Below are 72089 nucleotides of genomic sequence, written 5' to 3'. Positions count from 1 at the left end.
TAAAAGAATTTATCTAATTGGCTACTCAGATGCAGATTATGCAGGTTGCAAAATAGACAGGAAAAGCACAACAGGCACCTGTCAATTTCTAGGGAACAAGCTTGTATCATGGTTCAGCAAGAAGCAGAATTCTGTTTCCACATCAACAGCTGAAGCCGAGTACATTGCAGCTGGTAGTTGCTGTGCACAAATACTATGGATGAGGAACCAGTTATTTGACTATGGTATGACTGTTGACAAAATTCCAATATTGTGTGACAACACAAGTGCCATTGCCATTACTGAAAATCCAGTGCAGCACTCAAGAACCAAGCACATTGATATCAAGTACCACTTCATTAGGGAACATGTGATGAAAGGTACAGTGGAACTTCATTTTGTTCCAAGTGAACAACAAATTGCAGACATATTTACCAAGCCACTTGATGAATCAACATTCACAAGATTGGTAAGTGAGCTAGGTATGCTTAATTACTCTTAAAATTCATGTCCTTATTGCAATTTGAATTGAAGCCTGAAATGTATTAGCTGCTAGAACAAATTTGATTTTTAACACAGATTATTCCATCAACGGATATTCCCTATCCGTTGAAAGTCAAAATTGTTCTGTCAATGGATGTTCATTATCCGTTGAAAGACATATACATTTCTGGAATTTTTTATCCGTCAACGGATAAAACTGAAGTGCTCTTCAACGGATGACAGTTTACTTTATCCGTTGAAATATCACATCAGTCGATTCAGGTGTTTCACAGCCGTTGATTCTATTGTCTTAACCGTTGATACTCATACATACAGCTGTATGTATTTGTTTTAAAGGTAGTTTTTAGAATACTTACAGTTTATTCTTAAACGGCTGAAATTCACTTACATATATTTATTGTTTAATCTTTTATTTATGCTTTTTAATTTGAGAAAGTATATAAGCCCTTCTGATTTTTCATTTTTTTTCTTTACGCTTTCTTGAAATTTCAAAGCTTTTACCATTTTCTCTCTGCAAAACCTTCAATTTATTCTCTGCAATTTCTACTCACAACAATGGCACCAGTAGTAAAGATTATGTCTCAATCTGGATTCATCTATGAGAAGAACAATTTCATAGCTTTGGTAGAAAAGAATGAAGCCCACTCCGATTATCACAAAATGATGGACTTCATCAAAAACTGTAAACTTAGCTATGCAATGCTGGAAGCCCCAACGATTTACTGTGAAGTAGTTGAGGAGATTTGGACAACTGCTGAGTTCAACTCAATAGATATGACTATCTCCTTCACCCTCAAAGGTAAAAATCACTGTGTTAACTGTGATGATTTACTAGCATGTTTTAAATTACCTGAGAACAATGTCATGACACCACACACTGATAATGATGTATCCAGCATGTTAGATTCCATAGGTTATTCTCTTAACTCTGCTAGTTTAGGGAGTATTAAAAGAAAAGGCCTTAGGAAAGAATGGAGTTTTCTTGGGGATGCCTTTATCAAGGTTTTCTCTGGGAAAATTAGCAATTTTGATGCCATAACTTCATCTCTTGTTAATATGCTCTATATGCTTGTTTCTGATAGGTATTTTAATTTTAGCAACTATGTTATGCTAGAATTGGGTACTAGATTAGGTAACAAAGCTAATAGATCTAATAACATCTATTATGCTAGATTCTTTATGTTATTGGCTAACCATGTTGCTGAAGGTTTGGTCATAACCAATGAGAATAATAAACTCAAGTGCTGGGCACAAGAGAAGAGAGTTCTTGCAGATTTATTGAGAATGGATCTCAACAGCAGTGTGCCATTGGTATATTTACCAATCATGAATGCACCTCAGGTAAGTGAGGTAATTGTTTCTACAACTCCTATTTCTTCCAACCCCTCTATTTCTTTATCTTCTAGTGTGGCCATGGAATCTGTGACAATGCCCCAACAGATTCCTACCAAGGTCACCAAAACTAAACTTTCAAAATCAAAGACAAAGAAAACTACCTCTGTTGTTTCTCAAAAGACAACAGTTGTAACATCTACCATTAACCCTGAGGGGAGTGAACAGGGTGTGAGTGGTGAGGGGAGGGGTGAACATCAAAGAAACCCCCAGGATAAGGAAGGAGAGATAAGTGCTTCCCAAGCTAGCCAAGCCACAGTTTCTAAAAAAGTTGTGGTGGTTGAAAGGGTTACTAGCATATCCCTAGTTGCATCCTACCAAAAGGATGTAACTATTGAAAATAGTTCCCAACCAGGAACACAGAACAAACGAGGGAGGGACAATAAAGCCAAACACTCACCAACAAAAGCCTTTATTAGAAGAAAGAGAGCCAGAACCCAATCTTCTACACAGGGTGCACACACTGCACAGATACATCCATCTGTATCTATGCCTTCTCAAACTCAGTTTGATGTGGCTCCAACAAATATGGAGTCACAGCCCCATTCTCTCACAATTAACACACATCAATCACCACACACTTCTTCACCATCTCTAGATGTGGATATGTTATTCCCATCAATTCCTGATTCTCCCTCCTTACAACTCAGGGAGGAGCCCCACTCAAATACAGGTGATCATCATCTTATAGATGATTTGTTGGATCACCCGCAAATTCTTTCAGATGTAATTGAAGGATCTGTGTCACCAAAACTCATATCAATCTACACAGATTCAACAGTTATATCACTTTCAATTTCTACTTCTTTTCCTTCTTCAACGGATATCACTCATCCGTTGACAAGTGGTTGTTCTTCAACGGATAAGCTTAACAGCAGTTATCCGTTGATACCATCAGTTTCACCTTCAACGGCTATTCTGCATCCGTTGATAGTCTCTACACACACAACTGAAACTATTCCAAGTGTAGAAGACTTGATTACTGTACAATCACTTCTAGGACTGAGGGAAGGGAGTGACAATTTGAGTGAGAGGTTGGGTTGCTCCCAGGCAAAAGGTGAGATTGAGAGCTCAAATATGCATGCTATTTCTTCCAGCATGGCAAAAGTAAGTGAGAGGAGTACCACCTTAGTAGGTGAAGGTGAGGGAGTGAGTTGTGTGAGCCAGGGGGAGCCCCTGATGCAAGAACATAGAGAAAATGAGAGAAAGGCAGGTACAGCTGATATAAGGATGGATCCAGCCATTGCTAGTGAGTCAATGATTGTGAATGATGCTGAAAAGGAAAGACAATTTCAGCAACATTACAAAGCTGTAATTGATAACATTTCCTTGGATGCTGACACTTTTACTCATCCTGTTTCAGCCTATCAATTGTTGGCTGCACAGGGCAATGTGGAGGCAGAAAAGACACTACATCTAGTACATACAACAGCATCTCTTCAAAGGGACAAAGCTGCTATTAACAAGATGCCTTCAAAAGCTGGTGAGTCATCTGAAGAATTTGGAGTAAATTCTGATGATGATGACTTTGTTTCTTCAGATGGAAGCATGAACTTAGGGGGAGATGAAGGCCCTAGTTCTATTCCAAATCTACCTGAATGGGCCTTAACAAAGGAGTCTACAACAGGGCAATTCAATGTCTCCTTAGTCAAACAAATCAGTACTATCAAACAGGCCATTCAGAAAACTTCTCATGCTGGTACAAAGGCTATCCTTACAGCTCACTTGGACTCACTGCATCTCATGAAGTTGCAGCAAGTAAGACAGAATCTGAGTGTGGATGAACTCAGAAAGGATATTGCTGACTTGAAATCCTACAATTCTGAAAAATTGGATTCAGTCATGCCCTATGGTACAATGCAGGACATTTTGTTGAGATTGAAAAAGGAATCACATACTGAAAAGAGGCTGGCCAAATTGGAAGACAGAGTTCAAGTTATTGAAGATTCTGTGGCCACCATTCTTCACAACCAACAATCTCAAACAAATCTACTTATGCAGCTGGCAAAAGCACAGGGCTTGACCCCTCTCCTTGATGATAACAAAAAGGGGGAGAGTAAAAGGGAAGGGGAAGGAGAGCCATCTACAAAAATCCAAATATCTAAAGTGCTAGTTCCTGCCATCACTACTTCTCCAATCATTCAAATCAAAGGAAAGCCTGATGGAATTGATTTAATCCAGCTAGCAGCAGCTGAAATTCAAGTGAAAGAGCAAAGGAGGAGAATTGATGAAAGGGTGCAACAGTTGTTTGGCTCTACACAAGATAAATCAATATCTGTGAAACATAGCACAAAGGTTGAACCAATCAATATGGAGCACAAGCCAGAAAGGAGAAATAAGGTTGGAGAGACTTCTTTCAAGAATCTAAAACCTATGGTTCTCAAGCCCAACACTAGATCCAGCAAGGACTCCACAAGAGAACCCTCTAGACTTTGCTCAGATGAAAGAAGTGGACTTTCCTCTTCCAAAGCCTGATGAAGACAAAGTTTTGGGTACTAGCATCATAAAACACAAGGAGACCATGGATGAGGCAGTAAGGAGAAACATGGCTATTATCTTTAGAGAGGGAAAGAGCATATGTGTGATGCAAGGACATCCCAAATTCTCAATAGCCAAGAGGGAAGAAACCAAAAGGTTAAAGAAAGAAGCTGAAAAACTCAAGGCTGACAAAAGAGCACAAGCAAAGCTTGAACAAAAGCTAAAGTCAAGTCTAGTTGAAAATGAGAAAGGAATTGAAGTCAGGGGTGAAGACAAGATTGCAAACTTAGATGAGGTTTTTGGGAGTATATTTGGTGAAAGTATGGAGGAAAAAGAGGAATGGCAGAAGGGAAACAGAAGAAAGGCCAAGGCACATAGAAGGAGTGAAGGCAACACTGAAGAAACTAAATCTCTACCTTCCATACCTGAACCCTTTGTTGCTGATCCCACTATAAACATCCATGGTGAACCAATCATCCCAAAAGAGGAACCTATTGATTGGGACACCATCAATTTGCCTACCTTTTTAACCACTCTTCCACTACCAAAGAAACAGAAAAGAAAATCCAAATCTATACCTCCCCTAAACTCTAAGAAATTCACTCAAAAACATAAACCTAACCCTAAGCCACCCATTTCTAAAGATGATTATGTTCACATCTGTGACATAAAAGAAATTTCAGACATTGAACTCTATCTGGATGAGCTGGAGGATGTAAGGGGAATTGCTGCCTACAGACAGCTACCAGAGAGATTGGTGTTCAGATACAAAGGAGCTGGGGAAAGAACATGGCCTCTCTACAGGATTCTGAATGAAGGCTACTCTACCTTGATCAGAGTCTTTTCAGCCATACAAAAGGATTCTGGCTTTACCAGGACTGCCAAGACTGAAATTCTCAACAAGATTGCCAACATAAGGAAAACTTGGAGGGAGCCCAATGCTTTGCCCAGAACCTTACTCATTCAAGAAAGGGGAACTACAATTCACAAATCACCTCATTGGTTGATGGAATTTAGAGATGATAAAGGAGTCAGAAGATTTTTCAGACTTGAAGACCAACTCAAGATTTCCAGCAATGAAACTCTCAAAGAAATGCAATCTAAGTTGGATATCAGTGATGAAGATGAAGCTGAATTCTTCAGACAACTCCAACTCCAAATTGAGGAAAATGACAAAGGGCTGGGAAAGAAAACCAGGGATCAAAGAAGAAAAAGATGATTTGCTCAGGCTAGAGGAGCACCCTTGGAAATACTGTAAATCTTCAATTACCTTCTAGTACATACACTTTTGCAGCACTTTTGAATTTCTACTTAGTTTCAGTTCATATATTTGTTAAGTGTTTTGTTATCATCAAGTTAACCTTGAATTTATGTCTACAATTCTTATAGACATAAATAGGGGGAGATTGTTAGGAATATATGTGCATTAGTTTGATGATATGTTTAACAAAACACTTAAGTAGATATCTAGTGTTTGTAGCCTCAACGGATAAGACCATTTTGGCTATCCGTTGATGGTGTAGCTTTACTTAGAAATAAGTCTAGTGTTGTAGCATATTTCAGTCTCTGAATTTGAGATATAATTCTTAAATGTTGAGGGAAATTATAAGTCATGTTGACTACTAGAGGATATGCAGATAGGAAGGCCAATTGTAAGTATTTCATGCCTTGTAATTTTGTATAAATGAAATGGTGTCAACGGATAACTTAAAGACCTTCAACGGATGAGAAACAAAGCTTCAACGGATGTCTCTAAAGCTTCAACGGATAACATCCTTCAACGGATGAGTGCATCAACGGATAGAGCTTCAACTGCTAACACATCAACGGATAAAGCCATCAACGGATGAAGGCTTCAACGGATGTTCTGTTAAATAGCAGTTGACAAGTGGTAGTTGTACCTACAAACAGAGGCACATGGGTTGACAGAGACAACTGAGATGTGGTAGCCTATTTCAGGAACATCAGAAAAAGCAGTCCGTTCTACTCTAGTATAAAGAGGCAATAGTCAACAATGCACTGGAGTAAAATGGAGAAGAAACAAGTGGAGAACTTATTTTATTATTATACTTTTTATCTTTGTCTTCACTTGTAAACTTGGTGATATATAAACCAAGTAGCAGCTAGTAATTAGATAAGAATTTTTCCAGGACTGTTTAGAAAAATCTTGAGAGAAAAATTATCTAGTTTGTACTAGGACGCAGTTGTGATCAACTTCTTGAATCACAGATTTTCTGAAATACCATCTCTGGTGGAACAACAATCCACCAGAAAAGTTTTTAAGGTCTGTTGTGTTCTTTACATTAGTGTTTGAATATATATCTGTCTGTATTAGCTTAAAGCAATTCATACACTTGTTTATCTTAAACACATAGCCTTTGAAACTGCTCAAAACTTGAAAAAGTTTTGAGATTTACATTCAACCCCCCTTCTATAAATCTCATTGTTAGTTCATTAGGAATAACAACTAGGCTTCTATCACACAGATAGATAGTCATTTGGCAATACCTCCCCTTCTAAAAGGGTTGTTCTTCTCAGCTTATATAAAATGAAAAGAAAAGAACGAATTGAAGAGAATTGTATATATGAAAAAAAAATATACTGCCACAAAATATCTGGCTTGGAGTCTACCTCTGAACTATAGAGGTTTGTCATATGAGAACAAAATATATATGTATTTATATCAACATCAAGTATTATAGCATCGCATTTCACATGCTTAAATATTTTTGTTATTCCGTCCATCATTCTATGGACCCATGCTCTTCCTCGAGCTTATACACAATCACCTTTGAAACTCCCTCGACATTGAAAATCGAATCTGGGATCTTATTCTAGACATCATCGTTACTAGAATTCTATGCTTGCACCACAACCTTCCTCATATAATAATACGACTCTCTATTGATAAGAAAGAATAAATATTCAATAGGTAGATACTCTACTTAATTAGTCTATCAATGATAACTTATACACTACCACGACCCGATTAGTGGTACTCAATCTCAACACCCATTCCAATACAACTCTCACGGTTGTAATCAGCTCATTACTCGCAGAATCATTGCTGCCTTACTATGGTCCACCACTGACCTACTGTAGTCATTCATTTTCCGTGAAGTCTTAATAGCTAACCATACGGAGTCCATACATCTCGTATCTAATTCTCCTAAGGAGTTAACATAACCACCAATCACAATTCATGAAGAACACTCCAAACTCTGACGTATTTTCATGACATGAAGCAGATAAAATTGCAGAAGAGTTTCAATCAAAGCAACGATAGCAGGTTAATACCATTCTTAATCATATACCTTCAATAGAAGACTTAACTCGAAGGTTCGTTTAGTCCTTTTTGAAACATGGTCCTGGATTATCCTCAGGGTAGTTCCTTCTAAGATAGATAGCCCGCTCATGACGATTATACGAATTAAACCTTTGCCAAACTACTATTACGGTTGGGTATTGCACAGTCATCAGAAGGAATGTCGATCTTTAAAACCATAATACAACCTTCACGGCTTTAACCATTATTACTGTATTCTTCTGGCACGAGCGCCGATAATTGTCCTCTTACACTTAAAGTGTTGGCCACCTCTTTGGCCTTTCCGGATAGAAAAATTTCCTTACAATCAATGTCCTTTTAACCACCTCCAACTCAATTTCTACCTCACTTCAATCACTACTTGTGTGAAGATGTTTTCCTTAAAATCTGATGAGTAAAAAAATATCACCATTTTTCCATAAGTTATTGCCTCAGTCTTTAGAGGTTAACATTGTCACGATTGACTCTCGATCATACTTAGGACGTCTCTTATCTTGGGTCCTTCTTGCTTTAACAATTCTGACCCCCATTGGTTCAATCTATACTTCTCATGGTTTAACACGTGCCCCACTTGGCATTATTATAATTACGTCATATTTCCTTTATCAAGATTTCTATTCTTCAGAACTTTGAATATTACCTTTCTTCTTATAAGACCTCTAAGGTTATCCTTGAATCGTTCCTCCTGTATTCCCTAGATACAGGGTATATCAAAATACCATTTACTAATACTAGAACCATTGTCTATATACTTCTGAAAAATTTCTCCACTGATCCTTAAAGGTTGTTGTTACCTTAGTCCTTCCAATTTGTACTGTCAAAACTCATATTATCCCTATTAAGGGTGAAATGCCAACCTTTATGCATTCCCCTAGGATTCATTTTAAGTTACCGATGTTTTATCCTTAATTCCAACTTTAAAAGGTACCTGCATCCTTTCATGGATAAATCAAGTCATATATCCCTGACAAGGGTGTCTTATTCAATCATTCCCACCTCGATAGTATATGCCTAATTTCACAATAACATCTGTATTCAAAATGGGGTCAATCAATATGGCCTCCAAAAGATAACAAAGGTTATCTGCTTGTCTTGCCTAATTTGGTAACGATAACAAGGATGTTCTGGAAGATATTGGTCGTGTTTAACGTGAACTTCTTCTTAATAATTCCTTATTTACTTTTGGTGTTTATCTCAACAGTCATCTCAATGTTGGGATATCTCTCATACCTGGCATCTCCCTTCCTGGGTATCAAGCCACCGGTCTTACACTTCACATTCTTGAAGGTCACTTCCTTCATCCAATTTTCCTAATTTCTTACTTCCTTGTCTCCTCAGTCTATCCGCGTCTCAATATTTATCCTTTGAACTATCTCAAGGTTTCCTCAAATCCTCCCAACTTACAGGGGATAAAATATATGTATCTCTTATGCCTTCAACCCTCAATTTAACTCATGGTGAATCACCCTCATCCTGACGATTACATACTTTTCTATTTCTATTGCTACGAGTCTTTAGGGTTTCCTCATACCCAACTTCCTTATCATTCCTCAAACTCTATTGCCTTTATATTCCTTTCCACTTCAGTTTCTTTTTATTTTCCTTTCTCTTATCATTATTTCATGAACCAACACAACATAAGCACTGATTTCAAATATCCCGTCATTCTGGATTCGTGTCCTCAGAACGAATCTTGACAACTTTTACAACTTAGATTCATAATTCATCATACTCGTTCGCCTTTGTTCTGGCTCTAAAGCTTTTACACTATCTCCATAACCTTGGGAAGTACTTTCCTGAAAACAATTGACTGAACTTTAATCAGTTTATTATAACCTCTGGCTCCGTGCCTTCCTTGGACTTTCACCAGCGGGTGGCCTCTCTCTTAGGAGGGTAAGTGACAAAAATAGTCTTTTTCACTTCATCAATCATTTAGAATCTCAAATGATTCCTATATTTCCTTTAGGCAGGCTCTTGCCTCGATTGGGTCAACTTGTTCCTTGGAACACTGAGAGCTTAGCGACTTAAAGGTCCTGAAAGAATTTCCCACTACACTGTTTCGTCAGGGTGGTGGTTGGGGGTAAAAGTATAAGTTCTGTTTAGGCAACTCCATGAATTGCCCCATAGGTGTACCGTCCTGATTTCCCTATCTTGCTCGACTTCTGTTTTCTTGATATAAAATGTGTCATCCTTCCCCCATAATCAGGGTTATCTTATACGTTAAAATCCTTGTTTTCAATTTCATTATGTTATGGGTTCTTTCTTTCTTGATATGGATCTCTTCTACAGTCATTGACTCTCTGCCTTCATTCATTACTTTTTCTTGGCATAATATGATCTTTTTCAATAATTTGGGCTGTATTACAATCTCAAACAACTTTTCAGTTCTGGCTCCGATTACCTTTACTTCTATTTCCATTTTCTCGAAATCTCTTATCAACTCTCCCAAAGACATTATCATCTTGAGTCTCTCCTTTCTACTAAGGGCATTAGCCACCATTTTGGCTTTCCCTGGATGATAAAGAATCTCATAATCGTAATCCTTGATTAGCTCTAACCACCTCCTCTGGCGCATATTGAGCACTTTCTACGTTAAAATGTACTAGAGCACTTATGGCTTGTGTAAATCTCGCACTTCTCTCCATACAAGTAGTGCCTCCAATCTTTAGGGCAAAACTATTGCCACGAGCCCAAGCTCATGTGTAGGATATCAGATTTTCATATTCCCTTAATTATCTTGACGCGTACGCGATTACCTTGTTGTTTTGTATAAGAAGCACCCTAATTCCTTATGCGAAGCGTCAATACAAATTACAAAATCTCCTTTTCCATCCGGTAACGCCAACATAGGAGTCGTCACAACCTTTACTTCAGTTCTTGAAAGCTGTTCTCGCATTTCTCTGTCCATTCGAACTTCTCAGTCTTATGAGTAAGCCGCGTTAAAGGGGCTACTATCTTTACGAACTTGAATGAACCTCCGGTAGTGACCGACCAATCCTACCTCTGGTAGTCGACCTAACCATGGTCATCAATTCATCAGTGGTCCTTTATTCATTCTTATCAGGATCCTCCATGGGATCCTCCTCAGTAACTATCCCTTCTAGGACAACATCCTCAATCTCTATATCCTCAATATCAACATCATCTGGTCCTGCATTAGGACACTCTATCGCATCCACAATCCGATCTCCGATTAGTAATAAAACATCATCGCGTTGTTGCTCCTCAACCTCAGGGTTCGGAGTCCCGCTACCATCTACGATAACGAACTACGCTTCTATCACGATATTTATAAGGGTTCCCATAAGGGTTTTAACTGTCGGTACTACGTTAGGTAGCCCGGCTATGAACTTGGCAAGAGTTCTTATTATCTTAGTGAACGTATTATCTTAACGTCACATCATCTCTGAGGTTTATAACGCTTAGCTCTGATACCACTTCTGTAACACCCCCAAATCCGGGGTCGGGGATCCGGGTTTTCACGAGTTCCATTTCCCTTAATAACACCCAATCTTAATAATTAATTGACTACTCTGAACTGTGACCCCACAAGAAACACACACACCACAAGTTATAGTCTCAGAGATGAATATCCAAAAATAATCACAAGTCGTTTTATTCCACAATTATATGTCAATACACCTTAAAAAGGTTTCTGAATAAATTTACATTTCTTTGCCATTATTACAATTCATAAATATACATAATCTGGTACGTCAAAAGTTGAAAGCCTGGCCTATTGGTAATTTCTACCTCAGCTACAGCGGCCTCAACGCTTCCCGAAAGCTGCGGAACATTTCCTATCCGCTTGCGAATTGGGAGCTTGGTCCTGTTCATCTTGTCTATCTGATGTTGTGTGATGAAAGAAGAAAGCAAGGGTGAGCAGCAAGCCCACCAAAATAATATGTATAATGATTAACAATATATGAGCCTTCTCATAGTACTCATGAAAATCTTGGTCAAAAGAAATGAACCAAGTTTGATATCTTAATGCGATGAAGTCGCAAAATATTCAGTATATATATATACATATATTATTTTCAAAATATTGGAAGTCCTCTTCCATGCATAATACACACAGAGTTCCAGTGTATAACTGTATAAAAAATATCGTTGCAAGGTGATCTCATATATCTAACCTTGTCTTAACGTTTTTCTAAAAATCTTTGTCATTCATAAGACAATTATTAATTAGATATAAGTTTAAAAGATGAAGTTACAAGATACCCCAATATACTTATATCTTTCCCAAATACTACTTGAACTACCACCGTTCAAGTTATAATCAGTTTCAAAAGTTCATCACATAGATGAGACTACAAGACAAGATTTGAATAGATTCAATCTTTGAATATCATTATAAATAATGAAGTTACGAGATACTTCATGAAGTCCAGACATATATATACACCTATATATATATATATATATATATATCCTGAAAACCTCTGTCATGTAAAGTATGAACAGAATTGCAATATCCAATAAATTTGGAAAGGAAAGAATTTTGGCATAAACCTGATATCTTGCTGATCAGGCAAAGATACCAATAAGTAACCTTTTCTACTAGTAGATGGATGAATTCCCCACTAGTCATCACCCTGGTCGTAATAGGACCTTATGCTGGACTGCCACTCAGCCACTTATGCATTTGATGGACTCCCACTGAGCCACTTACACTATCATGGACGCCCACTGAGCCCATGTTGCTTATGCCGACTCGATAGATGGACTTACTTCCCGAGTGTTGGGTAAGTAATCAATTCATTTACCAAAACTGCAACCTTGTTGTGAATATAAAATACACCATAGAGCTGGATCCCTTAGATTTTTGAGCGAGTATTCAAGTCCCCTTAAAATGGAAGATCTTGAATTTGAAAACAAGTTTTGGGATCCGCTCTACCCTTTTTAATTTCATTTTGAAGACTCGAAAACATTTTTAAGAATGTTTGGAGTAATGCTGATTTATGAAATAAATCAGTCCCAATATGAAAGAAATATCTGAATATTATTATTTAAATAATATTCCCATAAAGAATAATGGAGGTAGAAGTTGGAAAACTTATACTCGAATGAATAGTAAATAATCAAAGATATACTTATACGAAAGTAATATCTTTATTTGAATAATCAAAAATAAGTTTGATTATCGACACCTTATTCTTTAATACAATAAAGAATATTATTAAGTAATAAGCGGAGTCATAATACCTCGAATGAATACTATAAATAATATTCATAAAATAAAGGAGTCATACATCCTCAAATGAATATCCAAGTAATATTCAATAATAATATAAACTGAGTCATAAGCCCTCGAATGAATATTCAAATAATAAAATAAACTGAGTCATAAGCCCTCGTATGAATATTCAAATAATAAAATAAACTGAGTCATAAGCCCTCGTATGAGTATTCAAATAATAAAATAAACTGAGTCATAAGCCCTCGAATGAATACTCAAATAATATTCAAATAATAAAATAAACTGAGTCATAAGCCCTCGAATGAATACTCAAATTAATATTCAATTAAGTAAAGTAAAGGTATCGAATAAACCTTATTCGATCAATAGTTTTAAAAACTATATCCATATATATATATAAATAAATAAATATATATATATATATATATAATATACTCGGGAACATCGACTCCCGGTTTAGAAATATGTTCACCTTTTATCCCCTATACTAAGGGTATACGCAACTACTTGCTTATTTCTAGCATAGGTATTATGCAACTATAAGCATTGAAATCAACAGATAGATAACCAGATTACGAAACAGACATGCATATATACCATATCAGCATGCTCCAATATATCACAAAATTTGCTAATAACAATCATGCACTATCACAAGATAATGCATATACACATATACATCACCACAACATTATAACGGGTAGAAAACTTGCCTGAGCGACTGGGGGTTACGAATGGCTCGGGACGAGTCTGGTAACCTATAAACAACAAGTAAGTTGGAATTAAACCAAAGTCACTTGTAAATCTATACTCTAACCAACTCAGACTCTAACGCTCGTTTTGCGCTTACTGATTCTCTTAAGTCACTCGAGTACCCTCGGCTCCACCATTTTTAATAAATTAACCATTACGAGTTTTAAAGTGATTCCTTCGCGAGTGTCTTACCAACTGCCTAACACTCCTACCATAATTGTTTCATACATTAATTAACCCTTTTTGGTCTTTAACCTATGTTTCAAAGTAAGGCGAGGGGAAATGTTTCGTTCGCGAAATGCCGTTACTTGAAACGGTCGTTTCTCCTAAACCGTGCATCGGAATCGAACGACTACATATCAAAACGAAGGTCGTAACACGAGCTATCTAGACATGGCAATGGTCATAATCTAGCAGGGGGTTCTCGGGTCCTAATGTTATGCACAAAAACAGTCTAAAGAAAACCGGACGTTACGACGGCTATGTTTACGTGATTTCCCAAATTTAAACCATTCAAAACCAACCACAATTCAACCTCAAATCAATCATACAACCAACATCCCTCCAAACCACATCATAACAGCCCCAACAAATCCACATTAACCATTTATACTTATTCCCCACATGAACTAAAAGCTTTACTTAGGTTCTTTAACTAATTATCAAGATTTACAACTCCAACAATACCACAAAATCAACCAATCTCTAAACACACAATAATCATGCCTCTCACCAACTAAACTACTCATAACAAGCTCTAAACATGATTACACACCCATTACACTAACCCATCATCTAAACATTAGGAAATCTAAACAACAAAACTTAAAACTAAGACCATGAAGAGTTATACCTTCCTTGAAGCTTTTAATCCATGAAAGGTCCTTGGAATGCCCATGGAAGCCTTAATCTAACCTCCTACAAGCTTGTTCTTTCAAAGAAATCAAGAACACAAAAATTAATTTCAAGAAAGTACTATTCACCATCTTCTTGAATGATTTATAGGAAATGCTAGGAAAGGATTTTGAAGCTAAGATTTCTAGGAAGTATGTAACTTAACTAGGAGAAGCTAGGATAATTACCTTGTAAAATAGCAGGTGGAGGAGCTTGGACTTCCCAATTCTTAAGAAAGAAGCCGAGAGCTTCATGAAGAAATGGAGGGTTTGGTGTTTTGTGATTTGTTTTGCTTGGTTGCTAGGTTTTTTGTTTTGTTTTAGGTCAATTACCCATTTACCCTTGATTTTGTATGGTTAATATTCCACCACATTTCCTTCCCTCTTATGTCATGCTTGCATCACTTTGTGATGTCATCACCCCTCCTTTGTCCTCTTTCTATTGGTTGGATGACACCATCCTCTCTAATCCCTTTGATTAACTTCCTAATTGTTTGCCTAATGACCGCTGATCTGTTATACGGTTCGCTTAACTTTCGTTTTCGTTTATCGTTTGAGGAATCATACCCGGGATCTTATTACTTGGGTTCCCTTAACCTTTCTCCATACATTATATTCCTTTTATGATCCTCTCTTATAATCCTTGAATTTAAATCATTTTAATCATGTTACCTTATACTCAATTCTTTCCGTATCTAGTGGATTTTCGGGAAAAATCAAAGTGTTCGGATTTGGATTCTGACGATCTTTACATACACTTATATCCCATATAAAGTACTAATAAAATCTCAGAATATCCATATCAGAACCCCTACATAGTGTGGCATGAAAAGTTTTCTCATTCAGCAAAAACACTATTCATAAGGGTTTCAAAATTTCCTAAAAATTGGGGTTATTACATGATACCTTGACTGCATCAGTTTGGCAAACTTCTTGCAAAGTCTGTCATTTGTAGACCCAAAAATGATATCATCAACATAAATCTGGACCAGAAGTAAGTCCTTTCCATGGTTGAGGTAGAACAGTGTTTTGTCTATAGTCCCTCTGTTGAATCCACTTTCCAGAAAAAACTGAGCTAAAGTCTCATAACATGCTCTGGGAGCTTGCTTAAGTCCATAAAGTGCTTTATCAAGCCTGTAGACGTAATCTGGATGTTTGGAATCTACAAAGCCCGGAGGTTGTTCAACATATACTTCCTCTTCCAATTCTCCATTGAGAAAAGCACTTTTCACATCCATTTGAAAGACAGTAAACTTCTTGTGAGCAGCATAAGCCAAAAATATCCTTATGGCTTCTAATCTAGTAACTGGTGCAAATGTTTCATCATAATCAATTCCCTCCTATTGAGAATATCCTTTTGCAACCAGCCTTGCCTTATTCCTTGTAATTATGCCATCACTGTCAGTTTTATTTCTGAATACCCACTTTGTACCAACAACAGATCTATTCTTTGGTCTTGGCACTAGGGTCCAGACTTTGTTTCTTTCAAATTCATTTAACTCTTCCTGCATTGCTTGCACCCAATCAGCATCTTGAAGAGCTTCTTCCACTTTCTTTGGCTCAGTCTGAGAGAGAAAAGAATTTTAAAGACATTCGTTTGAAGTACCTGTTCTAGTTCTGACACCTGCATCAGGATTTCCAATTATCAAATCAGGTGTATGTGATTTAGTCGACTTCCTTGCAGATGGAAGGTTTTCTCTAGAACTGGATGCTCCCCCATGATCCATGCTGTCTTCATTTTCATTTTCTGATGCCCCCCCTGAAACTATGCTCTCTGAGTTGGATTCTTCAGAATTTAGATTTTCAGCACTATCAGAAATTGGCTTATCAGAACTTGACGAATCAGAACTTGAAGAGCCAGATGTATGTTCTGATGCTTTTTGAGATGTGGTAAGATCTTGAGTATGCTCCCTCTGCATAGGTGCATCTTCCTTTGGCGTAGTCACCACAGTTTCAATAACATCAGAGTTTAATCCATCAGAGTTTACAGTATCAGGACTTAGACTGTCAGGATTTTCAGTATCAGAATTTGAGTCTTCATTTTCAACTCTCAGCTGATCATGGTCAATAAAATCTTCAAGACCAGTAATCTTCTTATCATCCAAAGAGACATTGATAGATTCCATGACCACTTTTGTTCTCAAATTATAGACTCTGAAGGCTTTTGTGGAAAGTGGATATCCAACAAATATTCCTTCATCAGCTTTTAGATCAAACTTGGATAGCTGTTCAGGATGAGTCTTGAGAACAAAACACTTGCATCCAAATACATGAAAGTACTTCAGATTTGGCTTCTTTTTCTTCACCATCTCATATGGTGTTTTTCCTTGCTTGTTAATGAGTGTTGCATTTTGAGTAAAACAAGCAGTCTGCACAGCTTCAGCCCAGAAATAGGTTGGAAGCTTTGCTTCTTCAAGCATTGTACGTGCAGCTTCAATAAGAGTTCTATTCTTCCTTTCAACAACTCCATTTTACTGTGGAGTTCCAGGAGCAGAAAATTCCTGCTTAATTCCATGGTTTTTACAGAACTCTTCCATTATCAAATTCTTGAACTCAGTGCCATTATCACTCCTTATTGTTTTCACAGAATCTTTGACCAATTTATCCAGATGTTTGACATGATCAATCAAGATAGATGCAGTTTCACTTTTTGTGTGCAAGAAATACACCCATGTGTATCTAGTGAACTCATCCACTATGACCAATGCATATTTCTTCTTTGCAATAGACATGACATTTACTGGACCAAATAGATCAGCATGTAATAGATGATAAGGCTCAAGAATTGATGATTCAGTTTTGCTCTTGAATGAAGATTTTCTTTGTTTGGCCTTCTGACAAGAATCACAAAGGCCATCAGGAGCAAATACTGACTTTGGCAGTCCTCTCACAAGATCTTTCTTGACCAGCTCATTTATATTGTTGAAATTTAAATGAGAGAGTTTCTTGTGCCAATTCCAGCTTTCTTCAATTGATGCTCTACTCATCAGACAGATTGCAGAATCATCAGTACTTGTTGAAAGCTTAGCTTCATAAATGTTACCACGCCTGTATCCTTTCAGAACAACCTTGCATTTAGATTTACTCACAACTTCACAGTGTTCTTCAAAGAAATCAACATGATAACCTCTGTCACAGATTTGACTTATACTCAGCAGATTGTGTTTAAGTCCTGAGACCAGAGCTACTTCTTTAATGATGACATTCCCAAGATTGATATTGCCATATCCCAATGTTTTTCCAATGTTACCATCTCCATAAGAAACACTTGGGCCATCTTTCTCCACAAAGTCTGATAGCAGGGCTTTATTTCCAGTCATATGTCCTGAACATCCACTGTCCAGAACTAGGATATTTTTCCTGTTGCCATGCAATAACAAAGACCATTAATAATTAGTTTTAAGGACCCAGACTTGCTTGGATCCTTTGGCCTTATCAAGTTTGTTAACATTTGCAGCGGATTTAGCATCAGAGTTTATGTTAACATTTTTCTTATCAGAACTTACACTATCAGACTTTGAACCAGAATTTACACTAGAAGGAACAATGGAAACTTTCTTCAAAGAAGGTTTTATTTGATAATAATCATAGTACAAACTATGATATTCCTTACAAGTATAAATGGAATGCCATAAACTACCACAATGAAAACAAGGATTTTGTGGTTTATATCTAACAAACTGACTCTTAACTCCTGATTTTGAAGGTAAGGAGTTTATGTTCTTATTCTTCCTGCAAAAAGAAGCCAGATGGTTAGAACTTCCACAGTTATGACACGTTTTCCTAGGAGTATCAGGAACAGGTTTATAATCATTGCCTTTATTCACACCTTCCTTTCCATTCCTATTTTTCCTAGGTGATTTAACCTTGTTTGCATTCTTAACATCTTTCAGCTTATGCTTAAGCTGCTTCTTAGTCATTAAGCCTACGTTTACTTCAGCTATCTTTTCCTGTTTTAGTTTGTCAGAAGTTAATTCCACTTTAACTTCTGATTTCACATTATCAGACTTTACAGTTACAAACTTAACAGGTTTTAACTTTGGATTTTGCTTAACAACAGGCTTAATTTCTACAGTTCCTTTATCACTCTTATCCTCTCCATAATCTAAGCCCTCTTTCCAATTTTCACTGCTTAGCAAATTTTGAGTTGTTCTTCCAGAGTTAGTCCAAGTCCTGATTATCTCTCTTTCCTTTTCTAACTCAGTTTTTAGAGATTCATTCATTTTTAGCACTTCATCCCTAACATAAAGAGCATCATCTCTATCCTTCTGAGTTTGATGGAACATAACTAACTCTTTTTCTAAGAAATCATTTCTTTTCTTAAAAGCAAGATTTTCAGAAGTTAATCTTTCACATGTTAAAGTTTGATCTCTATAACTAACAAACATGGTTTTAAGATATCTTCTCAACTCATTAATATCATCAGTATGAAAAGCATAAGTAGTCTGAGGTACCTTTGTTTCAGCAGCTTCAGAACTGCTCTCAGCACTTTCTTTATCAGCATTTGCCATCAATGCATAGTTCTCCTTACTTTTAGAGTCTGAGGTGTCTGTCCAGCTTTTCTGCTTTGTTACAAGAGCCTTGCCTTTGTCACCCTTTACCTTCTTGCAATCAGGATATATGTGGCCTTTCTCACCACAGTTATAGCATTTGACATTGGTATAATCTCCTCTATCAGACTTTCCTCCTCTGCCCTCAGATCTTCTGAAATTCTTCTTATCAGAACTTGTGCCTTTCCTGGAAAACTTCTTTCCCTTCCTGAACTTCCTGTATGCAATCTTTGTAATCCCTTTCACCATAAGAGCACACAGCTTCATCATCTCCTCATCAGCATCAGTCTCAGGCAAGCTTTCAGAATCTGAGTCATCATCACTTTCAGAATTTGATGACTCAGTATCAGACTTTGTGAAAAGAGCTTTACCGTTGTCTTTCCTTGAGGTAGCTGCCTTGGGGGATTCTTCTTCAGCCTTAAGAGCAACTGTCCTTGACTTTCCTCCTTTCCTCTTGCTTCTTTGTTCCATCTCAAGTTCATGAGTCTTGAGCATTCCATAAATTTCATCAAGAGTTGTTTCATCAAGACTGTAGTTGTCTCTTATTGTTGTTGCCTTCAAATCCCAACATTCAGGAAGAGCTAACAGGAATTTAAGGTTTGAATCTTCAAGATCATACTCCTTATTAACCAGTGACAGATCATTCAAGAGTTTGACAAATCTATCATATAAATCAGTCAATGACTCATTAGCCTTTGAGTCAAAGTGTTCATACTCTTGAGTGAGTATTGTCTTCTTGTTCTTCTTAATTGTATCAGTTCCCTGACACCTTGTTTCCAGAGCATCCCATATCTCCTTAGCAGTATTGCAGTTAATTACCCTGTTTGACATTACATTATCAATGGCACTATGCAGTAAGTGTCGTACCTTAGCATCCTTAGCAATTGATGCGATATCTTCAGCAGTATAATCACTCTTCTCCTTTGGTACGGTCTTTGCTGCTTCACCTACAACTGCAACAGCGAGTTTGGTTGGTTTGTGAGGTCCTTCCTTGATTCTATCAAGATATTCTGGATCTGTAGCTTCCAGAAACATGGTCATCCTCACCTTCCATATGGCATATTCAGATGGTCTCAGTATGGGAACTCTGATGGTTTCATACCGACTTTGAATTTGTGTCTTTGGAGGTTCTTCAGTTTTGGTAGGCTTAGTTGGAGTTTCTGTGTCAGACATGATTGTGTTTGGATCTTTAACTGTATGTGCGTTAACAGATAAGCTCTGATACCACTTGTTAGGTCACACACACTGTAGAGGGGGTGAATACAGTGTAAAATACAATCAAATCGAACTTTTAATATTTCAAGTAACAGAAAACAAACTTTATTGAAACAATAAACTCTGTTACAGTATGGAACTGTTACCTATCAGTGATGAACAAATATCACAAGAGCTACTAAGGTTACAATGAATAATCTTCTCGAATATGATAACACTTATAGTGTAAACCCTATGTCTGTGTTTATATACTACACAGTTACAAGATAATCGCTAATTGATATGGAATATAATTCTGCTTCCTAAAATATATCAATCAGATATCTTTTCTTCCAAGTATTCTATTCTTCATAGAATTCCTTCTTCATGCATATCTCTTCTTATGTTTATCTTGATCTTCTTTCCTTTAATCAGCTACTGTCCTTATCTGAATGTCCTTCAGCACTTAAGTTCTGATATCCATCTTCTGATGATTATCTCCTGATAATATAAGTACTGATATCCTTAAGTCCTGACTTCCAGTATAAGTACTGATTCCCAGTTAAGTACTGATTTGTCCTGTTAAGTAAGATCTGAAAAAATTAAACATAAATCATATTAGCCATGACATTATTAAAAGGAATATGTCCTAAGTCCAATCATGTATGAGGATTTAGGAATAACTTTTATATAATCTGTTTTGATTTTATTGATATTAATAAAAGACTTATTTTATTTTTATAACGGGCTTTATCTATTTAAGTGTTTAAATAAGATATACCATAGTTTAGAGTAAAGCTTTTTATGGATTATGATGAGATCATAATAGCGAGACCTAAAAGATGATAACTCTAAACTTAAATAGTTCCTGGTCGTAGGATTACTAACTGGTAATTAATAATCCGCAGAGATCGGTACATACTATGCTTGCTTCATTATGAAGGATGTCTGTTCTCATAGACATTTGTGTGGTGACACTATAGCTAGTATGTAGGTGCTTATTATGGAATAAGTTCACTGAACATGACTCGCACAGCTGAACAACTGATGGAGTTCACTCACGTGTCAGCAGTTGTTCACATAGTGATAGTTGTACAAGTATCCTTAGACTTGAGGTCATCATAGTCATCTTGTGTACACTGAACTATGCTTTGGTTTAGTTCTTAGTCTCCAGGGACAATTATTAGGGCTCTACTGGGTATAGGAATTTGTACACGAAGATAGTGTATGATCAATAAAGGATCTACCCCTTCCAGTGAAGAAAGCGAATGTTCAAGGCTGATCCACTTATGCTAGTTCAGGAATCTCTGGCCAGAGTAAATGAAATTAGAAAGGAGTTTCTAATTTGCATAGAACTACGCATAGTAAATGGTAAGCAAGTGATTGATTTAGATAGGCTTGACACGAGATCCATGCCTTGTATTTAATCGGGATATTGTAGGGTAGAAGGAGTTTATTGTACGGTAACTATTCGCTGAATAGGTTCTTGGTATTCTAAGCAGTGAATTTATATTATCCGGATAGTCGCGATATGCTGAGAAGTATCTCTCACGATGTAGAATAAATGTGATTAATTAATTAATCATATTTAATAAATTAGAGAATTTATATAAATAATGATAAAATAGTTTTATTATTATTTATTTCTACTACCGGCTTAATATTGAACCTACAGGGTCACACCATAAAAAGAGAATGATTTAATGGTGGAGGAATTAATTAATAATGGCTAAATAATTATTTATTTATGAAATAAATAATTAATTGGCAAATTTAATAATTGATTAAATGAGATTTAATTGATTATAAATTAATTAAGAAAAGTTCTTAATATTATTAATTAAGGATTTAATTTTTGGAAATTAAATCTAGAGAGAGAATTATTTCTAAAGTGTTTAGAAAAAGAATTAATAATTAAAAGGTGTTTTAATTATTAATGAGAATAATAAATGGGATAATAATAATAATATTTATGGGAAAATTTCAGCTGAAAATTTTGCCTATAAATACACTATTATAGACCCTATTTTTATTCGAACCCCAAAAACCCAAAAAGTTTGGAAAACTCAATTCTCTCCACCTCCTTCCTCCTCCTTAACATCGTTTTCTTGGTGGATACCGGTGGAGTGCTTCACACTTGAGGAGCAACTGCTAAGGATCTCTGATCGTTGTCTCCAAATTATTTTAAAGGTTAGATTCGATCCCTCGAATTTTTATTCATGATCTGTATGCTTTTATTTAGATTTTGTATGTGTAAAAGTATTTTGACATGCCCCCGCTGCGTTAAAAATCCAACAATGGTATCAGAGCATAGGTTGTATGCATATAGATCTGTGGTAAAAATTTTAGAATTTTATGTGCTTGTATGAATTAATTATGATTTTTATAAGTTATATCATGGACTAATTTTGTCTGATGAGAAATAGTTTCTCAGAATAATTTTGAATGTTAATCTGGGTTCTACAAGTGTTGTAGATCGTCTGGGTATTTTTTTCATAATTTTATGATGTATAGATTTTTTATTATGAATTTTTGAAGTTCTTGCAATTAAATTCGTAATTAAATAAATCAAATATATATATATATTATTTGTAAGTATATATATGTACATCTGTTGCTTGTCTGCATATGGCTGTTGTCTGCTGTTGTTTGTTGATGGCACGGACAAAGACAAAGGTACAGAGACGGCGGCACGTTGTTCGAGGAGAGAAAAGGCGGCTGCTGAGAAAGAAAAAAAAAGGGGGTGTAACGCATTCCGGGAATGCGTTACACACCTGTGACGCATTCACGGAATGCGTTACACCTTTTAATTGGTTAAAAGGGTTGTAACGCATCACCGGAATGCATTACAGGGCTTGTAACGCGTTCCTGTAATGCGTTACAGCCCGACTGTTTACATTAAAATTGATTTTCTGGGAGTTTCGTAACTCCGTTTTAGGCGTGCAATATACCGTTGGATTCGTTTTTCCAAGACGGATCTAATGGAGTGATCAATTTTAGTTTATATAAAAGTTTTGAACTGTCTATATATTTCCGAAAGTGTTTTAAAGCTGTTTTTAACTATTTTTAATTGCTTTTAAATGCTTCATGTGATACATAGAGATGTATAATGCTTAGACTAATATGCTAGATGATATAACATGCCTACCTTGATGTTTATTCATATTGATATATGTGATATATGCTTAGTTTATCATGCGATGATAGATTTAGGTGAACTTAAATGAACATAAGGCGTTTGTTAGACAACCTAGTATAGTGAAATTGTTTCATAACCTTAATAACAATATTATGAATACAATCATGAGATTCTTGTGTTTATGAAACACGTAATTGAATATGAATTTTCGATATGAGAGAAAGGATGATTCTGTCAACAACAGATTTCTATCTGTAAGAAAGGGTTATTAAGTGACGCCTCTTGACAATGCTCCACCCGATCTGGAAATTATCTGATTATTGATTATTGATTTGAAATATTTAATTTAAAAGAAAGAATCTCTTTATAATATGATTATGATTGTAACGTAATATAATCCCTCTAAAATTAAATAATATCAAGTAGTAATTGGCCAATGACACAACGGGCTTGTGTCGGTCATAGCCTTCCAACATGATAGAAAAGTAGTTCTTATTTTTGAATTATTGTCGGTTCGTGCTACAGCCGAGGGCTTTGATTTCGAAATAAGAAATACTTGTCTATTACATAGAGATGTGTACATTGAATAAGAATCTAAAGGTCGGTATGTGCTACAGCCGTGGGCCTTTGGGGACTGATTCAACTGTACGGAATATTGGGTTAGACTTGACTTAGAATATTGAGTTTGTCGTGCTACAGCCGAGACTCAATTATTCAAGAGGCTAAAGTTTGATTAGGGAATAACATGAGATGTAATTGATAAGAGTTGTCTGCCTATTGAACATTACATGGCGGTTCGTGCTACAGCCGGGGTCGTGTAATGGAATGTAGGATCCCTATTCCCACTAGCATTATGAATGCTTAATTTTTCACGTAGGGGGTTGAATAAATTAGATAAACTAGTGGGAGCCACTTATGAATAAAGACCCGATTCATATAGTGTTTTAAAATGAAATCAAATATTTTCAAAGTGTTGTTATGTGTTTATCATTTACAGATTTACTTTGTACGTTATGTCTTCTGCACTATCACTCAGGAGCATACTAGATGCTCACAAATTGACTGGTCCTAATTATGCTGACTGGCTTCGAAACTTGAGAATTGTTCTCAGGATTGAGAAGCTGGAATACGTGATTGACTCACCTAAGCCTACTGAATCTGCTAGTGATGCACATAATGATGAACATGTTATGTATCGTAGGTGGATAGATGATGCAAATGTTGCTCAATGCATCATGCTAGCTTCCATGAACATTGAGCTACAGAAGTAACATGAGCATATGGATGCTCACACTATCCTCATGCATCTACAAGAGTTGTATGATGTGGCGGGGAGGACAGCTCGATATGAGATATCGAAGGAGCTGTTCGGTTATAGGATGTCTGAGGGATCATCTGTGAATGACCATGTACTTAAGATGATCAATTTGATTGAACGTCTTGAACAACTTGGTTTTGCCATGGATGGGGAGCTGAGCCAAGACTTGGTCTTGCAATCGCTTTCGAGTTCGTTCTCGCAGTTTGTTGTGAACTTTCACATGAATAAGTTGGATGTCAGCCTGCCTGAACTCCACAACATGTTGAAGACTGCGGAATCGAATTTTCCCCCTAAGAAGAGTTCTGTCCTTCTAATTGGTGAAGGTTCCAATCCTAAGAAAAGGAAGAGGAACCCTTCCAAGAAGAAGAAAGTAGGTGAAGAAAACGCCGGTTCCACCAAAAGCTGAAGATCCCAAGAGCAAAGTTGTTTGCTTTCACTGTAACAAGGTGGGGCACTGGAAGAGGAACTGCAAGGTTTACCTTGCAGAATTGAAGAAGAAGAAGGGTAGTGAGACTACCGCTTCTGATTCAGGTATGTTCATGATAGAAGTGAATATGTCATTAAATCAAATTTCTACTTGGGTATTAGATACCGCCTGTGGTTCTCATATCTGCAATTTGTTGCAGGGACCAAGGAGAAGTAGGACTCTTGAGGAAGAGGAGGTGATTCTACTGATAGGAAATGGAGCAAGAGTTGCTGCTGAAGATGTAGAATCATTTCATTTACATATGCCTACGGGCAAGACTATTGTTTTAAATAATTATTATTTTGTTCCCTCGATTGTGAGGAATATTATTCCCATGTTAGACTTGGCTGGATTTTCATTTATTATTGAGAATAATGAATGTTCTATTCTTAGAGATAATATTCTTTATGGACGTGGTGCTTTAAATAATGGTCTGTATATATGTGACATAATTTACTTCAGATTGAACAAACTAATAAAAGAAAAGGGATGATGAAAATCTCACTTCATAGTGGCATTGCAGTCTCCATTTAGTAGACATGGAGAGAGGACTGCAAATTTGCTAGGAATGGTACACACAGATGTATGTGGACCAATGTCTAAGCAAGCCATGGGTGGATTTTCATACTTCATTACTTTCATAGATGATAGATCTAGATTCGGATATATGTTTGATGAAACACAAGTCTGAGGCCTTTAAAAAGTTCAAAGAATATAAGTATGAAGTGGAGAAACAACCAAACATAGTATTATAACTCTTCGATCAGATCGAGGTGGTGAAAAATTTAATAGAATGTTTCTAGATTATCTCAAAGTAAATGGTATAGTCTCCCAGTGGACTCCTCTAAATTGGTATCTGAAAGGAGAAATCGAACTTTGTTAGACATAGTTCGGTCCATGATGAGCTATGCAAATCTTCCAGTATTCCTATGGGGTTATGCATTGGAAACCTCAGCATATTTACTGAATATGGTGCCTTCCAAAATCTGTTCCTCAAACTCCGTATGAGATATGAAAAGAAAGGAAACCGAGTCTTAAACACGTTAAGATTTGGGGATGTCCAGCTTATGTCAAGAAAGTTGACCCAGATAAGCTGGAATATCGATCCGTAAAATGTAGTTTTGTGGGATATCCTAAAGAGACTTTAGGGTATTACTTTTACACCGATCATCGGGTGTTTGTCTCCAGACATGCTACCTTCTTGGAAAAGGAGTTTATCCTTGAAGGAAACAGTGGGAGCAAAATTGAACTTGATGAAGTTCAAGAAGCACAAACTACTACGGATCAAGTGGAAACACCTGTTCTGACTGAACAACCTTTTGTGGAACAGCCCATTCATAGAACAGGGAGAGTGTCTCGCCAACCTGAGAGGTAATATGGCCTTGTCATTGAGAATGATAATGAGTTGTCGATCATTGATGATGACGACCCTGTGACCTATAATAAGGCTATGAGTAGTGTTGACTCAGAGAAATGGCATAGTGCCATGAAATCCAGAATGGAATCTATGTATACGGTATACAAAAGATAAATTATAGCAGATGGCCAGGTGGAGACCTATAAGGCCAGGCTTGTGGCAAAAGGATTCAAACAAAGGGAATGGATTGACTTTGATGAAACCTTTTACCTGTAGCCCTGTTAAAATCAGTTCGGATTTTGCTTGCGATTGCTGCTTACTACGACTATGAGATATGGCATATAGCCAGATGGTTTTCTTTCCAAGGGAAATGAAAACCTAGTGTGTAAGCTACTGCGAACCATATGTGGTTTAAAGCAAGCTTCTCGAAAGATGGAACATTCGTTTTGATGAGACAATCAAAGAGTTTGATTTTATCAAAAACACAGATGAACCATGCGTCTACAAAAGGGTTAGTGGGAGAGCGGTAACATTTATTGTATTGTATTAAAATAGAGTTGACACACATAACAACATAGCAGACCCACTCACAAAGCTACTTTCTGAAAGTCACTTTGATCGTCATAAAGACAAGATGGGTATTAGATACCAGAGTGATTGGCTTTAGTACAAGTGGGAGCTTGAAAGGAATATGTCCTAAGTCCAATCATGTATGAGGATTTAGGAATAACTTTTATGTAATCTGTTTTAATTTCATTGATATTAATAAAAGACTTGTTTTGTTTTTATAACGGGCTTTATCTATTTAAGTGTTTAAATAAGATATACCATAGTTTAGAGTAAAACTTTTTATGGATTATGATGAGATCATAATAGTGAGACCTAAAATATGATAACTCTAAACTTAAATAGTTTCTGGTCGTAGGATTACTAACTGGTAATTAATAATCCGCAGAGATCGGTACATACTATGCTTGTTTCATTATGAAGGTTGTCTGTTCTCATAGATATTTGTGTGGTGACACTATAGCTAGTATGTAGGTGCTTGTTATGGAATAAGTTCACTGAACATGACTCGCACAGCTGAACAACTGATGGAGTTCACTCACGTGTCAGCAGTTGTTCACATAGTGATAGTTGTACAAGTATCCTTAGACTTGAGGTCATCATAGTCATCTTGTGTACACTGAACTATGCTTTGGTTTAGTTCTTAGTCTCCAGGGACAATTATTAGGGCTCTACTGGGTATAGGAATTTGTACACGAAGATAGTGTATGATCAATAAAGGATCTACCCCTTCCAGTGAAGGAAGCGAATGTTCAAGGCTGATCCAATTATGCTAGTTCAGGAATCTCTGGCCAGAGTAAATGAAATTAGAAAGGAGTTTCTAATTTGCATAGAACTACGCATAGTAAATGGTAAGCAAGTGATTAATTTAGATAGGCTTGACACGAGATCCATGCCTTGTATTTAATCGGGACATTGTAGGGTAGAAGGAGTTTATTGTACGGTAACTATTCGCTGAATAGGTTCTTGGTATTCTAAGCAGTGAATTCATATTATCCGGATAGTCGCGATATGCTGAGAAGTATCCCTCACGATGTAGAATAAATGTGATTAATTAATTAATCATATTTAATAAATTAGAGAATTTATATAAATAATGATAAAATAGTTTTATTATTATTTATTTCTACTACCGGCTTAATATTGAACCTACAGGGTCACACCATAAAAAGAGAATGATTTAATGGTGGAGGAATTAATTAATAATGGCTAAATAACTATTTATTTGTGAAATAAATAATTAATTGGCAAATTTAATAATTGATTAAATGAGATTTAATTGATTATAAATTAATTAAGAAAAGTTCTTAATATTATTAATTAAGGATTTAATTTTTGGAAATTAAATCTAGAGAGAGAATTATTTCTAAAGTGTTTAGAAAAAGAATTAATAATTAAAAGGTGTTTTAATTATTAATGAGAATAATAAATGGGATAATAATAATAATATTTATGGAAAAATTTCAGCTGAAAATTTTGCCTATAAATACACTATTATAGACCCTATTTTTATTCGAACCCCAAAAACCCAAAAAGTTTGGAAAACCCAATTCTCTCCACCTCCTTCCTCCTCCTTAACATCGTTTTCTTGGTGGATACCGGTGGAGTGCTTCACACTTGAGGAGCAACTACTAAGGATCTCTGATCGTTGTCTCCGAATTATTTTAAAGGTTAGATTCGATCCCTCGAATTTTTATTCATGATCTGTATGCTTTTATTTGGATTTTGTATGTGTAAAAGTGTTTTACCATGCCCCCGCTGCGTTAAAAATCCAACAATGGTATCAGAGCATAGGTTGTATGCATATAGATCTGTGGTAAAAATTTCAGAATTTTATGTGCTTGTATGAATTAATTATGATTTTTACAAGTTATATCATGGATTAATTTTGTCTGATGAGAAATCATTTCTCAGAATAATTTTGAATGTTTATCTGGGTTCTACAAGTGTTGTAGATCGTCTTGGTATTTTTTTCATAATTTTATGATGTATAGATTTTTTATTATGAATTTTTGAAGTTCTTGCAATTAAATTCATAATTAAATAAATCATATATATATATATTATTTGTAAGTATATATATGTACATCTGTTGCTTGTCTACATATGGCTGTTGTCTGCTGTTGTTTGTTGATGGCACGGACAAAGACAAAGGTACAGAGACGGCGGCACGTTGTTCGAGGAGAGAAAAGGCGGCTGCTGAGAAAGAAAAAAAGGGGGTGTAACGCATTCCGGGAATGCGTTACACACCTGTAACGCATTCACGGAATGCGTTACACCTTTTAATTGGTTAAAAGGGTTGTAACGCATCACTGGAATGCGTTACAGGGCTTGTAACGCGTTCCTGTAATGCGTTACAGCCCGACTATTTACATTGAAATTGATTTTCTGGGAGTTTCGTAACTCCGTTTTAGGCGTGCAATATACCGTTATGTGTTTATCATTTACAGATTTACTTTGTACGTTATGTCTTCTGCACTATCACTCAGGAGCATACTAGATGCTCACAAATTGACTGGTCCTAATTATGCTGACTGGCTTCGAAACTTGAGAATTGTTCTCAGGATTGAGAAGCTGGAATACGTGATTGACTCACCTAAGCCTACTGAATCTGCTAGTGATGCACATAATGATGAACATGTTGTGTATCGTAGGTGGATAGATGATGCAAATGTTGCTCAATGCATCATGCTAGCTTCCATGAACATTGAGCTACAGAAGCAACATGAGCATATGGATGCTCACAATATCCTCATTCACGGAATGCGTTACACCTTTTAATTGGTTAAAAGGGTTGTAACGCATCACCGGAATGCGTTACAGGGCTTGTAACGCGTTCCTGTAATGCGTTGCAGCCCGACTGTTTACATTAAAATTGATTTTCTGGGAGTTTCATAACTCCGTTTTAGGCGTGCAATATACCGTTGGATTCGTTTTTCCAAGACGGATCTAATGGAGTGATCAATTTTAGTTTATATTTTTGAACTGTTTATATTTCCGAAAGTGTTTTAAAGCTATTTTTAACTGTTTTTAATTGCTTTTAAATGCTTCATGTGATACATAGAGATGTATAATGCTTAGACTAATGTGCTAGATGATATAACATGCCTACCTTGATGTTTATTCATGTTGATCGGAAAGTTGAAGTTCGGCGGCGGCGGAAATTTCCATCGAGTTTTCCGGCCGATTTAGCAAATATTTGTGTGATTTATTACTGCAGAAAGACTCCTGGGAACGTCACGATCATTTCCCCTTAATCCTGAGTGTTTCTGGATTGTTATTGAGTTGGCCGGAAAAGCTCCAGTCGCCGTTAATGGCGACTGGCCGGCGGTGGCGGCGGAACGACCGGGTAAGACGGTAAAATTATTGTTTGCATCCCCTCGTTTCCAAAAATTTCAAAACTAGTACTGTGGTTTTAAAAACTAACAGAAATTGGATTTCTATTTACTTTTATTTTAAAAATGATATTTCTATTATTTTAAAAATCAGAAAATTGTTTATTTAATTATTGTAAATTCAGAAAAATTATTTTAATTATTTATTTATTAAAAATAAATCTGATATATTTTATTAATTAATTTTAATTAGTTTTTAATTATTTTAATTAATCGATTAATTTAATATTAATTGATTTATTAATTTAATTAATTATTAATTAATTTTAATTAATTTAATAATTGGATTTAATTATTAAAAAATTGATTTAAAAATTTTGAAAAATAATTTTGAGCTTTAAAATATTATTTTCAAGGCTCGATAATTATTATAAAATTATTTTAAAGTCAAATTTGGGTGTTCGAACCCTATTATGTAATTATAAAATGATTCGGAGTCCAGTTTTAATTCCGAAAAATGTTCAAAAATTCGTATTAAATACCTAGAAAATTATTTTGACCCCGAATCTTCTTTGAAAAATTGAATATCTTGCGTGTTATGTGTTACGTGCTATCTGATTGATGTGTTATATGCCTACACTACTAGAAATAGTAGATACGACATCGGTGCTTAGACATCGTCATCTAATGTATAGTAGATTTCAAGTTTTAATGGATATATACCTCATAATATACTTATATTCACCTAGAAATACTATAATATAAGTTTAAATTTGTTATAAAGACATCACATTTAATCTTAAAACCGATGTATAACACTGTAATACACATCGGCTATTATCCGATGTCAAAGACTGATGACATTTAACATCACACGCGAAGACATCGGTTCAGATTTTTTTTAACATCGGTTCTGAACCGATGTCTGATCCCATATTTCTAGTAGTGCTATGTGGTTGTTGTTTGACTGTCTTGGTCATAACTCTCAATCCGTAAATCGAATTTGGGTAAAATGAAGGGTAGATAAAAGCTTATGACATCTATGTGACGATTAGAATAGTATGAGATTGAGTATTGATAGATGCTTGTGATACCTAGCAGAGGAAGCAAGGCATAGAAAAAAAAGTCAGTGATCTGTAAATATGAATTGAAGTGTAGAAAGAGAAGGCAAGTGATTGACGAATAGAAGCAAGACATAGAAAATAAGGAAAGTGATTGATGAGTAGAATTGTTAGATGAGTACAAGTAAAGTTGGAAATCATCTATGATAAGGCAAGTCCTTCTGAACCTTTCTTCGAGATATATTATGAATATTTATGAACTTTCTCATAACATGTTGTTATTATTCAAAATGAATCTTATTTTATATTTCAAGCACTTTAAACTATTTAACCTTGAACCCTGATTTTTGTTGATCTTGAGCCATAAGCCTTATTCTTCAGAAACCATTAATTGTTGAATTCTCAGATACAAGCCAGACATATACAATACTACTCCACAAATACATACACCCCATAAACCAAGTATTTTAACAGAATTTCTTGAGCATGCAAAAACCTATACACCCTGGAATACCCTATCACATCAAAGGTCAATACCTTGTATTATCATTGAACCATTATTCTTCCGATACTTGATTTTTTATTAGGCTTAAAGCCTTTCTTCGTATTTACACCTTGATATACCCTGGCGATAACTGTGAAATGTTTTATGTTCTGAGATAAATGTTTTATCAATGTTGATTATGATTCGATTTTATTGAATTGCAATGGTTATCCTACTGAATTATTTTAGAATTGGATGGTTTTATAAATGAGGATCAGATTCATGGCCAGACCAGATTCATGGTCATATTAGGCCAATGCGTGCCTTGGATCCAGTATATAGAGCAAAGCCGAGAGCCTTGCTCAGGGTTAGTGCGTGACTGATCATCAGCCTAACCTTGATTTTTAAAAATGAAAAGAATATCCAATTCTATTCATTGCATATCTAGAAAATTGATTCTTATGAATCATTTCAACTGATCATTATTGAACCTCAATTATTGTTATTATGACTTGTTGAGCTAGTTAGCTCATTCTTGCAAATCTATTATGTTATTTACAGTTGAAAAAGGAAATGGTTGATAAAGAGGATTCTCAGTCCAGCGTGCGAGCTAGGATTCCTGGATAAGATGGAACGAGTTAGCAGGAGCTTTATAAAGTAGATGAATTATGTAAGATTGTAAGGATGATATCATTATCAGTTGTAAGCGGAACTAGTTGGGATTTGGTACGATGGAATAAAAGTCAAGGTTGTGACTTGTTTTCATACTTTAATCTGTTGCGATCCATGATTATGGTAAGAAGGGTCTTTGCATATATTACTTTCATAAGCAGGTATTTATATATTGAGTGTGTGTGTGTGTGTGTTGTGAACCCCAAACTTCTGACTCGGGTTTGGAGGGTGTCACAGGTTTGGTATCAGAGCTACGGGTTATAAGTCCCTGAAACAAGCCTAGATTGTCGGGAATGGGTAGAGGGTTAAGATTAGTATTATAAAATAGAAAAATAGAACGTCGAGAGGTTGAGTGTGATTAAATAGTAGGTTTTAGTGTGATCCGTGATGAGATTCGAGATCCTTATCTAGCGACGCAATTTTCAGATAGCGGCAATGGTAGATTCCTTTATTTTGGTACCATCTGATCACTTGGAGCCGTCAGTTGGAGGACCGTTAGCTGATCCAAGCCATGCTCGTCCACCGGTGTTAGCCATGTCACATCCTGTTGCGGTGATTGCACCTTTTCAAGTTCTTATCTCATCCTCTGATGCGAGACTACCTATTCGAGAATCCCCCACATGTTGATTCTGGTTCTACCAGATATTCAACTGTGGGTGCATCTTTTCTGTCTCCCTTACACCTTGTTCTATACCATTAGTTTTAAAACCCATCTTATGAAGTAATAGCACCTATGAGGATGGATTCGAGAATTACAGCATATGGTGAGTACGCGAGGAATTAAGAAATGTGAGAAGAAACCTAAAGAGAGGATTCGTGCGTTCCGGAGAATAGCTGCTACCAGATTATATGGATCTACTAATAAGTATACCCCCCACGATTATCTTGTGGAGTAAGCTAGATGGATTTTTAAAGAAATTTGAGAGGATTGGAAATCGAGAGTTTTCTTGAAAAATTAGATGATAATGTTATGATCAAATATGATACGAATAGAAATAATGTGATATAAATCGACCTTGTGTTATAAAATAAATCTGATGATTTTTGGGTAGATTTGTTAAACTTAGTAATCGTAAGAGATGATGATGGGAATATTACCAGTATAGAAGACTAGAAGTGAAGTTACGAATAAGATAGTAGGCAACGGTAAATGGAGTTTTTGTTGACCAATGAAGGAAAAATGGACCCAATAAGGGGTATAGGGTACATGGAAATGAATGAATTGTTATCTGAGTGTTTATCTAATTTGATACTTGGTACTGAAGGATGACAACCAACTCATATAGTAATGACGATCAGGTGTATGATTTTTAAAATTTTAAACAGTTTTCAAAAGAGATTTTCATAAAAATATTTTTCTAAAAGTCCTTGGAAAAAAACAAGTTTTAAAACTTGGTTGTCAAACTACTACTTGAGTTTGTTGTTTGTCATAGATTCAGATTATTCAGGAGAATACTTGTCCTAAATGTTAGTATGGTCAAACCGTCACTGACTATTATAATTAATTGATTATTTTGAATTTATTCGAAATAAATGGTTATTTAGTATTTTTTAATTAACAGTGAGTTAATGGAATATCTTTTAAGAACTTGCATGGGTTAACTATTGCTGTAAGTAACTATCAACACTTGAGTACTTACATTGGGAATAGGAATCTGAAGAGAGAGATTACTTTTTGTTTACCTAGATACACGAAATCGTGTATACATACTGTGTTTCATTTTTACATAGTTAATCAAAGAATCTTTTCAGTTTCTATCTCCTCTATTATAAATACATACCCTCCACTTTCAAAACTTCTCACTGCCTTTTCATACACAACTCCTCATCTTCTTAAATCTTTTGTCCAAAACTTCAAAACACTCATCAAAAATGGCTCAACCCCAATTCTACAAACGTAACGGTGGATGTTACATGCCAATATTCAATCCAAGTGATGAGAAGATGTACTTCGATCCATACAGACTTCTAGTCCGTATTGGTGGTCAAATCTATCACCCAACTGATGTTCCAGACTCAATCTACGATCATCTCGCTAGGGATGATCAGTTGGAACTACATTTCTTCACTAGTGAAGTTCTTCTTGAGGAAGAACGATGTGCTGAGTTGGCGGAATATTTTCGTCAGGCAGCTCTTGAGATGCAAGGGAATATCATTTATCTTGCAGGCTCTATGTCTAGGATTTATCATAGAAGGGCGATGAGGGCGGGGCAGGCTTTAAAGAAGCAGAAGAAGAATGAGTAGTTTAGATTAAGTTAGGTTTTTACGTTTAAAAATCTAAATCTTGTACTCATCTTCTTAAATATTAATGAAATATCTTTTGCCTTCTTTGATTCCTTAATTAAATTAATGTTTATTCTCTTGTTTGTGCTTGACTTATTATGACTGTTCATATTCAAATTAGCACTGCATGTTTAATTATAGAAAATATTCATTAGTGCATGTGTATCACTAATTTTTGGTTGAGTTACATATGTTCACTAAGTACAGATTGAGCATAACATTACAGGAAGTAACTGAAATCACAGAAGAAATTGATAAAGGTTTAAATCTGATCTTATAAGAATTATGATTTTTGAGTGTTCTTGTTTATCAAAATGTCTAAACATATCTATGTTTTAAAATTCTGATATTATGAAACAGGACATACTATTTGAAACTTTCTTTTTCTTCCAAGAAAGTTATCTACACTCACTCTCAAAATCATATATCTTTTATCTCAAATTTCTTCTATAAAATGAAACACTTGAATCCATTTCTCAAATGTTGTCAAAATGAAGTGACTTAGTTCTTGAAACTATGTTCACCACTCAAAAACAACATTACGTTGGTTAGAGACTACATGTTGAGGTATATCTTAATGACACCAACAGAGACACAGAGGTTTCATCAGTTTTTACCGAAGACCCTGTGAAAACTTTCAATAAACACATTCAGGTGTCAATTATTTGTAAGAAGAACAAGGTTTGAGATCCTGGTACATGACAGTAACCTGATCAAATCCTCTCCAATTCAAATGGAGGTTCCCATAATTGGTGAACAATAACTGTCATAACCACATATTCACAAGGTATAAGTACTGTTATTACTTTATCAGCATTTATTCTAAATACTGATTTGGTATTTTCAGCATTTATTATACATATTTTAAATCATGTTGGTACGATTATTTCTAGACCTTATTCAAGGACTACCTCTAGTTGTATGACCACAGACCACCCTTATTTAGCCACCTTTTATTTCTATAGGACTAATTATCTGAGTTTTTTTGTGAGTTGTGTGAAAAGATTTAGAGAAAAACAAAATTAAAGAGATGCATGATCCTTCCTGGCAAAAGGAGAGGTAGATGAGAGATTGGATTTAGTAATCCTTGTGAGAAAACTCCGACTATTAAAAGTCATAAGCTGTGTGGTGTGAGGAGTAGTGAGACTACTTTAAAAAAATATAGAGATTAAGTGATACTTGTTATATTTTGCAGGTGCACATAGTACGCATGAAAAAGCTGCTGACCAACAGTCTGTTGATAATTTGATAAACTCTGATGTACCAAGTGCTGCTAATCTCCCTGCAAGTCTAAGTACTGATACTTTCTTCCAGTCCATTCACCCTACTATTCTAACACCTGAAGTAATCCCTATTGTTACTAAAGAAGTAGTAGCACAATAGTCCGTTCATAAAGTTTCATCCATTTCAGGGTCACTACAGCACTCTACATGAACTGAGGTTCTGGAAGTAAATTTAGAAGCTCCAGTTCATTTATCTATAATTCTTGAAGATTTGGAGTTTACTGCTACTGGTATTGAAGCTTCTAAAGATGCTGGATCGCATACTGCACCAATTTCTGATTCTATCTTAAATGCTGAAGCTGGTGAGGAAGTTCAACAAACAGTTCAAAATCCAGTTGCAAAGGGAGAAACTAATGATGGTGAAGAAGCTAATATTTCTAATGTTCTTGTAGATCCTGAGGATGATCTTTTCTTCCCTGAAGATATGCCTACACATGTAAGGAAACAAAAACTGAAAGAGTTAGATGCCAAGAAGAAACAGGATTATTTTGATGCTATCTGGAATGCTAAATGGAAATATTATACATATCCTATTTCCAGAACAAATGTTGTTGAACATCTGAAAACAACTGAACAGAGAATTCAAAATTCTGATATGCTGACTCATCTGAAAGCATCTACTCTTATTGTCAGATCCTTACATACAGCTCAAAAAACAACTACTTATCAAATCAATCAGATCAAATAATCATTGATTGCTTCAAGGCTGACTACTCATCAGAAAATTCAGAAACAAATTGCCCCAATTGTTGCCAGACAAACTACAATTAAAGCTAATCAAGCTAGATTGGAAACTAAGCAAGTTCAAATGTCTGATCAACTTACAGAAGTACAGAATTCAATGTAGTTGATTCTTTCTCTACTTCTTGGAGATGATGCCAAAAGGGGGGAGAAAATTATTCAATCTAAATGTAAGCAGCTGACATTGACAAATACTGATGATGAAAATCCCGATGGAGGTAATAAGGGGGACAGAAGGATAGTGAAAGGAGAAAAGGTGAAGAGCTAGTTAGAATTAGTGGTTCATCAAAAACAACCACTAGGTCTCAATCTAGACAAGGTGGATAAAGTAAGAAAAGTGAAAAAAGAGTTAGAGAACTGACTGTGACTACAACAACTCAACAAACTTTACAAGTCACAACTGCTGATGAAGACCAAGGTATTCTGGAGATAGAAGCTGGTGCAGAAGCAAGTCAGTATCTTCAAACTCTGAAAATAAAAGGTAGAAAGACAACTCTATTCTACAAGGATCCAAAAATTCAAGCATTTGACTCTGAGGTGAGTAGAAGAATCTTTGAAAGAAAAAATCCTGGAGTTGATCTAAAACAGCTAGGGCAAATGGAAGAAGACTTCAAGAAATCCATTAAGACACTAAATATTGATAATGTTGTTATCTCTCAAGATCTTTATGAAGATGATCCTTCTAAGAGACCAACTAAAGGTGTAGTCATAAGGGAGGTAAGTCAGGAAGAGGGTGAAAGATCTCTCAGATCTCAAGCTATCTTAATTGCTAACATGAAGCATAAAGGGAAGGAGAAGATAAGAGAGAAGTCAAAGCTTGCAAAGCTTAAAGCCAAAGTTGTTGCAAAGAAGAAATAAGTATCTAAGGCAACTAAATCACAAATACTGATAGATCTAATCTATACAGTTGCTCAATCTTTTGATAACGATGAAATTACTGAAGAAGAAGAAGTTAGTCAAGCTCCCCAAAGAATGAAGATTCATGGAGCTGACTGAGATGAAAAATTGAAATTAACCTCTAACACTACTCAAGTTATAAAGAAGAATCTGTTATTCAATCAATCATAACCTCTGATTCTACTCATGTTGTTGATTTCTCAAACCCAATTCAAGCTAATTTATCAAATCCTGATTCTGAGGACATAGTCTTTAATAATCCAGAAGCTAATTTATCAAATCCTGATTCTGAGGACATAGTCTTTGAAATCCAGAATTTACTTTTGAAGATTGCAAAGAAGAAATCAGTATCTAAGACAACTAAATCACAAATACTGATAGATCCAATCTATACAGTTGCTCAATCTTTTGATATTGATGAAATTACTGAAGAAGAAGAAGTCAGTTAAGCTCCCCAAAGAAGGAAGATTCATGGAGCTGACTGGGATGAAAAATTGAAATTAACCTCTAACACTGCTCAAGTTAATAAAGAAAAATCTGTTATTCAACCAATCATAACCTCTGATTCTACTCATGTTGTTGATTTCTCAAACCCAATTCAAGCTAATTTATTAAATCCTGATTCTGAGGACATAGTCTTTGATAATCCAGAATTTACTTTTGAAGAAAAGAAGAAGCTACTGTGGGGAAGCAAAAAACCAGCACCCAAAAGAGATTCTTCTGAAACATTAAAGAAGATTTACAGTGCAAGTTCTCACTCTAGAAAACCTGGAATCACAAGTGGTTTTGGAAGATTAAATGATGATCCATTTGTAGGAGATGCTTTGAATTTAAGAAAGCATTCTAGCTTGACAGAAATTGGAGATAATATGATGCTTAAAGATTTACAGAAAAATCATATCAGTGCAAATTGTTATTGATCGCGTTGAAGTGAAAATGATTTATTTTCCGGAGTCTGGGAAAAACTTAAGGTTGAATCAAGAACGATTAAGGGACAAATCATGGTCGGAATTGGTACTTATAGCTACAATTCTCAAGGTAACTAATTTTGTAACTGCCAGATGGTCTGCATTCATAAAGAACCTAATACAGTTAAAGCATAGAGGAATGCCTTACAAATCTAACTACATTCCAAAGTATATTGATCAAACTGAATATGCTATTGATATGCCTATTGGAGGAGCCAAGATAGAAATGAGTCTAGGGACTAAAGTTTTAACCTTTAATCCTGATGGAAAGAAAATTGGGTTTTTGGAGTTGAGTGATCTATCTCTTGGAAATTCAAAGTTACATAATCTCAGGACTGCCATCTATCAAAATGATGAATCAACAGATGAACTGAAAGAATATAAACAGATGATGCAATGGTATTTGGATGTAATGGAAGAAAATCTGCTGAGAAAGTTTGTTAAAGATTTTTTAAGACTGTGTTAGAGTTCAGAATGAAGAGTAAATTCTGATCACTGAAGTAAGAATGAATATTTTTACTTGATTATTTCATTTAGATAATTTTGACATCATCAATTGGAACTTGTACATATTTCCATAATGCACAAGTTGTGGGAGATTGTTAGATATAATTGATGATATCCGGACAGAAACTATCAGAAGTTCTTATCAGGACTTATATCAGTATTTACTGAAGAGTGACGTCATCAGTACTATCAGTACTTGATGATCAGCAGATTATGTTATCAGGATTTGTCACTTCATTAGATATTCGAGGAGGAAAAGGAAAGCAGGAATTCAAGGCGGTGAAGGACTTTATCTCAGAAGCAATTATACATGGATAGGTTTTCTTATTGTAATAGAATAGGATTCCTTATTTGATTATGTAGTTGTGCTCTATATAAAGCACATATTAGGTTCATGCTATATGTATTGCGAACATTGTTATATCATTCGCATAACAACAGCTCTCTAGGATATTTATTCATCCTTTTGAGAGAGTACGTTCGTAATCAGTTTTTATCTGTTAATATAGAAATGTTGATTCTATTGAAACTTTGTCGAATTATTTGCATAAACTGTATTCAACCCCCCCCCCCCGACAGTTGATTACGGACCTAACAGTGCCCTAAAGATAGGATTTGAAGAGGTTGTTCTACTGATATGAGCTATTACTAGGATATTGTTGAATCTACTTTTTTGATCAAGTACCCTAAATTTTAACTTAGGAGAACATATAAGTGTAAATCCAACAAGTTACGTATATGATATCCTAAGTTAACATTTAGGGTATTTGATAAAAAAATTGATCCAGCAATGTGTTAGTGATGTCTTATGACTTATATCACTAGGACAAACTCTCCGAATCTTATTTTCAAGGCACATATATCCTTATCCCAACTTATATTTTATAACAAATTCTTATCACCGGTGTCTTTCTTCCTCTACTTTATATTATATTTTAATGATGAAAGAAGCCTTTAATAACTCTTGACTTTTTAAAGAGCCGCTAGGAGCTCTAATTTATGCAAGACTTTGAGCCTATTTTAAGAATTTATTGAAAATTCTCTTATAAGTATGAACTAAAAGCAAGTACACGAGTGTTATAATAGCTACCTTATAAATATTATAAAATATAGCGTCCTGGTAGTTTAGGACATAATTTGTGTACATAAACTCCAATAATTTACCTTATTATAAAATAATAATATATTTCAATTATAGTTGAAGGAAAAAAAAGATGGGAGAAGAGAGATGTGTAAAGAGGACATTTTTTATTGATAGAAATAAAATAAAGCATGCAAAATGGTACCCTAAAGATAGGATTTGAAGAGGTTGTCTTATTGATATAAGGTATTACTAGGATATTGTTGAATTTACTTTTTTGATCAAGTGCCCTAAATTTTAACTTAGGACAACATATAAGAGCAAGTCCAACAAGTTCCGTATATGATATCCTAAGTTAACATTTAGGGTATTTGATAAAAAAACATTGATTTAACAATGTGTTAGTGATGTCTTATATCACTAGGACAAGCTATCTAAACCTTCTATCCTTGTCCCAACTTGTATTTTATAACAAATTCTTATCACTAGTGTCTTTATTTCTCTACTTTATATTAATGATGAAAGAAACCTTTAATAATAAATATTAAATATGTAATGACGATAAAGTACATAGTTGGAGATGAAGTTAGTTTATCATTCCATAAGATATCATGACAAAAAATTTATAATATATTTTAACCTTAAGCTAGGACACTCTTGGTCTTGCTTTAAGGCACTTGTTGTACATGCTCTAAGAAACTCTTAAAAATATTTATTTTAAAAATATTTCTTAGAGCAACTTCAACCCAACACCATAAAACTATAATAGTGTAAGTTTGGGTGTAAAACCAATTTCAACCCAACAATGTAAAAGTTACACTTAATAAATAATAATATGACACCAAATTTGGTGTCAAAAGTACATTTGTGTAATTTTTACACCAATTTGGTGTAATTCATTATTCCTATTATGTACTTACCTTTATTAACAAAACAAAAAAAAAATCCCACCTTATCTTATCTATATCCTATGATATTCTAACAAGCTATTTGCTTTGAAATGGTATAACTTTGACAATAAAATAGTTTAAAAGTTACATTATTTTAATATCATGAGTTGGAAATAATCTCGACTAAAACCAACGCTTTGATGGACGTCCGCTCATCTTGTATCTCAGGGTGAACTAAAAACCGACCAAACCGTAAAATCGGCCCGACTTGCCCCTAATTTAGGCTGAACAAACCAAGTCTTTTGAAATCGGAATATTAATGAATTTATTTTTTATAAATCCGAATAAGTTGGGTAGGGTTAGGATTTATTATATAATAACCCTTACCGAATCTAACTCTAACCCATTTATAATAGATATAATCCAACTTAAATAATAATATCGTCTAACCCCGGCCATGTGTTAATATATAAGAGTATCTATATTATATGTATAACTTTTAGTTTATAACATGTAATAATGTTTGAAGTCATGAAGTTCACAATTTCTGATTTTAATACTACACTAATCATATGGCACTTGTGTTGCATGTTCATCATCGAGCCTTCTGTTAAATTATATAGTACTGACATTAAAATTGTTGATTAAATTTACTTCAATTATTTACTGTTAACAAATATTTAAGTAATTTAATTATTTTGAGTTTTGACATGATCCAATCTGAACCAATCCGAACCAACATGCAAAGATTGGGTTGAAAATATAGATTTTAGTTAACGGGTTAATATTTTAAAAACTGAAATAATTGGATTAAGTCGTCTTATTATCTCTAATCTAACCGAATCAATCCGTATTCGCCCCTACTTGTACCTAATTTTTGTCTGACCTTATATTGGATTCGGTTGATTATTTAGTCCATAAAAAATTACCATCTAGAAAAGCCCTGAAAAGTAAAAATTAATGTACATATTAACTATACGTGCAGAAGCCGGTAGCTGTTGACAATTGACTAACAGAAATATACCAATAATACATAAGATTAATTAAATTATGCAATACAAATAAACAGCTCCCACGCAGCTATCAGTTGGGATGATTTCATTTAAAGCGAGAAAATGTGTTACATTCCCACTTAAAATAATCACCATCAATCAATATAATAAAAAATTAAACGATTGTGTATAAAGGAATGCACGAAGACTTCTTGAATTGGCATATAATTAAATATAGTGTACACACGCTATTTATCAAAGAAAAAACACACTTCTTGACTTGGTCTGTAAAATGTGCACTTGAGACTTGAATATTGGAGTGTGATATTATTGTAACATGTAACTGAACAACTGATATACAGGCTTTTCAAGTCAATGAGCTATGTACTGTTGTACTAACGTGGAAATTTATTGATTTTATATCGAATTTTCTAATATACTAGTTTTACAATTCGTGCGATACATGGGACTTGATTAATATTTTTATATTATTTATAATTATAATAATTTTTTTTGAATCATTACCTTATTAGTATATTTCTAAATAATATTATAAATAATTTTGTTGATGGGATTCGAAACTGAATCTTGTGTAGTGTATAAATAATTATATAAATATTTGTTGTTAGTGAAAGAAATTCGAACCTAATAGTTTTAGTATTGTATAAATATTAATATAAATATTTGTTGTTGGCGGAGTTTGAACATGAGAGTTTGAGTAGTTTGTATTTTTTTAGTATTTGAATCTAACGGTCCAAATCACATCATTAAAAAAATCTGACGGTCATAAATGAGGATAACCAAACCAACCAAAAAAAAGGTATATCAAATTTATTATAGTATAGTACAGATGTCCGATGATATATAATAAATTCTAAATTTTATGAATTTGGTATATATAAATGCAGAACGTTGTTTATCAATATGTATGATTAGAGCAATAATTAAAATATACCAAATACATGAAAAATCGTATTTATTGTGTGTTATTGCATACATATTAAAAAAATGATTTTATATATACAAAATTGACACTACCCATTGTAATAATTTAAAATAGAGGCTATATTTTCTATTGTTTTTTATATGACAACATCAACGTTTATTTAGCATGCGTGCTTGTTATATGTGAACACTATAAATTAAACGTAGTAGCCAGAGATGATGCTTGGGTTAAATAGGTTAATTAATTATATTAAATTAACTTAAAAAATAAATATAAAATTATGTTATGCAACTGAATCCTGATAAGTATTTTTTTCTAATAATTGATGGTTTTAAATAGAGAAAATTAATCTTAAGGTCTCTGAACTATAAATAATTTTTTTTTCCAGGTCTGTCAATTATAAATATAAATTTATAAATAATTTAATTTATAATTTTTCTGACGTTGAAGAATATTTTTGGGAACTAAAACGTGAATCTGATTTTAAGTCAAGAAGTGTGATGATGAAGAAATCAAAAGATGAGTTATTTACAAAAATGTTAGTATAAAATAAAATGGAGCAGAGATACGGTTATGTTACCATGAATTCATATAAAAATTAATTATCGAGATGGTGAGGAGCGACCCTTTCTTGACAAGGGATCGTCGTTACGGTATAAAAAATTTAATAAGGGCTAGTAATGTTAACGTTTTCCGGTACATCATTTGTCAATTCCGATACACTCTAAATTCTTGCAGAAAAATATTCAAGATAAAAGAGCTCCTTACACATAAAAGACATCCCATGTAAAAACAAGTTGCTAATTTTTAGTAATTTGGTATTTATTTTAATTTTTTGTTTTTTATTAATTTTACTTTTAAAAAATATTTTTTTTAATGTCAATTTAATTTAAAATTTATGAAATAAAATAATTATATTTTTTTATATATTTCTTTTTAAAAAATTATTACTTATGATCAAAACATTTATTTAACTTAAAATTATTTATCTATTTATTACTTAAAAATCGCTTATAGATTTTAAATAATATATTACTTATTTTATAATTTTTTTAAATAAAATCTCAATATTGTAAACTCTGAAAAAAATATTATAAATATGTGGATAACTAACTTCAATAAAGAGTTATCCAGTTTCAATAAAGAGTTTTCTATCGGTAGACAATGGTATTTAGTACATTATTAGGAAGAAATGTATAAATAAGAGCACATAACTATGGCAAAATGGATTTAAAAATCCCTATGGCAAAAGAAATTAGGGCTTTTTTGAAAAATATCAAATCTAAGAATATTATCATTTTTTAAAAAAAATTATAAATATATTATTTTATTCGCAAAAATACAATTTTTTGTAACTGAAATCAACTGAATTCAAATTTGAACAAGTTTCAGCAAATACATCCAAACTTATACAATCTAAAATGCAACAAAAAAAATTCGAATTAAATAGCTGGATATGCTTGATTTTGGTTAATTTGATTCCGCATTTTATAAAAAAAATCAGAAGATAGTAAAATCACAAAAAAATTACAGAATTTAGTATTTATAATAATTTCTCAAAAAATTATAATAAAAATTTAAACAAAAAATTTGAAATTTATTCATAATAATTTCATAATATCCATGTACTCCATGTTTACTTCATTTCTAATATACTTGGTACATTTTTTTTAGGGCATGGTACTTGGTACATTATTAAGGATAAATGCATGAAAAATAACTATGGCAAAAGAAATTATAATAGAAATTTAAACATGAAAAATTGGAGTTTATTCATAATAATTCCATAATAATCCATGTACTACATGTTTACTTCATTTCTAATGTTAAGACTTTTATTCCCTACAACATTAATTGATGATCATCATCTTCTCCATCAACAACAATAAAAAATCCCAAAAAAAAAGTCTTGTTTGACCACCACAAGAACAACCCTCTCCTTCTTCTCTTCTTCCTCTTATCTGCTCCAACCTTTCCTGCAATATTAATGTCTTCATTTTCTTTAACCCACATATACACACACCATTATATATACAATTCTTTCATACCCATCATCCCTTAACCCTTCAATCTTCATTTTCAAATCATGGGTTCTTGTTTTTCAACCAAGAAAATTAATGGGTCAAATAGTAATCCACATAATAATCATCAAGGTGTTGCAAAGCCTGCATCTTCAACAACAACAAGCACAAGCACAACTAAATTGACTTGTAAGAATGATAATCATAAGAATAAGAATCAGGTGTTGATTAGGCATAAAGATAAGGCAAGTTCAAGAAGACAAAATTGTGTGATTCCTTGTGGGAAAAGAACTGATTTTGGGTATGATAAAGATTTTGATTTGAGGTATAGTATTGGCAAGTTGTTGGGGCATGGTCAATTTGGGTATACTTATGTTGCTGTTGATCGAAGTAATGGTGATCGTGTTGCTGTCAAGAAAATCGATAAAAATAAGGTATAATATTGATCCCTTTTCCTTTTTGTTTGTTCTTGATTTCGAAATTGGTTGTGTAGTTGTGAATTGTGATTGATTTCTCTTTAAGTCTAGTGTTGTTTGTAATGTGCAGACTATTTCTTAGATTGGTAATGAGCTTGTTGGTTTCGAAAAGTTTGTTCTTTTACCAATATATTGATGTGCTAGATGATAAATCAATTATGCTATTTTGTAGTTCATTTACTATTTTGAGTTCTTCCATTATGTTTTTTGCAATGGCGGCATATGGTAATCTTTAATTATTTCCCTAGTAGTGTTTAGGTCTACCTAAATATTGGAACTTTCGGATATTGTATATGTGCTTATGGTTGATGGTTCTTATATCTAGTGTTGTTTGTGATGTGCCAACTATCTCTTTGATTGGCAGGTGAATAATAAGGTTGTTTGTATAGAAGAGTTTTTATACCAATATATCGATGAGATAGATGATAATACTACCATGCCAAACACTCTCCTCTTTTCTGTTAGATTTTTTTACGATCATTATCTTGCAGTGTTCTTGAGTTTTTCCTAGTAAATTTTTTCTGCGATGGAAGAAGGTAGTTATAATAAACTGTGTTTTAATTGTTTACGTAGAAGTGTTCAGGTCTGCCTAACTATTGGAACTTATGGTTGGAGCTTATGAGGTGGTCCAGAAGTGAGACAGACTAACTTGTTAATTCCACAGTCTAGTTTGTTGCCTATGGAATAGTTTTAAGATCTCTGTACCCAAATCTATTTCTCGTCAACTTGATTTTATTTGGCTATTTCTGCCACTAATTCTGTTGTGAATTATGCCATTGTGTTGGATTATTTGATTCTGGCTTATGTTTTACCGCCAAAGTATCTTACTGGGGCCAGTCATGCTATCTTTTAGCAGTATAATTTACTTCCAAGGCTATGGGGATAGGGTATCAGGTAATCAGGGATCGGAGGGAAGTATGTTACTTGTGTTCGAATTGGACTGTTGGAGGAGTGATAATGAGATCAATATGGGGATACTAGATAAAATTTATGTGCTGAAGTTATATTAAACTTTAAGTCTTTTATCATGATGACTGATGTCAGATATGCTCATTTACAGGCATTCGCTTCTTGCTCTAATAACAATTGTTTAATTTTTGGCAGATGGTCCTTCCTATAGCTGTTGAGGATGTTAAGAGAGAAGTAAGGATTTTGAAGGCCTTAAGTGGCCATGAGAATGTGGTTCAGTTCTATAATGCCTTTGAAGATGATTCATATGTATATATAGCTATGGAGTAAGTACATATTTTCCTAGAGTCATGTCTATATAAGATAATCATATATTTTCGTCATGTAACATAGTCGTGAATATTACTTTGTTAGGTTATGCGAGGGTGGTGAACTGCTGGATAGAATTTTATCCAAGTAAGTACTTTCTGAAGAAGTTACATTCTCATAATTGATAAACTTTAGCATGATTACAGGACTTAATGTGTATTTTGTATGATCAGAAAATCCAGCCGTTACACAGAAAAGGATGCGGCAAGAGTTGTAAGACAGATGTTAAAAGTTGCAGCTGAGTGTCACTTGCATGGTTTGGTGCACCGTGACATGAAACCAGAAGTATGCCTCAACTAGATCAGTGATGTTTGCTTTTATTAAACTCAACTTTCTGCTATTCTTGCTCCTTAATGGTGCTTCCTTGATTATTCAGAAAAGTATTTCTCTTGTAGAATTTCCTTTTCAAGTCGACCAAAGAGGAATCAGCATTGAAGGCTACTGATTTTGGTCTCTCTGACTTTATAAGACCAGGTACTTGGGTTTTTATTTGAAGTCAATTTTTTTCTCATTTTATTAATAAAAACCTAATATTTATAAACGAGTTCTAATACCGGGAATCAATGATCTGATCCTTAACACATTTGGTATTTAAAGATAAAACATTATGCATCTTGCCTAGTAGCTTATAAACTTTTCGTGTACATTTTTTAATTAATAATGTCATCATGTTTGAGATTGTTATACTTACCTGTATTGCCAAATTCTTTTATGCTCCCTCCATTTCAAAGATAAATTCCACTTCTCTATTCTTCATCTACTAACAGAATCTTTGCACGGAAGTTATTATTAAATAAAATTATTCTCTAGTGTTGTAAACTTTGCAGCAAACACAGACAACTATCATTCCAAAGTAGTGCGCATAGGCTGAAATTTTCTACCACAAAAGTTAGGCTAAAATTTTAACTTCCGACACTAATATAGCCCAGCACTAATACTGAAAAGTCTTGCATCTGCCTATCAGTTACCACAAACCAGAACAACTACCAATGAAATCATAGAACCTAAGATAATCCCCCTCTATTCGTAGGCACTTGCCTAATGACCATCATTCATGAACATTACTGTCCATAAATCCAATATTTCAGGATAAATTGAGATGACAATCATGATGAACGGGGGACAACTTTGGCTGTGAGCTTCACTCCTATATCACCCGATTTTGGATTCCATTATCGGTGGCACACTCTCAAACTAGACTTTAGTTGGAAAGGGAACGTGAGTAAGATTTTTGCTAATACATGGAATTGTAATTGGTTGATAACAAGTTTGGACTTGATTTAGGGGTGGGCCTGGTCGTGCTAATACATGGATTGTAATTGGTTGATAACAAGTTTGGACTTGATTTAGGGGTGGGCTGGTTCGTGGGTCTTTTGTCTCTAGTTCAGGTTTAGGGTCCAGCGGCGTGTAAGCTGAACTTACCCCCTTCTACTTCTGTGCACCTGTGGCGTATAAGCTATATGTCACCTCCTTGCACCCTTAATATCGTATAAGCTGAACTTAGCCCTTCCTACTTCTGTGCACCAGGTTATCTATCGTTTCTCAGCTAAAGCAAGCCAAAGGCACAATCCATTCCTTCCCCACTTCTCCGTCACAATTATAAGACAATTTTCACCTTGAGGACAGGGTGAAGGTTTTGGAGGGGGTTAATGATACAACCCCAAATAAGTACACATAGTCTAGGCATAACATGAGAGATGTCTAGGCTGTCTAATTTATTTTTCCAGATCAGTTAACTATGTTAATATCTGTTATATTTGTTAAGTATGAAATCTAGTACAATTAAATTATATCTGTTATATTTGTTTAGTATATCTGTTATATATGGTAGGTGTAGAATGTAAGAATAAATTGTCAAAGGAAGAGTTTGTGACAGTAGAATTGTGATTGTATGGAGCTCTTGCTTTTGGAAGAGAACCAGGTCTCTCAATACATGCATACTCTGTTACTATGACTCGGGTATGGTGTGTCCAAGAATTGAAAACGTGGGGGTTGTGCAAATTTTTGGCACAGTAGGGGACACAACATAGTGTATTATGTACAAGTATAATAAAATTTTACAATTTAAGCTAACAATAAAACTTGAATCAGACGTGACCTTGTGAAGGACTTTGCAAAATAGGCGCCTTTTTCTGTTATTCTTTTTATCCCCGGTTTTCCTCTGTTGTTTCGTCTAATCTTTTTTCATCTTGCATCATTAGTTCTTCTCATATATGGTCTTTTAGTTGGTCAAAGTTTCCAGTTTTCAGTCAAAGACACGTAATAAGTGTTGTGTCTGACACAGGTACGGCTACCAAAACCGAAGAGTTGGAGGAACATAGCCTGGATAATCATCTCTCTGCTAATAAAATTAAATAAAGCACGTTCATGTAGTTCATATTTTTTTCTCTCTACTGTTATGAAATATATGGAGGGGTTTATTAAATAGCTTAAGCGCAGGGCGATTATTTTTCTTTGAGGTATCACACACTTCGCTTCGGGAACTGTATTGATAAAGGCAGCAGAAATATTCTAACGAACTACAAGATCTAATTCTTCTACTTCTTGCGTTCTTGAACTTGCATTCCATGTAATCTGTTGAACTTTTACTCTCTATGACCACAACATAGAGAGAATATGTTACTCTACGTTCTTTCTAATTCATTCACTTCAAGACTGGTTCTGAACGATTGCATCACACATTGCCAACACAGTTGTGAGTAACATGTGAATGTTCTAGCTAGATACTTCTTCAATAATGAATTGTAATTGAAAACTTATGCAGGAAAGAAGTTTCAAGATATCGTTGGTAGTGCATATTATGTTGCCCCAGAAGTTTTGAAACGGAAATCAGGTCCAGAGTCTGATGTCTGGAGTATTGGTGTAATTACCTACATTTTACTCTGCGGGCGACGTCCTTTCTGGGATAAAACAGAGGATGGTATCTTTAAAGAGGTGCAACACTTGTTCCTTCTTTTTTTGCTAAATGACACTTATACTTTGCTTTCAAAATAAAAGAATTTTGAAATTCTGTATGATGTTCATTGTGGGTGATACTAGTTGTACCAATAAACAATACCCTGATTTCAGATAATAGTAAGAAATATTTATCTCTCTAAGTTATAGGTTATTAGCTACAAGACTGTGGAAAGTTTGGAGTGAATGAGTTGTTGCGAGCAATTTTATTTGTACTTGCTTAAAGTTTGTTCAGATCACCTTAGTGGTCCAAATCAGAGAGAACATTCTTGAAATAATGATGAGATAAATTTGTCATGCTGCTGGAACTAGGTAATAATTATATATAAATATTTAGATATTGATTTATTGACGTGATCTAAAATTGCATAAATAGCTTAGCCATAGGTTGTTTGGCTCTGCATGTCACGGCTATCTACCCAATCGCGTTTTATTTAACCAGCATATCGTGGAAGTAACAAACCTGAGAAAAATTGTATCAATGCCAGTGACAAGTGAATCAAGCGGAACTTTTAAGGAGCCTTCTTAATTTCTTCAACTGACTCATTTCCTTTGAATTGTATCCTATTACTGTTTTGTTTCATCACTATTTAACTAGAAATTTCAATCCTATATTGCTATTGATTTTTCTTATAAAGTCATGTTGTTCCACTTTGTTGTCATTTTTTCTAAATTATGCAATGGTAATATTTACTTGTTAAATTTAAATTTTATTAGCTCATTATTATAGTTTAAAAACCACCCAGCCGGGCTGTTCATCTGGTCCAACTGGGTACTGGCAGTCCGGTCTGATTCAGCAAGTGGATCAGTCCGGCAGTCAGCCCGCCTGCACCCCTGTAAATCAGTCCATTTCTTGTACTGTGTAGGTATGAACCAGCCAGTTCAGTCATCAGTGACAGTTTGACTATCCGCTGATCCTCATACAAATTCTAAAATATTAAAAGGTTACAATGGTAGTTGTGAACCTTTAAATTGTCATCTAACTGGAGGGGCACTAACCAGATGAGATATATGCATATGTTTGTTTAAATTTGTGACAATATATATATATATATGTATATATATTATAAACAGGACAAACTTTGAACTAGATTAGTATCTATATATAGATATTAGATTACACACTACAATAAATTTATTAATAGGATTTGATCAACGGGACCACCGTTTAGCTATGCGAGCTATTAAACCAGGGAATTGCTCCTTTGGCAGGTCGCTTATATATACTATCCTTATTCCATGTCTTTCTGCATGCCAGTGGTATTTCCGAACTAGTCTTTGTACTTGATTATATTCTTGGTATATAAGAGAATTCTCCTGGACTTTATCGGGCTTCTCCGAATGTGCCTAGTTCCATATAGTTCTATAATTTAATTGAACAAGCCTGATTCTTATTTCTGAATTTTATACTGATCCTTAATATCTTTTATTTAATCTAAATCTATTCTCCTTTTTACATTTCAGAATATATATTGATGATATGCTATGCAGGTTTTAAGAAACAAGCCTGATTTTCGTCGAAAACCATGGCCAACCATAAGCAATGGAGCAAAAGATTTTCTAAATAAATTGCTTGTAAAGGAACCTCGTGCAAGATATACTGCCGCTCAAGCTCTATGTAAGATTTACATGTCTTCTTTGCTGCAAGAACACTTAGAGAAATCAAAATGTGACGCACAGTTAGGCATCATAGCTTTTTTACCACATCTATGGACCATGTGATTATAGAATTTATGTTATATTCTCTAATAAACTCTTAATCCAATATCAACCTTATATAACATGTTCACCCTTATCCAACACATCCTTAACTAAATATGTAAGCAAATTGTATTCAAACAATAATGATTTGGTATGATGCTTATCATATGCACAGAGCTTTTATTCTTTTACCAATATCATTCACTATGAGTATCTGTAAGCTCTAGTGAAGCTCTACTTTTTTGTTTCAACATCTCTTCCAGAATCTTGAAATATTCAATTTTGCCAGCACACCCGTGGGTCAGAGAAGGGGGTAATGCCTTGGAGATTCCTCTGGATATATCCGTCCTATACAACATGAGGCAATTTGTGAAGTACAGCCGTTTGAAGCAGTTCGCACTTCGGGTCTGTTTCCCTCCCTTTTTTGCCTAGCAATTTACAGACTATTTTGATTAGTATACTTATTTAAATCATAACTGAGAGAGGAGTTTGCTCTGTCACAGGCAGTGGCTAGTACTCTTGATGAAGAGGAACTCGCTGATCTTAGGGATCAGTTCCATGCCATTGATGTGGATAAGAATGGTGCAATCAGTCTTGAAGAAATGAGACAGGTTTGCTTTTCGACATGCTTTGATCGCAAAAACTTAGTTTTGGGGTAAATTCCGTATGTTAGGTCAATACTAGGTTATGATGGATGCCATACTTGATCCTTTCTTTTTGCTGTCTGAAGGTGCACTATTAAAATTTTTATGTGTTTTTTTTTTGTATTTCAGGCACTTGCTAAAGATATTCCTTGGAAAGTGAAAGAATCACGTGTCCTGGAAATCCTGCAAGCGGTATGTTTATAAGTTTATTTATTGGAAACAGATAATTTATGGGTCGTTCTCAATTATAATTTCCATTTTGTATTTTACATGGGTGCTTTTATTTATTTCTATTTCTCGAAAGAGTTATAGTAAGGATCCCTAGAGTGAGTGAACGTATTGAATAAAGATGTCTATATACTATTGGAAGAAGTGGTTTATGTTTAAATATAGAGTAAAATGCACTTTACAGCCCCAACTTAACACCATTTGGTCTTTGGTAACTACCTTTGACTTCAAATATTTTTGCAATCTTGAGCAAAAAAACCTCTTACCGCTACAGATTGTCTAATAATATTCTGTCAAAAATCAGTGTTGACATCAAATTCTAGTAGGGAAAATTTGGAGTTCTAAAACTTTCAACAGCTATGTTTTTTCTAGTAAAATAGATTGCAAGATTTGTTCATCTTTTTAACTTGATCCCTAACCCTAAGCATTCAAGCATCTTTCTAACATCAAATGTATCCGGATTCAAAATATTCGAAGACTACGGGAATGGGGTACCATGAACAAACGACATAAGGGCTTGTTTGGTTCAGCTCATTCGCATTAGGTATGAGTTTCGTTCATTTCAAAATTCAAACTTATACCTGGTGTTTGGTTGACTGTTTTTAAAATCTGATACCCATTCCTTAAAACCCATCTTGAATCATATTTGATACCCTAGGGGAGAGATGGGTTTGAGGGAGGGGTATGAGGTATCAAATTAAATTTCGTTATTTCATTTTTATTTATAAAGTTAAACACAATCTTAAAACATATATCTTAAATATCATGTTGTTTAATCTTAAATAAGTTGTGCCTATTTTTATTTAATACTATTTAGTAATATTTTACTTATGTTAAAATTTATAAATTAATGTTGAAATTTTTAATTTTTTAATCAATTATATTAAAAAAAATTGTTTGTAAGTTGTATAACAACTTAAATTTGACATATGCAATATATACAAAAGTTTGACCAATTAATGAATAAAAAATATTTACATTAAACAGTTCAGCACTTAACCAAACACATAATATCATGAGTGATTCCTCGACCCCATACCAGCTTAACCCGATTCTTTATTCTAAACTCATACCGTCTTGTGAACCAAACGACCCCGAAGTACTTACATCATTGAAAGGTTCTTCACATAGTCTATCCATACACTGAATTACTACCGAATCTTCTAAAGCTCTGATTCTTTTCTATGTTTTTTTTAAAAAAATCACTTTCTAAAATTACCAATAAAGTTATTAAATTTGCGTGGAAAAGTGTCAGAAGCCAAAAGATAACTAATTTAAGAGTCATGGAGATGCAAAAGCTCTCATCTTTATGATAGCTTTATTATCAAACATCAAAATCAAGAAGTTGGCGAGGTATTGAAGAATGACTCTAAACACTGCATTTTCTTGGTCCCGCCTAATTCTCCACCATTCTTGAACTTCCATAACAAAACAAATATAAATTTCGCAACTATTGTATGGATAATTTATCTGAATTTAGTCCTGAATATATGGGTAATTTCAAAGGGTACTGAATGCTTTGGCCTTTGAGTGCTATGCATTGTTTTCTAAAAAACAAAAATTTTACACATGGTGAGGTCTAAATTGCCCCTGAGTTTCTTATGGCGTTACCGACTGCCGAACTGAAATGTTTTCAGAGGGTGCATGTCGACCTGAAGTGACTGAAATTCGAAACTTACTCCTATATACCTTTTTGTAAATGTGGAATTGTACTGTAGGCCTTACTTTATACAATTTCTTTGACCAAACAAATTTGACAAATCGATTAGAAAAGGAACTTATATTTGTTTTGCAACTCGCCGCCCGTTGTTTGCATTGATAACATCAAATCTTTTGTTTTCCCCTCATCCCCAATACCTTTACGCCACAACCACTGATAAACATTACTTCTAAATAGTGCATCTCTGTGATATTAGCTCATATTATGAATATATGCTTGGGGCAGATGGACAGCAACACTGATGGGCTAGTTGATTTTCATGAGTTCGTTGCAGCAACTCTTCATGTCCATCAACTGGAGGAACATAATTCAGAAAAGTGGCAACAAATATCACATGCTGCTTTTGAAAAGTTTGATGTTGATAAAGATGGATTTATAACTGCTGAAGAGCTTAAGATGGTGAGTTTGTTGTGTTGTATTCTTGCACAGATAACCATTTTTTTGTTGCTATACAAGATAAGTATTCTTCCTTGCTATATTCAATTACCAACTGCAAGTTCCATTTCACTCATTGAATGTGACTGTGACCTGAAGTCACTTCAGGCACTTGGGTGTTTCATGGTCCTATCTGTCTTTCTCTGCTAGACCAAGTTTGTTTTTATTGCAGAATATTTAACTTAATAAATTATCAATGGAAGCCAATTTGCTGAGTTTAATAGTTCATAGCAATGATACCGAACATTCAGCTGAGAACATTGTGTTCCCAAGTCATAACTCATATGAGAGAAGATAAAAGAATATAAAAGTAGTTGAGAGAAGAGAAAGTGAAGGGCTAAAAAATACTTTTTCTCATATCTTTGATTTCAGAAAGTTGGGATATGGAAGGAATAAAATAAATGTTACTTATATGGAAGAAGGCATTTGTAGATTTGTTAAGCTTTCTTTCTCCCAATTTTATCAAAATTTATCAAAGATTATAGGTTCAATTTTGGGACGGAAAGTATAAAAATCTAATCTCACTTCTTTCCTCTAAAACTTGGAAGCACATGCGAAGAAAGTTTTCGCAAAATCTTCTGGTTTTGTCGAACTAAAATTCTATAACAACACTGTAAAATTTAAGATAAATGTCCAAATATTTGAGGCAACACATAGTAATACTGAAATTAGCTTTTCTGCAAATTTTGGCCAAATAATATGCAAAAATGTACTAAATAACCAACTATGTGGTTAATTACAGCCATTATACCATAGCCTAGGACGGTACCAGAGATGTAGCAATGTATTTGATTAGTTTGTTTAGAGTGACTTTTCAGCTGCACTGTTATTGAATTCACATGTTACTGTATAATGATTAGCTAGCCAAATTGTAGACTGCTGCATTCATTATTAAGTATATAACTGGGGTATATAACAGGGGTGGTCGTTATTGCCAGGGAAGTAATTGTCTCTGGAGGGATTAAAATTTAGTAAGCAAGTGATTTCTGATGAACCCTCATTGCAGTTTCGTCTACTCCAGGGAATACTTATTAGTCTGCCCTTTTTTTAATCACTATGTATGTGATTGTGAAATATGGATCATGAAAGTGTAGGAATAGTTTTTACAAAATTCTGTTGCATCATGGCCATGTAAATCTTGTAGCTTGACTCAAGATATTGAATAGCCCAATGTAGACCTGCTTTATTTTGGCCCAAGCTCTACACCATCTGTTGTTTGGGATATCTCAAAATCATGTGGAATTTACAAATTTTACATTTTTGATTTGCAGCATACGGGATTAAGAGGATCCATAGACCCGCTTTTGGAGGAAGCTGATATCGACAAAGATGGAAAAATCAGTTTGTCCGAGTTTCGGAGGCTTCTTAGAACTGCAAGCATGGGTACAAGAAATGTGAATAGTCCTGGTACCCATCGAGGATCTCGGAGATAATGAGGCACCTGAAATTTCTGGGGTAAAAAAACGAGATCGATTGGTAGAGTTCTTTTTTCAAAAATATATCAAGTTAAAAGTGTGAACTTATAGGTCTTCAAGGTTTTCAGGTAGGTAGTGAGTGATCCATCGAGGTCTTGAGTACATTGGTTGTAGAGTTGCTTAGTGATTATGTATGTGTATGTAAACGTTGTTCATTTTGGCAACTAAATATGCAGTGTACATTTTCTTAATGTTTCCAGTTCCTTGCAAGATGTAATGTGTGACTATAAATAAAATCGTAGTGAGAATTGGCTGTATATCGACTTGTTTGAGCCCTAATGATAAGAATTGCTTCCCAGATACAATATAATCAACGAGTTAATTGTACAAATTTGCTGTTTACACTGTTGAAGGAATCTGAAAATGGTTATTATTGCTTGCTAACTGCAATCAGCTTGAGCACTTGGTTAAACTGTGGTGCCCTCTTCCCTGTGGTATATACAAAATAGAATAAATCGCAAGGCATTTGAGAACAAATTCGAACCTGGACTTACCATTGCTCATTAAAATTCCTTTTCCAGAACAGTGTTATTATTATTATATATCATAGGATAATGTGTAAGTTGGTGCAAACATTAAGACTTAAAAGGTCATAAAGCCTTAATTAAACCCCCTCAGAGAATTTTAGGAGGCCGTTAAACAAAAAATTGTAACTTACTATTATAAAATTTATTTTAAATGAAATCCTACGAAACAAGACAAATTATGTAAAATTACTAAAAGACAAGAACAATACTAATGACATTTTAATTCTAAATGAGACTCTACTGAGAACTAAAATCTTCACGCAAGTGTGGTTCCATTTAAAAAGGAAAAACTGGTAGAAAGCATAATTCCAGGAAATGTTGGAGGTGGGGATCGGGAGAGGATGTACATCATTTTAAAACAAGTGAGATTAGTCCGGTATGAGATCGGACAATAAAAATTACAACTACATAAATATTTCTCTCTTATCATCCTAAAACTGACCTAATATATTGATAATCATATCTTGATCCCCACTTTATAGCGATTTCCGCCATATTATCTATGTCTGCCCCACGTTTGTTACTCTGCGCCGCCGTCTCCTTCCTGATCTAATATATTGATAATCATATCTTGATCCCCACTTTATAGCGATTTCCGCCATATTATCTATGTCCGCCCCACGTTTGTTACTCTGCGCCGCCGTCTCCGTCGCCGTCTCCTTCCTGATCTGCTTGACAAGTTCCTACCCTGTAAACTATTCACCAATGATGTACCATCACTGTTTTCATGATCATCGCTGTAACCATCAGCGTCATGTTCACCCAGTCTCCTCAACCTTCCAAATGACCCCACATTTCGTCCACTGCGTAATTCTTGAAATAGGAGAAATACATCCATTAACTCCCTATCAAGACCTTCAATGTTATTCCCAAGTCCGGACAAATTAAAACCCTCGTCGTCATCGTCAAAGTCCTCGTCACTTGTATCAAACCCATCGGGATTCCTTTCAATAACATAATCACCAAAAACTACTGATCCGGGCATTGATGAAGTAATCGTACTGATCACATCTTCCCTTTCTCTCTCCCGCTCAAGTCTTTTCCATTTCTGTTCAAGAGCAGGGTCTACCTCCCATGGCCTAGCAGTAGGGTGCTTCAATTTCACATGGCTTTTCAATTCCTTGTAAGTTCCAACATACGAGCACTTGTCTTCCATGCAAGTTCTCTTCTTACCATTAAGATATTCCCTTGCGGACTCCAAAACAGTCCAACCTTTGACTTGACCTCTGCAAAGAGGGCATGCGAGCTCAGCAACTTCTCCACATTTTTCAATTGGCCAACTAGAAACTGGTGGGCTGACAAGGGAACTACTATCCTCAGATGCACCATGCAGAACTTGGCTCTGATGAGATGAGGTTCCTTTCCTGTAGGCTTTCTCATACTGGTCGAGGCAGTTGGAGTATCGACAGCTGGTTCCACACATGTAGGCCCGACAACCCTTATCATAAGAAGAACACAGGAGAAGAACAGCATTATGCGGATATTCCATACAAACAGAACAAGTTGCATCTTCCCAATCTTTTTTGTGCTGAATCCCATCGGAGCACTTCTTCTCAATAGAGCATTCTGACACATCCCGCTTAAAAGTCGAAACAGGGTAAGGAGTTGTCCTGGATTGTCTAGAAGCAATTCTGCGCCTTCCTCTCATACCTTTAGCCATGTCTAAAATGAACCTGATATAGAAACATGCACGCTTCTCAAACTTAATATGCATAATTTAAAGTCATAATCGCATATAAAACGCTGAAAAAAGAACAAATGGCATAAGCACGTCGAATATACAGAAAATTTATATTAGTACAGCCTCTGAAAATAAAATGTTATTGATGCTACCCTCTCTGCCAGGCAAATCCACTTGCACCTAGGAAGCAAGGGTGCGGGTACACGGTGCGGGGATTCGGAAATTCGGAAATTCGGGTGCCGGGGGATATGGAAAAAATTAAAATAATAAAATATATATTTTATGAAATAATTTAAATATTATATACAATGTATATATATAAATATATGATCCAAGAGTTGCATTTTAATTAATAATGTAGTCAAATAAACAAGTTCAACATTCTAAATAGCCAAATGCATTCTTAAAAATTAAAAGATTGAAAAAATAATGGTCAGTGAGTTTGATGCTAGCTGCTGGCTATTGGCTACTGTCCACGTACACGTGCAGCACTTAACAAATTGTAGGGTATGAATAATAATTAATAAGTAAATTAATTACCAATTACAATTAAAAAAATTTAAAAAATAAATTAAGTAGCCTATTAACTAAACCAACAGACCCAGGGACGTAACCACAGCAGGGCTAACCCGGGTTTAAGCCCAGGTAGATTCTGGGGGGGGGGATTTAGTAGTTACATGTGTTCTTATTTTACAGCCCAATTAAATCTAAAGCCCATGGTAAGCCAAAATTTGTATGGTCCATTTAAGCTAATAATTGTCTAATTCACTGAAACTGTGTGAAAATCAAACTAGCAAATATATAAAGATCAGAATTTTACTTTGAACGATGAAGGTGAAATTTTACTAAAGACTAGTCAAGCCCCACCCCATTTTGAATTTCTGATTCCGTCCCTGAACAGACCCCAGGTCGTTTCCTTCTTTTCAACAGTCAATTAACCCAAGCCCATATCGTTTCTTTCTTTTCAAAAGTCAATTAACCCAAGCCCATATCATATGTATACATAACATACACACAAACTTCACCCAAGTCCAAAACCAATTCAGATCGGCGGTGAACGATTAAGTCGCCTCAATCATCTCTTCTCTCCTCCTGCTCTCACTGCTCTCAGAAAATTAGGGTTCCCAATTGATATCGATTGTTAGTAAAAGCTGTAGTCACTGTTTTGATTAAAAGTCAACGAAAAATAATTACAGTCTCTGCCCTTCCTGCACCACAACGAATCAGATATGCAAAATACGGGGGGACACGCCACCTGGCATACCCCGTGCGTAGCGTACCCAACCGCACCCCCGCGCTATTTAGTGCGCTCTAGTCAATCATAAAAACAAAAACCCAAGTCCACATTATTGTATTACTTTGTGCTGCATTAATCAATTGACCAGAGAGTAATCAAATGCCTAGCTGCAAGTATAAAATTTAGAAGAGCATGTAAACTGGCGTCGTGGTTAACATAACTAGAGTATGAGGTATCGAAAACATGTTATTTCTCATAATGATGAAAACTTCGTGCAATATAAAAGCAAACCTGCTCAAAATGTCATATCATATATGTACTAAAATGCAACAAAATTTACAAGAGTGGGCTGGGATTAGTTTGGATGAAACTCCCAACAGGTGGAAACAACTTCTGCTAGACAACTTCTTTACAAAACAAAGAAAAGGAATACAAAAACTAAAGTGACATTCATGACATCTCTATACGTTGAAACTTTCAAGGGCCACAACTCAAAAGCATACTTGACATTTCACAAGTGTACACATTACGGAGCACAGAATTAAGGAATTAATACTTCTATATTGCTTCATAATTATAAACTAGTGGTAACCAATTTCATTCTTCAAGTGCACTACAATTACATAATTCTCCACTTTATGGAAAGATGGTAAAGTAGTTATCGATTAGGAGGAGTATTTCACTTACTGTCCAAGTTTAAGGATCTGAACACAAACAATCAGTACAGTTCATTATCCACCATTGTTAAATTATACAAACCAATGAATGTAAAGCAACTAGTAACAATTACATTTCAGATCTTAATAAGAGTTGCAAGTTAAAATGAGGCAAACAAAAAAAAGAACTAGTTTCATTTCTATATATATACACAAAGAAAATAAAAATTCCAACAGAAAGTAGGTACATATGATAAATAAAAAAGACACTGTACATGTATAACAGAACCGGTAAAGCAATAAGCATCATACATACACATACATACAAGTCATCAGAGAGGCTTACCGCAGGGTTAAAATTAGGGCTTTCCGAAAATAGCGAAGAGATCGAGAGAGATTTGTGATTAGGGAGAAACTGGGGGAGAGAGATAGATTAATATGTACGCAATCTCTCTCTCTCTCTGGAATAAAGGGCTTCGAAGAGCAGTGAGATGGAGATTAATTCGATTCGTTGTTTTTTAAGCGAATATTCTTTAACAATAAAGATGATGTAGGTGTTCTTGGGCTTTTGGCCCACTTCAGTTCAGTTTGGTTTTGAAAGTAAGAGAGAAGCTCCTCCCAATGGGCTTTTATGTGGAGTATCTTTTATTTTAGATTATTACTTATCCATGGAATGGTGGGTTGAATCCACTTATTTTTATAAATTATTACGTTTTTTAAATTGAACTTCCTCTCTCCATTCACAGTCATTTTTATACAAATAGTTTAGGTACGGACACGAAATATATTAAAATAATATTACCTTTAATAAGATAGTGGGATGACAAATAAAGAAAAAAATATAATTTAATAAAAAAGGTATAAAAATGGATAAAGTGGATTTAGTTGAATTTTATATATTGAGCTTTTACTATTCATAGTAAGTTTTGAAATTATATAATTGAATATAATATCAAAAAAAATGTATAGAAATGAATGGCACAATAAAATACCAATTTCAGATGTGGCAGAAAATTATATAAATTGATTGGATTAATTATGTATTTAAAAGTTGATGCCATTAAAACAAGTGACACGGGGCAGTGTCCAACTCAACTAAACGAAATAATAATTGATAAGATAACTTTTATGTTAAAAATAATATTTTGTGTCCTAATTTAATAAATATAAATATTTTATTTTTAATAAATAATAAATTTGTTAAAATAATATTTTATCACGATATCAATTCTACTTATTGGTGAGGTCGGAGAAGCATAGATGCACATGCATTCAAAATAAATAATTATTCGGCCTTTTCAAATAAATAATTGCCACTGGTTCAGGTATTTTTTGGTGCCTTGTATTCATGCATCAAAATGCTGTTTACGTACACATGCAAATGTGGAATCATCCCCCGGGCTGATTCATGTAGGCCTTGCGCAAATACATACATTATTCATACCAAAAAAGATAAATACTTAAATAAAAATATTACTCCCTCCGTCCTAAAAAATATTTCTTATTTTATCTTTTTATACTATTTATATTAAATGATTGACTACTAATTTACGTCTAATCTATAATATCAAATATAGTCATGAGTGATCTTATTAAATTCGTATTTATGAGAGTACTTTAATATAATGAAATTTTTATATTTGATACTGATACCAAATTAAAAATATTAATAATTAAAAAGTGTGTATTGATAAGAAAAAGTATTTAGGGACGGAGGGAGGGAGCATCAATTAATGGAGTTCAAATATTGATGTAAAGTGCATATCACAATTAATAATTACTAGTTATTGGATTAACATAGTGGATTAACGTAGGTTAGCTTGCACGAATTTATTTTTAACGTCCCAAAAATCTCATTATAATTTTTTCTATTATGTGTCCATAAACAAACAATAAACACCAAAATATATAAATTTAATATATTATGATTGATTCTTGTTTAAAAATAGATGTGGACTCTTTGCATTCATAAAATTTTCATCAATTAAAATGGTCTAAATATATAAATTTCCGCGTTATTATGTGCTCAAGGGCACATAATAGTAGAAAAATCTTATTAATGAAGTTAACTTGTTACTTGTATATTAGCAATTTGTCCCTCTCACAAATGACACCAGACAACTTACAATAATTTTCCCTTTCACATATCGGACTCGACACCTATAGTATATGTCTCTTTCTGTGACATGCTCCACATGACCCATACTCAAAATCCATCCGGCTCTCTGCTTTCCTAGGTCCATATGCCTGTTTTTCGAGCCCATATTAGAGTAGGCCATCTACCTCAACCTTCGCTCATTCTTGACCCGTTTGAGATTGTTAAAATTCGTTATTACACGAAACTCTGATATAATTTGTGTGGGCTTGCTAAGCTTTGAATCAAGTCCGCACAAAATTATGTTTAAGCATATCAAAGACGACATCATATTAATGAGGTTAATTTGTTGCTTATATCCTAGACGACATGAAATAATTTCTAACATATTTTTATAGTTAAAAACATTTTTTTTAACTTGATTTCTTAACTTGATTGTTGGATAAGATTATCTCTAAACTAAACCAAATCAATATACACTATATAGAGTGTTTAGAACGGTGTACGTGAAGGGTGAGATATACGCTAATCATATTTCAGCTCTGAAAACTAGAAGTAATGTTTTCTTGAAGACCCCATCTTAATAACCAATACAAAAATAGTTTGGGATAAAATTACGTCGACCATGCCCCTGAATTTCAAAATATTATTTTAAATTTTTTCTGAACAATTTTCGAAAAAGGGGTACCATCTCAAAATTGACTGGATTCTTGGTTTTCCGGTATCCTCTTTTATAGATGCGAGTGCGATCAACCGTGGGGGAGGCCACCAATCTTAGCTGGATCCTGTACAGTCCGGTCCATCTGTTGTGGGCCTTTTTCCTTATATGCCGGCAGGTCACTTTTTTAACTTCACAAAATGTCAGTCCAGCAAAGTATACAGAGTTAAGTGTTTAAGGGTCCATTTAACTTGATATAATTTATTAGTTAAATTTCGGTCTTACCAACTCTGTAATTTAAACTTTTGTTATTTTAAATTATCTCTTCTCTTCTATTCTATATCTATATTCTATATATAATAGAAGAATATGGTGATAACATTCATGAGATTAAAAAGTTTCATTAAAAAGACTAAACTACCCATGTTTTTATTATTTATATAAAAGATGTGATTTGTGGGAATCGAACTTAAAATATTTCATTCACCTATACAAACTCATACAACTACACCATATTTGTTATATGAGCTTTTCATCATACACATAATATGTAAGTGTAATAAATGAATATTATATTTAACTTTAAAGATAGTTACTTGAATTTTGCACAAAAAAAATAGTTGCTTGAATATTTATACAGTTAATTTTAAAGAATTGAATTTCATATATAAAGTTAGGCATAGTACATAAATGGATTATTATTTTATTTATTAATCATTTTTTAGTTTAAAAATATATCTTATATATATTTAACATATTTTTCTTATAAAAAATAATTAAAATATACATAAATAATTTTTAAAGAAAATATTGAAAATAGAATCGCTTATATATAAATAATCTATATTGTTATTACATATTAAGATAAGTTCGAATTATAACGAGTTAATGCATTTTAGTTTATTTCGAATTTGAAATCAGAACTTTGGATCATTATTCAAACAATTCTCAAAATTTGATTACATGACCCGGCCGAAAAATATCGTAACATTCTACATTTAATAAATTTAAATTACAAGCTCGGCTAGAATATCTTACCAATAATGTGAATTTTTTTAATATCTTATGTTAATATAAATTAATGCGTTTGAGGTCTTTTAGGATAAAGTCAATTGATTATTTGTATTAAAATTACTAACTTCAATGGTAGCGCATTATTGTTTTTGGAACTTGTTCCGATTTTAAAAAAAACCGAAATTTGATATGAGATCTAACAAGATTTGTTAAAATTACGATAATATATAAAACGGTTTATTTTTCATTTTTTACTTAAAAAAACCAACTTTTTTAAAAGAATTCTTTTATATAAGCAATATTCATTGATCAAGATAATATTGTACAAATATTTTTGAATTATTTTAATATTTTGAATTATTCAAATAAAAGTTATATTTATACTATATTGTAATATTTGATTCAATAAATTTTATACTATTTAAAGAAAATATATATATTTTTCAATAATTTGAAGGAATTAACTAGTTCGACTGATATTTATAAAAAATATCGAATTAAAAAATATGCACCTTCATATGCAAATCAGTCTTCACAGACTGTAAGGTTTGAGGGTAGTACTCATGAGGAGGAGCTATCTAAATCCTCTCTAATTCAATTGGAGGTTCCTCATGTAGGAACAACTTCCCTCAAAACCCTAGCAGATATTGCTTTGGCGGTTGATGCTAGTAGTACAATTGCCAATGATCCTGTTATAGGGGAGGCAAGTATAGCACATTCAGGTGACAGTGTGGTGCAAGAAACATAAGGGTTTGAGACTGGTGCACATGGCAGTAACCCAGTCAAATCCCCTCCAATTCAATTGGAGGTTCCCACAACTAGTGTGGAACAACAACTGGCCATAACCACGGAGTAATCTGTGAGTAAAACTGTGACTTCAGTCACAGGTGGTTCTGCTGCTCAACCTTCTACATCTCAAACACACCTCATCTCTCAATGGCTCCAAGACACTGAAAATCAAAAATCAACCATCTACTGTTGAAGATCTTAGAGTTGATCAACTTGGAGGCCTAGCTTAAATCTCATAACAGCTACTCACATCCAACATGTCCAATAAAGATTACCAAGCTATCATGCTCTCCTACCAGGCTGATGTGGAAGAAAATCAAGCAAAGATTGTTGATGAAGCTGGTCAGGATGCTAACTGTGATGCTTGGTTCGACAAGGAATTCACTATTGAGATGGATGTTGTGTTAGCAAACTTCAGAGAAGAGTACATTACTATCTTAGGAAACAATGCTAGATCTCTCACTCCACAGGAGGTATATGATGCCATCAATGAAGTCTAAAAGTCTCAAATCAAGGCTTTCCACAACTTTGGAAAAGCTCTACAAATAACATTTAATGGTCATTAGGATAAAGTAATGAAGATGGTCAGAGAAAAGATGGATCAAATCATCCCTTCACAGACTGAGATCAAAAATCAATTTAAGATCTTCTCACAACATATGTCTAGGTATGATCTCAGTAGGATTGATAAGAGTGTAAATCAACTCAAGGAATCATTTTTGGCCTTGCACAAAGTTGTTCAAGATCATATCAGTAACTCCAATGACATAAGGTTGAAGTTGAATCAAATGCACACTGCAAGATACACTCCTTCACATTTGGTCAAGGATGAAATTCAGAAATTTGTGCAAGCTACTTTTGGTCAATCTACTGTTATCTCTACTCCAAGCTCTTCCTCTATAGATATTCAAGCACTCAGGGATCAAGTAGCTTCTTTGGAAAACTCCAATGCCTCTCTCAGTACTCAAGTTCAAGCTTTGACATCCCTAGTCAAAAGCCAACAGACAGACATCAAGACCCTGGTGGACTCTCACAAGCACCTCCAAATAAAAAACTCTGTTGCTTTGAGAGCCATCATAGGCAAGCTCAATATTCCTCTTCCATCACTTCCAGAACAGATAAGGCCTGAAATTCCTATTCCCCTTCTCATGCTTGTCAACAAGACTAAAGGGGAGATAGGCTAGGATAGCACAATCCAGATCATCTCAACAAGTCCAGGGTGCTAAAAAGAATTCAAATCAAGAAGTAGATCTTGACATGGAAATACTTATTAGTGTTAGTGTTTGTGCCCTAGAGACAATACTATTATGTTTATATTATGAAACATTTGGATTATTAATTCTGATTATATGGATTATTCTTTAGTAATTTATTATATCTTTATTTTATGCGATAAGATGTTAGATTAATAAATGTCCTTGGAATATGATATATAATTTTATATCTCTAAGTACGTGACTTAGAAATGAGATTATGAGAATAGTATCGATATTCCTAAAGATCCCTAGTCGAGTATTATTATTAAGAGACAATAATAATGCATTAAGACTAGTGTGAATGTTGACTGATGATCACATCTTATTGATCATAGGTATAGTGATACTAAAGTCAAAACACAGGCATATGTATTATATACATGGTGCTGGAAGACCCAATGTGAGATTCTACATGTATGTTGTGTCATACGTAATTCTCACAATGATAATGATGTATTGGTCCTTAGACTTGAAATCATTATATTTCTATATGAGAATTAATATACATTGGTTGCATTAAAAGTTACCTTTGACCGGGTGATGATAAAAGTGTATATTGGGTATATTATAAATCGTATGAGAAATATGAATGATCTAGAAAGGATTTAACCCTCCTATTTTAGGAGTGATATTATTGACCTCTTGTTTGAGTTAGACTATGAAATGCATGGTCATGCTCAAATATTGATTTGATGTTATAGTCTACTCATCGATCAAGGAAACCTGGATTAAATTATGAAGAGGATGACACATAACATGCCTCGAGTTTAATCTATAATATATGGTTAAAAGGATTTTAGTATATTGTACATTATACACAAAAGGTTTAATCGATCACCGATTTAATTATTACTACTTGGGTAACAATGATGTATTACTAGATGCCGCTCATTGTTTATGATTTTAAATTAGATTTAAAATTGTTGCCAACGTAATAATAACCTAAATTAAATGTAAGTAATTTAAATTATTTGTTATTAATTAAGTGTGACTTAATTAATTAAATAAATAGAAAATTCGAATTTAATATTAAATTTGAAATTAAGTTATTGGATGATTAAGTGAGACTTAATAATACAATAATTAGAATTTCGAATTTAATAATAATAATAAATCTAAAATTAAGTTTAGGGTCGGAGGCCCATTAGCTCTTCCCTATATAATATCTTTTTCTAATAGAATTAGGGTGACACGTTTTATTTGATAAAACATAAACCCTAGCAGCTTGAAGAGAGAAGGAGAGAGCAAGAAGGCGGCCTTAAGAACGTGTTAGTACACACCCATCCTCCGGGCGATCATTCGTGTGGATACCTTCAAGGCGTAGATCGTTCCAGCGACGGGCTACGTGGTGATCATTCAAGACCTCCATCTTTCCATTAACGTAAAGTTTCTCAAGGTAAACATACTGAACTACGAATTAAATATTATTTTTCGCATGGATCCTGCGGAGGGTTTCGCTTTATTTTAAGATTTAAATTTACGTTTTCGTTGCATTTATGTGCTAAAAACCCTTCAATGGCATCAAAGCTACTTGCGAAAAGTTTTTAATTCGTTTATGTGTTTAACCGTTTTCGATATATGAGCATGTACGTGATTCACCATGATTTGATGTTGATATAATATGCTTGTATATGTATGGTTTTGAATATATGATATTCATGTGAGTTGTATAATCATAAGATGATTATGTAATATGTATATATACTGATATATACATGATTTATGTTTGTTCTAATTATGAGAATCATATTAGATACAGATTCTGAATTGGCTGCTGCAGATTTACTGAAATCTGGGTATGGTGTCTGATTTACGCAAACGAATACCCTATTCCATAGGTAAACGAGCGTCTGAACAAAACTGATAGCATAAGCTATCAATGGCTCGTCTGTAAGGCGTTTGACGTCGTTTACTGCCCGTAAACAGTGATTCTTGTTTTTCTGATTTGATTCTGATTTTTCTGATTTTTGTCATATTTTTTTTATGATTAGATCATGGATAATATGATATGTTAAGATCAGATTATGTGTTTTAACATGCTTTTATGTGTTGTATGAGCGTGGTGGATGGTTATGGCCTTTCGACCTTAGTGTAATGGTTTTGGTTTTGGTTTTAAATACGACTTGCATGTCGTCAATCTTTGTAATCATAAATCTCGAATGTAACTTGAGTTATTCTTGTAAGTTCATTAGATCAGTTTTACTTTCAATCATGTAATGTAATTGAAGACTCAAGAAGGCTATCCAATGGAGGTGATTCAAAGAAGAAGACGAGGCATACAAGAAGTCTAAACAAAGAAGAAGACTTATGTAATAAGTAGTTGTATTTATTTCCATCACAGTATTAGATTGACATTGATCTTTATCATGAGCTTGATAAAGATCACATAGGATGGAGCCATAACCAAACACATTTACTTTATTGCACTTTACATATTGATGTATGAATGTATGTATAGAATAGTTAATGATGCATGCTTTAATTAGATTAATCATGCATGAATATATGTATTAGATACGTCACCCATGCCATGTCTAAACAAGATAAAATCTGTAAGACTCAAGATTTTAAAATTTACAAACGATTATGAGATTCTCGTGTTTATGAAACACGGAATGAAATACGAATCTTCTTTATTTCTGACATGGGGCGATTTTGTCAACAACGGGTTCATGGAACTTGTAAGGCTGTGGGTCTTAAGCGAGATTGATGTGACTCCTCCACTACCTGGAAATCAAACCATTGACGAGTACTGATTTGAAGTATCTTATTTAAGGAAAAATTGGGAATCTCTTTATGATAGGATCATGATCGTTATAATACTAACAAAACCCTAATGTTTATATTAAGTTATTTAGATGCCTTCCAATATGTCCAACGCGTTAACCCCTAGATCGATAAGGAGTGGGTTCGCCCAGAGTGAAGTACTCCCATCTATCGTGGGACGGCGTGTTGAAGTATATGATACTTTTACACCTTTGGGTTTTAACTTAACTAAGTTACCACAATAGGATTGTGAACTTAGAGTCATAGAGTTTGGTGACATTTATTGGATAAATAAGAATAAATGTTAATCCACTAAACTATCCAAGAGTTATATAATTGATATAATTGACAAATGTTGTCTACCTTATTGAATCTTGTTTTAGGAGTAAAGCTAAAGCTGAACTAAAACGTTGTGAAAATTTGGATCTTGGCTCACTAGAAAGTATATAGAAGATACTCTTTCCGAATTAATAGTTAGGGCTATTAATTTGATAAAATAGTGAGAGATATATATATTTTTAATATATATGAATAATCACTTGAACATAATTTAATAATCCTCTGTAAACTAATTTATCTTATGCATTTTAAACATCGTAGATATTAAATGGCAATCAATTCAAACAACTTCTCTGTGCGATCAGTCCTTGAGAAGGACAAGCTGACAGGAACAAACTTCCTTGACTGACAGAGGAACTTGAGGATTGTCCTCAAACAAGAGCGCAAGCTCCATGTCATAGATATCCCTCGCCCTGCACCTCTCACTGAAGGAGCATCCCGTGCTCAACATAATGTTTATCAGAAACATATCGATGATTGCACGGATGTTCAATGTCTCATGTTAGCGACCATGAGTGCTAAACTTCAGAAACAACATGAGAATATGGATTCTTATGATATGATTGAGCACCTTAAACGTATGTTTAAAGGACAACCTCGTCAGGAGAGGTTTGATACTTTCAAATCGTTGCATGCATGTAAGCAGGGAGAACGTGATCCGGTTGGACCACATTTTCTAAGGATGATTGGGTATATTGAGTACCTTGCCAAGTTGGGTGCCCCGATTGCTGTGGAGCACCATATTGACCTAATTTTGCAATCTTTAAACAACAATTATTCTCAAATTGTGATGAATTACAATATGAATGAGATAGATAAGAACCCCACCGAATTGTTGGCTATGTTGAAAACTGCTGAGACCAACGTTCAGAAGATATCCCCAGCTCCCATGTTGATGGTGAATAAGGGGAAGGCCAAAGGAAAGGGTAAATGGAAAGGCAAGAGGAAGATGGGATCTAAATCGAATGCCAATCCGAAACCTGATCCGACCAAGGCTTTGAAGCCTAAAGGCGGTGTTCCAAAGGTTGGTGATTGTCACTATTGCAATAAACCAGGTCATTGGAAGAGGAACTGTCAAGGTTATTTGGAGGATCTGAAGAAGAAGAAGGCTGTTGTTACTGCTTCTGATTCAGGTATTTATGATATTAAAGTCAATTTGTCTACTTCTACATCTTGGGTATTAGATACTGGATGTGGTTCTCATATTTGTATAAATGTGCAGGAACTGCAGGGAAGTATGTAATAACCCCAAAAATTTTGGACTTTTTGTAAACCTTATGAATAGTGATTTTGCTGATTATGCTGAATAAGAAAACTTTTCATGCCACACAATGTAGCAGTTCTTTTATTGATATTCTGAGGTCTTATTAGTACTTTATATGGTATATAAGTGTATGTAAAGATCGTCAGAATCCAAATACGAACACTTTGATTTTTCCCAAAAATCCACCAGATACCGAAAGAATTGAGTATAAGGTAACATGATAAAAATGATTTAAATTCAAGGCTTTTTAGAGAGGATCATAAAAGGAATATAAAATATTGAGAAAAGTTTAGGGGAACCTAAGTAATAAGATCCCAGGTATGATCCCTCAAACGGTAAACGAGAACGAAAGTTACGCGAACCGTATAACAGATAAGCGGTCATTAGCCAAGTAATTAGGGGTTAATCAAAAAGGTTAGTGGATGATGATGTCATCATACCAACAAGAAGAAGACAAGTGTAAGAGGATGACATGAGAAAGATGACATATGCATGGTGACATAAGCATGACAAATGGAGGGATTGGTTGGTTGATTGTGAGCCACACAATTTTTACCATGGTAACAATCTAATTAACAACAAAAGGAAGTAACCAAGCTAAACATCACACAAATCATTTAATCAAACTAGAAACATTTTTACTTCACTTTTTCTTCCCTTGCTCTCGGCCAAAACCAGAGCAGCAACTTAAAACTACCATATCTCCTTCAATACTCACTCAACTGTTGTGTTCTATAGCTCGTTGGAAAGGTATTGAGCTGGCCTACAACTCTTTTTCACAAGTCTTGTCCAAATAAGCATGGTAAGATCCTAATTTTTACAGTTCTTTAAATCAGTCTTTTAGAAACTTCAAAACCTAACTTTGTGTTCTTGATTTCTTTGGAAAGATTAAGCTTGTAGGAGGTTAGATTAAGGCTCCCTAAGGCTTCCTAGAAACTTAACACCTACCAAGGAAGGTATCAACTTCAAACCCTAGCTTTGATTTTATGATTCTATTAAGTTTTATTGAAGCATTGTTAGTGTTAAGGCTTGATCTTTGATTGTAAGTAGTTTTGGTAGATTTGTATTAGTTTTGAATATCGGGTCTTTGATTGGTTGGATAAATTGGTAAAACTTGGAGTTGGGGACTGAGTTTGTAGTATGATGGTTGAATATTGTTGTATTGGTGGTTGTGAGTGAATTGATGATAATTTAGAGTGTTAATTAAATTGGAAATCGCGTAAACATAAACGTCATAATGCCCAATTTTCCTTAACTGTTCTGTTCTTAATTTTAGGACCCATGAACTCACTGAAAGATTCTAACCTTTGCCATTTTTAGATAGTTCATGTTACGAGCTTCGTTTTGATACGTGGTTCGCTTGAATCCGATGTACGGTTTAGGAGAAACGACCGTTTTAAGTAACGGCATTTCGCGAACGAACCATTACCCCTCGCCTTACTTTGAAACCTTGGTTAAGGCCCTTAAATAACTATTTGGAGTATTAAACAATTATGTAAAGTGGATTAGGCAGTTGGTAGAGTACTCGCGAAAGAATCGCCTTAAAATTCTTAATGGTTAATTTATTAAAAATGGTGGAGCCAAGGGTACTCGAACGACTTATGTGATTCTTA

The 72089-nt window shown here is 34.4% G+C and overlaps 2 protein-coding genes across 4 annotated transcripts; one reads left to right on the top strand and one right to left on the bottom strand.

The window, feature by feature from the left end:
• Positions 1 to 45112: 45112 nt before the first annotated feature.
• On the top strand, positions 45113 to 56451 carry LOC141717769 (calcium-dependent protein kinase 18-like). Of its 2 annotated transcripts, none has more exons than XM_074519967.1 (12): positions 45113 to 45716; positions 46863 to 46993; positions 47082 to 47123; positions 47210 to 47321; positions 47432 to 47510; positions 49801 to 49970; positions 51483 to 51609; positions 51982 to 52097; positions 52196 to 52303; positions 52466 to 52528; positions 53042 to 53108; positions 54510 to 54647. In XM_074519967.1, the coding sequence occupies exons 1-11, from the start codon at positions 45348 to 45350 to the stop codon at positions 53075 to 53077; spliced, it is 1353 nt and encodes a 450-aa protein (XP_074376068.1). In that variant the 5' UTR covers positions 45113 to 45347; the 3' UTR covers positions 53078 to 53108; positions 54510 to 54647. The 2 variants fall into 2 exon arrangements, with proteins under 2 accessions (XP_074376068.1, XP_074376067.1); XM_074519966.1 differs by lacking the exon at positions 53042 to 53108 and adding an exon at positions 55991 to 56451 and having other exon boundaries at positions 45119 to 45716; positions 54510 to 54683.
• A 511-nt stretch (positions 56452 to 56962) lies between these two features.
• On the bottom strand, positions 56963 to 60812 carry LOC141717768 (uncharacterized). 2 transcript variants are annotated; one of them, XM_074519964.1, is made up of 2 exons: positions 60642 to 60812; positions 56963 to 58394 (listed from the first exon to the last, which is right to left on the bottom strand). In XM_074519964.1, the coding sequence occupies exon 2, from the start codon at positions 58379 to 58381 to the stop codon at positions 57329 to 57331; it is 1053 nt and encodes a 350-aa protein (XP_074376065.1). In that variant the 5' UTR covers positions 58382 to 58394; positions 60642 to 60812; the 3' UTR covers positions 56963 to 57328. The 2 variants fall into 2 exon arrangements, with proteins under 2 accessions (XP_074376065.1, XP_074376066.1); XM_074519965.1 differs by lacking the exon at positions 60642 to 60812 and adding an exon at positions 59223 to 60507.
• Positions 60813 to 72089: the final 11277 nt, after the last annotated feature.

This window comes from Apium graveolens, chromosome 4, assembly GCF_009905375.1.
Source record: "Apium graveolens cultivar Ventura chromosome 4, ASM990537v1, whole genome shotgun sequence".
NCBI classification, from domain to species: domain Eukaryota; kingdom Viridiplantae; phylum Streptophyta; class Magnoliopsida; order Apiales; family Apiaceae; genus Apium; species Apium graveolens.
Note: the sequence above shows the minus strand (reverse complement) of the source record. Positions and strands in the feature narration are given on the sequence as shown.

Coding starts and splice junctions, on each gene's coding strand:
- LOC141717769 (XM_074519966.1), top strand. CDS start 45,348: ATGGGTTCTTGTTTTTCAACCAAGAAAATTAATGGGTCAAATAGTAAT. Junction 52,304..52,465: donor GTCTTGAAGAAATGAGACAG/GTTTGCTTTTCG, acceptor TTTGTATTTCAG/GCACTTGCTAAAGATATTCC. Junction 54,684..55,990: donor CTGCTGAAGAGCTTAAGATG/GTGAGTTTGTTG, acceptor TTTGATTTGCAG/CATACGGGATTAAGAGGATC.
- LOC141717768 (XM_074519964.1), bottom strand. CDS start 58,381: ATGGCTAAAGGTATGAGAGGAAGGCGCAGAATTGCTTCTAGACAATCC.